This window comes from Leptodactylus fuscus (assembly GCF_031893055.1).
Source record: "Leptodactylus fuscus isolate aLepFus1 chromosome 10 unlocalized genomic scaffold, aLepFus1.hap2 SUPER_10_unloc_1, whole genome shotgun sequence".
Lineage (NCBI taxonomy): Eukaryota > Metazoa > Chordata > Amphibia > Anura > Leptodactylidae > Leptodactylus > Leptodactylus fuscus.
The window spans coordinates 868,079-937,844 of NW_027439814.1; the positions used below are offsets into that span (position 1 = coordinate 868,079).

The 69,766-nt window shown below is 47.3% G+C and overlaps 7 protein-coding genes across 7 annotated transcripts; 3 read left to right on the forward strand and 4 right to left on the reverse strand.

The window, feature by feature from the left end:
* Nucleotides 1–25,382: 25,382 nt before the first annotated feature.
* LOC142186410 (histone H4) lies at nucleotides 25,383–25,746 on the forward strand. Its single transcript, XM_075261263.1, has one exon. The coding sequence runs from the start codon at nucleotides 25,389–25,391 to the stop codon at nucleotides 25,698–25,700; it is 312 nt and encodes a 103-aa protein (XP_075117364.1). The 5' UTR covers nucleotides 25,383–25,388; the 3' UTR covers nucleotides 25,701–25,746.
* A 425-nt stretch (nucleotides 25,747–26,171) lies between these two features.
* LOC142186409 (histone H2B type 1-O-like) lies at nucleotides 26,172–26,639 on the reverse strand. Its single transcript, XM_075261262.1, has one exon. The coding sequence runs from the start codon at nucleotides 26,622–26,624 to the stop codon at nucleotides 26,244–26,246; it is 381 nt and encodes a 126-aa protein (XP_075117363.1). The 5' UTR covers nucleotides 26,625–26,639; the 3' UTR covers nucleotides 26,172–26,243.
* Nucleotides 26,640–26,921: 282 nt separating this feature from the next.
* On the forward strand, nucleotides 26,922–27,443 carry LOC142186408 (histone H2A type 2-B-like). Its single transcript, XM_075261261.1, has one exon. The coding sequence runs from the start codon at nucleotides 26,948–26,950 to the stop codon at nucleotides 27,338–27,340; it is 393 nt and encodes a 130-aa protein (XP_075117362.1). The 5' UTR covers nucleotides 26,922–26,947; the 3' UTR covers nucleotides 27,341–27,443.
* Nucleotides 27,444–28,607: 1,164 nt separating this feature from the next.
* LOC142186394 (histone H3) lies at nucleotides 28,608–29,273 on the reverse strand. The gene has a single exon (XM_075261243.1). The coding sequence runs from the start codon at nucleotides 29,271–29,273 to the stop codon at nucleotides 28,863–28,865; it is 411 nt and encodes a 136-aa protein (XP_075117344.1). The 3' UTR covers nucleotides 28,608–28,862.
* Nucleotides 29,274–29,734: 461 nt separating this feature from the next.
* Nucleotides 29,735–30,224, forward strand: LOC142186395 (histone H2B type 1-O-like). Its single transcript, XM_075261244.1, has one exon. It carries the CDS (start codon nucleotides 29,774–29,776, stop codon nucleotides 30,152–30,154), a length of 381 nt encoding a protein of 126 aa, XP_075117345.1. The 5' UTR covers nucleotides 29,735–29,773; the 3' UTR covers nucleotides 30,155–30,224.
* Nucleotides 30,225–30,646: 422 nt separating this feature from the next.
* LOC142186393 (histone H4-like) lies at nucleotides 30,647–30,990 on the reverse strand. The gene has a single exon (XM_075261242.1). The coding sequence runs from the start codon at nucleotides 30,988–30,990 to the stop codon at nucleotides 30,679–30,681; it is 312 nt and encodes a 103-aa protein (XP_075117343.1). The 3' UTR covers nucleotides 30,647–30,678.
* Nucleotides 30,991–32,147: 1,157 nt separating this feature from the next.
* LOC142186406 (uncharacterized) lies at nucleotides 32,148–32,842 on the reverse strand. The gene has a single exon (XM_075261258.1). It carries the CDS (start codon nucleotides 32,840–32,842, stop codon nucleotides 32,150–32,152), a length of 693 nt encoding a protein of 230 aa, XP_075117359.1. The 3' UTR covers nucleotides 32,148–32,149.
* Between the last annotated feature and the right edge of the window lie 36,924 nt (nucleotides 32,843–69,766).

Sequence of the window (69,766 nt, forward strand, 5' to 3'; positions counted from 1 at the left end):
AAGAAGACCAAAGTCATGGTATTCCAGAAGAAGGGCCACAATAAAGCCTCCACCACCCCACAATTCACACTGAACGGCTCCACACTGGAGAAAACCAACAGCTACACCTACCTGGGGCTGGAGCTCAGCCAATCAGGAAGCTTCAAAGCAGCAATAGAAACCCTGAAAGCAAAAGCCTGCAGAACCTCCTACGCCATCAGAAGACAACTGTACCACCTCAAACCACCGGTGAGGGTCTGGCTGAAGAAATTTGACGCAGTCATCTCCCCGATCCTTCTCTATGGCAGTGAGGTTTGGGGCCCAGCCACCTACCCAGACCAGTCAAGGTGGGATTCCAGCCCAACAGAGAACTTCCACCTGGAGTTCTGCAAATACCTGCTCCATGTCCATCGCAACACCTCCAACATGGCCTGCAGGGCAGAGCTAGGCAGACTCCCCCTATGGCTCACCATACAGAAGAGGGCGCTAGCTTTCCAGGCACACATCCAGGGGAGCAAGCCCGACTCCTACCACCACCAAGCATGGCTAAGCCACCTGAGCAAACCAGACATTCACCAACCAAACAGCAGCCAACCACCAAACCAAAAACACCAACAGATGATAACCAAGGCCGAAATAAAGGCGACCACAGAGGCAAAGAGAGAGCGGTACATTGAAGAATGGAGAAACGAAATAAATAACTCCAAGAAACTCACCGTGTACCAATCCCTACAAAGGGACTACACCATGGCCACCTACCTGGAGAGAATACGCCACCCCAAGCACAGACAGACCCTGAGCCGGTACAGACTGAGCGCCCACAACCTAGAGATAGAGACGGGGCGATACAGACAGACGTACAAGCCACGGGAGAAGAGACTGTGCCAGCACTGTGACCAGGGGGTCCTAGAAGACGAGACCCACTTCCTGCTACACTGCACCAAATACTCAGCTGTGAGGGCCGTCTACTACCAAAGACTCTCTGCCCACATCCCAGACTTCAGATCTGCAGACGAGAAGAGGAAACTCTACATCCTACTGGAGAAGAAGAAGCCACTGTGGAGATCGCTGCCCAATACGTGTCCAGCTGTCACCAAACCAGAGGAAGATGAGACTCCACGGACTGTTATATTTATCCCAAAACACCCGCCCCACACCCACCTCCCCATATAGCAGTCACCAACGAAGAGGAAGATGAGACTCCATGGACTGTTATATTTATCCAAATACACCCGCCCCACCCCCCCCCATATAGCAGTCACCAACGAAGAGGAAGATGAGACTCCATGGACTGTTATAACCGAACCCCCCCCCCCCCCATATATATATATACACACTATCACTGGAGAGGACCTGCCTGTATACATATATATATATACCATCACTGGAGAGGACCTGCCTGTATACATATATATATACTATCACTGGAGAGGACCTGCCTGTATATATATATATATACACTATCACTGGAGAGGACCTGCCTGTATACATATATATATATACTATCACTGGAGAGGACCTGCCTGTATACATATATATATATATATACTATCACTGGAGAGGACCTGCCTGTATACATATATATATACTATCACTGGAGAGGACCTGCCTGTATACATATATATATACTATCACTGGAGAGGACCTGCCTGTATATATATATATATACACACTATCACTGGAGAGGACCTGCCTGTATACATATATATATATACTATCACTGGAGAGGACCTGCCTGTATACATATATATATATATACTATCACTGGAGAGGACCTGCCTGTATACATATATATATATCACTATCACTGGAGAGGACCTGCCTGTATACATATATATATACTATCACTGGAGAGGACCTGTCCTGTATATATATATATATATACACACTATCACTGGAGAGGACCTGCCTGTATACATATATATATACCTATCACTGGAGAGGACCTGCCTGTATACATATATATATATATACCATCACTGGAGAGGACCTGCCTGTATACATATATATATATACACTATCACTGGAGAGGACCTGCCTGTATACATATATATACACTATCACTGGAGAGGACCTGCCTGTATACATATATATATATATATACCATCACTGGAGAGGACCTGCCTGTATACATATATATATATATAACACTATCACTGGAGAGGACCTGCCTGTATACATATATATATATACCATCACTGGAGAGGACCTGCCTGTATACATATATATATACCATCACTGGAGAGGACCTGCCTGTATACATATATATATATATATACACACTATCACTGGAGAGGACCTGCCTGTATACATATATATATATACCATCACTGGAGAGGACCTGCCTGTATACATATATATATACCATCACTGGAGAGGACCTGCCTGTATACATATATATATACTATCACTGGAGAGGACCTGCCTGTATACATATATATATACCATCACTGGAGAGGACCTGCCTGTATACATATATATATATACACTATCACTGGAGAGGACCTGCCTGTATACATATATATATATATACACTATCACTGGAGAGGACCTGCCTGTATACATATATATATACACTATCACTGGAGAGGACCTGCCTGTATACATATATATATACACTATCACTGGAGAGGACCTGCCTGTATACATATATATATATATACACTATCACTGGGAGAGGACCTGCCTGTATACATATATATATACACTATCACTGGAGAGGACCTGCCTGTATACATATATATATACACTATCACTGGAGAGGACCTGCCTGTATACATATATATATATATACCATCACTGGAGAGGACCTGCCTGTATACATATATATATACACTATCACTGGAGAGGACCTGCCTGTATACATATATATATACCATCACTGGAGAGGACCTGCCTGTATACATATATATATACACTATCACTGGAGAGGACCTGCCTGTATACATATATATATACACTATCACTGGAGAGGACCTGCCTGTATACATATATATATATATATACACTATCACTGGAGAGGACCTGCCTGTATACATATATATATACACTATCACTGGAGAGGACCTGCCTGTATATATATATATATATATATATATACCATCACTGGAGAGGACCTGCCTGTATACATATATATATATATACACTATCACTGGAGAGGACCTGCCTGTATACATATATATATACACTATCACTGGAGAGGACCTGCCTGTATACATATATATATACACTATCACTGGAGAGGACCTGCCTGTATACATATATATATACACTATCACTGGAGAGGACCTGCCTGTATACATATATATACACTATCACTGGAGAGGACCTGCCTGTATACATATATATATATATACACACTATCACTGGAGAGGACCTGCCTGTATATATATATATATACACTATCACTGGAGAGGACCTGCCTGTATACATATATATACCATCACTGGAGAGGACCTGCCTGTATACATATATATATACCATCACTGGAGAGGACCTGCCTGTATACATATATATATACACTATCACTGGAGAGGACCTGCCTTTACATATATATATACCATCACTGGAGAGGACCTGCCTGTATACATATATATATACACTATCACTGGAGAGGACCTGCCTGTATACATATATATATACACTATCACTGGAGAGGACCTGCCTGTATACATATATATATACTATCACTGGAGAGGACCTGCCTGTATACATATATATATACCATCACTGGAGAGGACCTGCCTGTATACATATATATATATACACTATCACTGGAGAGGACCTGCCTGTATACATATATATATATATACACTATCACTGGAGAGGACCTGCCTGTATACATATATATACACTATCACTGGAGAGGACCTGCCTGTATACATATATATATACACTATCACTGGAGAGGACCTGCCTGTATACATATATATATATATACACTATCACTGGAGAGGACCTGCCTGTATACATATATATATATATACACTATCACTGGAGAGGACCTGCCTGTATACATATATATATACCATCACTGGAGAGGACCTGCCTGTATACATATATATATACACTATCACTGGAGAGGACCTGCCTGTATACATATATATATACACTATCACTGGAGAGGACCTGCCTGTATACATATATATATATATATATACACTATCACTGGAGAGGACCTGCCTGTATACATATATATATACACTATCACTGGAGAGGACCTGCCTGTATATATATATATATATACCATCACTGGAGAGGACCTGCCTGTATACATATATATATATATACACTATCACTGGAGAGGACCTGCCTGTATACATATATATATACACTATCACTGGAGAGGACCTGCCTGTATACATATATATATATATACACTATCACTGGAGAGGACCTGCCTGTATACATATATATACCATCACTGGAGAGGACCTGCCTGTATACATATATATACCATCACTGGAGAGGACCTGCCTGTATACATATATATACCATCACTGGAGAGGACCTGCCTGTATACATATATACTATCGGCTCCTCTCCCCCGCACCCGGCGCCTCTCCCCTACTCCCTGCAGGCCACCTACTGTGTCTTCCCCGTCACTACCTCGTGCTCCTCGCAGCTCTCCGTGTTGCTCCACTACACAGGATACAGTCGGAAGTCCCGCTAACACGTAAAGCCACGCCTATCCGGTCATGTGACCTGGTGACGTCAGAAGGTCCTTACGGCGTGTAGTATTTAGCCTTTACCAATACAAATGTGCTGCTGTGAGCCTGTGCTATGGCTCTGAGGACCCACTAGAAACCAATAGAAGGCTGAGGCGCCACCTTGTGTATGAAAGCACAACAGCAACATATACAAGAAAAAAGCTACAGAAAAACCGCTTCCCTCCCTGCAATGTGTGTCCTGAGCCCAGTAGTGCAGAATGTGACTGGAGACCCCCCCCCCCCCCGGTAACCGTCCTATGTAGTATCTGTGCGCCACCTGCTGGCTGGGATCCGTATATACAGGGTCTCCCGAGCTGTGCCGTTTGTTCGCCGCGCCCCCATCTGGATCAGCGTGGAACTGCACAGCCCGCACCCGGGGTTCACTATTCATAGACTGCTGCAGTCCACATGACAGAAGCGGCAGCCTCGCGGCTATTACCAGCGTGCAGACCAGGGCGTTACCCCAAAGCGGTTCTAGCCATGCAATGCCGCTGTTCCCCATTGGGATCGTGTTTCCCTCTTGTTCAGCAGTTGGATCCGGTTGCGGTTCTTATTCGGAGTGTGCGGTTCTCTGCAGTGGCCACACGGGGGTGATATGGCGCCACTTATTGGCCGCACTGACTGGTCACATAGCCAGCGGTACCGCACACACATACACACCAGGATACAAGCTGCGGCTGTGATGCGATGTGAGGCCGGCAGTGCAGAGGTGACTCCCCGGCACAGGATCAGGGCTCGGGCAGGGGGAGGGGCATGAGAGCTAATCCTGGGCCAATGGGATGGAGGGGGCGGGCTTTCCATGAGCCAATGAGGACGAGCCCCGGCTGTATAAGGGTCAGTTCACACGTGAAAACCGCCTAGCTTATTTGTACGAGGTAAAAAACCTCGAGGAGTTTTTTTGACGCTGTTTTTTGCATTCCACGCGGTTTTTGACGCGGTTTTCGCTAGGGTTTTTTTTTTCCTATATGTGCTATAGAAACTGCAGGCGAAAACCGCGCGGTTTTTTGAAAAAAAACCGCGCGGTTTTGTGTGCAAAAAACCGCGCGGTTTTTTACCACGCGGTTTTCGCCTCCCATTCACTTCTATGCAATTCTTCAGGCGTTTTCCGCCTGAAGAAAGGTCATGTCCCTTCTTCAGGCGGAAAACGCTAGGAGGAAAAAAAAAGCTAGTGGTCTACATAGACCACCATGTTAAAGGAGAGGTTTTTGAAGCGAATTCCGCTGTCAAAAACCTCCCCTTTGCCCACGTGTGAACTAGCCCTAAATATGTCGCTCTTTCCGCTCCTCAGCTCATATCACGGTAGAGTCTAACTCCTAGTGGGCTAAAGGACCAGGTCCTTCTACTGAAAACTGTGTATCTCTAGGGGACTGAGGGACCTGGTCCTTTAGCCCACTAGGATTTAGCCTGTTTTATATAAGAAAGCTGAATCCTATGTGGCAAAAGGACATGTAATATCTACAGAAATCTATTTTTTTTTTTTTTTTTTATTTAAATATAAAAATGTTTTATTTTCATTTACGCTGGGTTCACACCTGCATCTGGGGTCTCCGTACTATGGTTTCCGTCTTCTGCATGGCAGAAGACGGAAACCATAGATCGGGTCCGGCCGTGCGCGGCGGTGAGCGTTTTAGGCTCTCCGCCGCGAAACCGGATTTTTTTATCCGGACACAGAGTACTGCATGTCCGACTCTGTGTCCGGATTATAAAACCCGGTTTCGCGGCGGAGAGCGCAAAACGCTCACTGCCGCGCACGGCCGGACAGCTTTCTCACCCATTCAAATGAATGGGTGAGAAAGTCTCCTGCAGGCTTCCGTCTCCTGCATCTGTTTTATGCAGGAAACGGAAACCTGCAATAAGGACCCATGAACGCAGATGTGAACGAGCCCTTATTTATATTTTTTGATAGCGCCAATGTATTCCCACACATTTGTTTCACGTCCTTGGTCCATTTTATTGATGGATTATCTGATCAATTTATATTTCATGGGACTTTCATCAGCATTTTGGACCTGCAGTGACGTTCGCGAAAACCGTTTACAATTTATTGGCCGTATGACGTAAGTCACGTGACTTGATTGCAACTCGGTCCCATTCAAATAAATAAGCTGAGCTGTAAAATCAAGCACGTGAACGCTGATCCGCTGTGGACTCCTGTCAATCTATAATTTCCCCCTAGAGATACAGTTTTGAGTAGAAGGACCAGGTCCCTTATCCCACTAGAATTTAGCCGGCCCTATATAAGGATGCTAAATTCTAGTGGGCTAAAGGACCAGGTCCCTCAGCCCCCTAGATATAGCTAATTTTGAGTAGAAGGACCAGGTCCCTTAGCCCACTAGAATTTAGCCGGCTCTATATAAGGATGCTAAATTCTAGAGGGCTAAAGGACCAGGTCCCTCAGCCCACTAGAGATACACAGTTTTGAATAGAAGGACCAGGTCCCTTAGCCCACTAGGATTTAGCCGGCTCTATATAAGGATGCTAAATCCTAGTGGGCTAAAGGACCAGGTCCCTCAGCCCCCTAGATATAGCTAATTTTGAGTAGAAGGACCAGGTCCCTTAGCCCACTAGAATTTAGCCGGCTCTATATAAGGATGCTAAATTCTAGAGGGCTAAAGGACCAGGTCCCTCAGCCCACTAGAGATACACAGTTTTGAATAGAAGGACCAGGTCCCTTAGCCCACTAGGATTTAGCCGGCTCTATATAAGGATGCTAAATCCTAGTGGGCTAAAGGACCAGGTCCCTCAGCCCCCTAGATATAGCTAATTTTGAGTAGAAGGACCAGGTCCCTTAGCCCACTAGAATTTAGCCGTCTCTATATAAGGATGCTAAATCCTAGTGGGCTAAAGGACAAGGTCCCTCAGCCCACTAGAGATACACAGTTTTGAATAGAAGGACCAGGTCCCTTAGCCCACTAGGATTTAGCCGGCTCTATATAAGGATGCTAAATCCTAGTGGGCTAAAGGACCAGGTCCCTCAGCCCCCTAGATATAGCTAATTTTGAGTAGAAGGACCAGGTCCCTTAGCCCACTAGATATAGCTAGTTTTGAGTAGAAGGACCAGGTCCCTTAGCCCACTAGAGATACACAGTTTTCAGTAGAAGGACCAGGTCCCTTAGCCCACTAGGATTTAGCCTGCTTTATATAAGGATGCTAAATCCTAGTGGGCTAAAGGACCAGGTCCCTCAGTCCCCTAGAGATACACAGTTTTGAGTAGAAGGACCAGGTCCCTTCGCCCACTAGAATTTAGCCAGCTCTATGTAAGGATGCTAAATCCTAGTGGGCTAAAGGACCAGGTCCCTCAGTCCCCTAGAGATACACAGTTTTCAGTAGAAGGACCAGGTCCCTTAGCCCACTAGGATTTAGCCGGCTTTATAAAAGGATGCTAAATCCTACTGGGATAAAGGACCAGGTCCCTCAGCCCCCTAGATATAGCTAGTTTTGAGTAGAAGGACCAGGTCCCTTAGCCCCATAGAGATACACAGTTTTCAGTAGACGGACCAGGTCCCTTCTCCCACTAGGATTTAGCCAGATCTATATAAGGATGCTAAATCCTAATGGGCTAAAGGACCAGGTCCCTCAGCCCCCTAGATATAGCTAATTTTGAGTAGAAGGACCAGGTCCCTTAGCCCACTAGAATTTAGCCGGCTCTATATAAGGATGCTAAATCCTAGTGGGCTAAAGGACCAGGTCCCTCAGTCCCCTAGAGATACACAGTTTTCAGTAGAAGGACCAGGTCCCTTCGCCCACTAGGATTTAGCCAGCTCTATGTAAGGATGCTAAATCCTAGTGGGCTAAAAGACCAGGTCCCTCAGCCCACTAGATGTAGCTAGTTTTGAGTAGAAGGACCAGGTCCCTTAGCCCACTAGGATTTAGCCGGCTTTATATAAGGATGCTAAATCCTAGTGGGCTAAAGGACCAGGTCCCTCAGCCCCCTAGATATAGCTAATTTTGAGTAGAAGGACCAGGTCCCTTAGCCCACTAGGATTTAGCCTGCTTTATATAAGGATGCTAAATCCTAGTGGGCTAAAGGACCAGGTCCCTCAGCCCACTAGATATAGCTAGTTTTGAGTAGAAGGACCAGGTCCCTTAGCCCACTAGAATTTAGCCAGCTCTATATAAGGATGCTAAATCCTAGTGGGCTAAAGGACCAGGTCCCTCAGCCCCCTAGATATAGCTAGTTTTGAGTAGAAGGACCAGGTCCCTTAGCCCCATAGAGATACACAGTTTTCAGTAGAAGGACCAGGTCCCTTCTCCCACTAGGATTTAGCCAGAACTATATAAGGATGCTAAATCCTAGTGGGCTAAAGGACCAGGTCCCTCAGCCCCCTAGAGATATACAGTTTTGAGTAGAAGGACCAGGTCCCTTAGCCCACTAGGATTTAGCCGGCTCTATATAAGGATGCTAAATCCTAGTGGGCTAAAGGACCAGGTCCCTCAGCCCACTAGATGTAGCTAGTTTTGAGTAGAAGGACCAGGTCCCTTATCCCACTAGAATTTAGCCGGCTCTATATAAGGATGCTAAATTCTAGTGGGCTAAAGGACCTGGTCCCTCATCCACCTAGAGATACACAGTTTTGAGTAGAAGGACCAGGTCCCTTAGCCCACTAGAATTTAGCCGGCTCTATATAAGGATGCTAAATCCTAGTGGGCTAAAGGACCAGGTCCCTCAGCCCACTAGATATAGCTAATTTTGAGTAGAAGGACCAGGTCCCTTAGCCCACTAGGATTTAGCCTGCTTTATATAAGGATGCTAAATCCTAGTGGGCTAAAGGACCAGTCCCTCAGCCCCCTAGATATAGCTAGTTTTGAGTAGAAGGACCAGGTCCCTTAGCCCACTAGAATTTAGCCGGCTCTATATAAGGATGCTAAATCCTAGTGGGCTAAAGGACCAGGTCCCTCAGTCCCCTAGAGATACACAGTTTTCAGTAGAAGGACCAGGTCCCTTAGCCCACTAGGATTTAGCCGGCTTTATATAAGGATGCTAAATCCTACTGGGATAAAGGACCAGGTCCCTCAGCCCCCTAGATATAGCTAGTGTTGAGTAGAAGGACCAGGTCCCTTAGCCCCATAGAGATACACAGTTTTCAGTAGACGGACCAGGTCCCTTCTCCCACTAGGATTTAGCCAGATCTATATAAGGATGCTAAATCCTAATGGGCTAAAGGACCAGGTCCCTCAGCCCCCTAGATATAGCTAATTTTGAGTAGAAGGACCAGGTCCCTTCTCCCACTAGAATTTAGCCGGCTCTATATAAGGATGCTAAATCCTAGTGGGCTAAAGGACCAGGTCCCTCAGTCCCCTAGAGATACACAGTTTTCAGTAGAAGGACCAGGTCCCTTCGCCCACTAGGATTTAGCCAGCTCTATGTAAGGATGCTAAATCCTAGTGGGCTAAAAGACCAGGTCCCTCAGCCCACTAGATGTAGCTAGTTTTGAGTAGAAGGACCAGGTCCCTTAGCCCACTAGGATTTAGCCGGCTTTATATAAGGATGCTAAATCCTAGTGGGCTAAAGGACCAGGTCTCTCAGCCCCCTAGATATAGCTAGTTTTGAGTAGAAGGACCAGGTCCCTTAGCCCCATAGAGATACACAGTTTTCAGTAGAAGGACCAGGTCCCTTCTCCCACTAGGATTTAGCCAGATCTATATAAGGATGCTAAATCCTAGTGGGCTAAAGGACCAGGTCCCTCAGCCCCCTACATATAGCTAGTTTTGAGAAGAAGGACCAGGTCCCTTAGCCCCATAGAGATACACAGTTTTCAGTAGAAGGACCAGGTCCCTTCGCCCACTAGGATTTAGCCAGCTCTATATAAGGATGCTAAATCCTAGTGGGCTAAAGGACCAGGTCCCTCAGCCCACTAGATATAGCTAATTTTGAGTAGAAGGACCAGGTCCCTTAGCCCACTAGAATTTAGCCGGCTCTATATAAGGATGCTAAATTCTAGTGGGCTAAAGGACCTGGTCCCTCATCCCCCTAGAGATACACAGTTTTGAGTAGAAGGACCAGGTCCCTTAGCCCACTAGAATTTAGCCGGCTCTATATAAGGATGCTAAATCCTAGTGGGCTAAAGGACCAGGTCGCTCAGCCCCCTACATATAGCTAGTTTTGAGAAGAAGGACCAGGTCCCTTAGCCCCATAGAGATACACAGTTTTCAGTAGAAGGACCAGGTCCCTTCGCCCACTAGGATTTAGCCAGCTCTATATAAGGATGCTAAATCCTAGTGGGCTAAAGGACCAGGTCCCTCAGCCCACTAGATATAGCTAATTTTGAGTAGAAGGACCAGGTCCCTTAGCCCACTAGAATTTAGCCGGCTCTATATAAGGATGCTAAATCCTAGTGGGCTAAAGGACCAGGTCCCTCAGTCCCCTAGAGATACACAGCTTTCAGTAGAAGGACCAGGTCCCTTCTCCCACTAGGATTTAGCCAGATCTATATAAGGATGCTAAATCCTAGTGGGCTAAAGGACCAGGTCCCTCAGTCCCCTAGAGATACACAGTTTTCAGTAGAAGGACCAGGTCCCTTAGCCCACTAGGATTTAGCCGGCTTTATATAAGGATGCTAAATCCTAGTGGACTAAAGGACCAGGTCCCTCAGCCCCCTAGATATAGCTAATTTTGAGTAGAAGGACCAGGTCCCTTAGCCCACTAGAATTTAGCCTGCACTATATAAGGATGCTAAATCCTAGTGGGCTAAAGGACCTGGTCCCTCATCCCCCTAGAGATACACAGTTTTGAGTAGAAGGACTAGGTCCCTTAGCTCACTAGAATTTAGCCGGCTCTATATAAGGATGCTAAATCCTAGTGGGCTAAAGGACCAGGTCCCTCAGCCCCCTACATATAGCTAGTTTTGAGAAGAAGGACCAGGTCCCTTAGCCCCATAGAGATACACAGTTTTCAGTAGAAGGACCAGGTCCCTTCTCCCACTAGAATTTAGCCAGCTCTATATAAGGATGCTAAATCCTAGTGGACTAAAGGACCAGGTCCCTCAGCCCACTAGATGCAGCTAATTTTCAGTAGAAGGACCAGGTCCCTTAGCCCACTAGAATTTAGCCGGCTCTATATAAGGATGCTAAATCCTAGTGGGCTAAAGGACCAGGTCCCTCAGCCCCCTACATATAGCTAGTTTTGAGAAGAAGGACCAGGTCCCTTAGCCCCATAGAGATACACAGTTTTCAGTAGAAGGACCAGGTCCCTTCTCCCACTAGAATTTAGCCAGCTCTATATAAGGATGCTAAATCCTAGTGGGCTAAAGGACCAGGTCCCTCAGTCCCCTAGAGATACACAGTTTTGAGTAGAAGGACCAGGTCCCTTCGCCCACTAGAATTTAGCCAGCTCTATATAAGGATGCTAAATCCTAGTGGGCTAAAGGACAAGGTCCCTCAGTCCCCTAGAGATACACAGTTTTCAGTAGAAGGACCAGGTCCCTTCTCCCACTAGAATTTAGCCAGATCTATATAAGGATGCTAAATCCTAGTGGGCTAAAGGACCAGGTCCCTCAGCCCCCTAGATATAGCTAATTTTGAGTAGAAGGACCAGGTCCCTTAGCCCACTAGAATTTAGCCAGCTCTATATAAGGATGCTAAATCCTAGTGGGCTAAAGGACCAGGTCCCTCAGCCCACTAGATACAGCTAGTTTTGAGTAGAAGGACCAGGTCCCTTAGCCCACTAGAATTTAGCCGTCTCTATATAAGGATGCTAAATCCTAGTGGGCTAAAGGACAAGGTCCCTCAGTCCCCTAGCGATACACAGTTTTCAGTAGAAGGACCAGGTCCCTTAGCCCACTAGGATTTAGCCGGCTCTATATAAGGATGCTAAATCCTAGTGGGCTAAAGGACCAGGTCCCTCAGCCCCCTAGATATAGCTAGTTTTGAGTAGAAGGACCAGGTCCCTTAGCCCCATAGAGATACACAGTTTTCAGTAGAAGGACCGGGTCCCTTCTCCCACTAGGATTTAGCCAGAACTATATAAGGATGCTAAATCCTAGTGGGCTAAAGGACCAGGTCCCTCAGCCCCCTAGATATAGCTAGTTTTGAGTAGAAGGACCAGGTCCCTTAGCCCCATAGAGATACACAGTTTTCAGTAGAAGGACCGGGTCCCTTCTCCCACTAGGATTTAGCCAGAACTATATAAGGATGCTAAATCCTAGTGGGCTAAAGGACCAGGTCCCTCAGCCCACTAGATGTAGCTAGTTTTGAGTAGAAGGACCAGGTCCCTTAGCCCACTAGAATTTAGCCGGCTCTATATAAGGATGCTAAATCCTAGTGGGCTAAAGGACCAGGTCCCTCAGTCCCCTAGAGATACACAGTTTTCAGTAGAAGGACCAGGTCCCTTAGCCCACTAGGATTTAGCCGGCTTTATATAAGGATGCTAAATCCTAGTGGGATAAAGGACCAGGTCCCTCAGCCCCCTAGATATAGCTAGTTTTGAGTAGAAGGACCAGGTCCCTTAGCCCCATAGAGATACACAGTTTTCAGTAGACGGACCAGGTCCCTTCTCCCACTAGGATTTAGCCAGATCTATATAAGGATGCTAAATCCTAATGGGCTAAAGGACCAGGTCCCTCAGCCCCCTAGATATAGCTAATTTTGAGTAGAAGGACCAGGTCCCTTAGCCCACTAGAATTTAGCCGGCTCTATATAAGGATGCTAAATCCTAGTGGGCTAAAGGACCAGGTCCCTCAGTCCCCTAGAGATACACAGTTTTCAGTAGAAGGACCAGGTCCCTTCGCCCACTAGGATTTAGCCAGCTCTATGTAAGGATGCTAAATCCTAGTGGGCTAAAAGACCAGGTCCCTCAGCCCACTAGATGTAGCTAGTTTTGAGTAGAAGGACCAGGTCCCTTAGCCCACTAGGATTTAGCCGGCTCTATATAAGGATGCTAAATCCTAGTGGGCTAAAGGACCAGGTCCCTCAGTCCCCTAGAGATACACAGTTTTCAGTAGAAGGACCAGGTCCCTTAGCCCACTAGGATTTAGACGGCTTTATATAAGGATGCTAAATCCTAGTGGGCTAAAGGACCAGGTCCCTCAGCCCCCTAGATATAGCTAGTTTTGAGTAGAAGGACCAGGTCCCTTAGCCCCATAGAGATACACAGTTTTCAGTAGAAGGACCAGGTCCCTTCTCCCACTAGGATTTAGCCAGATCTATATAAGGATGCTAAATCCTAGTGGGCTAAAGGACCAGGTCCCTCAGCCCCCTACATATAGCTAGTTTTGAGTAGAAGGACCAGGTCCCTTAGCCCACTAGAATTTAGCCGGCTCTATATAAGGATGCTAAATCCTAGTGGGCTAAAGGACCAGGTCCCTCAGCCTCCTAGAGATACACAGTTTTGAGTAGAAGGACCAGATCCCTTCGCCTACTAGGATTTAGCCTGCTCTATATAAGGATGCTAAATCCTAGTGGGCTAAAGGACCAGGTCCCTCAGCCCACTAGATGTAGCTAGTTTTGAGTAGAAGGACCAGGTCCCTTAGCCCACTAGAATTTAGCCGGCACTATATAAGGATGCTAAATCCTAGTGGGCTAAAGGACCTGGTCCCTCATCCCCCTAGAGATACACAGTTTTGAGTAGAAGGACTAGGTCCCTTAGCCCACTAGAATTTAGCCGGCTCTATATAAGGATGCTAAATCCTAGTGGGCTAAAGGACCAGGTCCCTCAGCCCCCTACATATAGCTAGTTTTGAGAAGAAGGACCATGTCCCTTAGCCCCATAGAGATACACAGTTTTCAGTAGAAGGACCAGGTCCCTTCTCCCACTAGAATTTAGCCAGCTCTATATAAGGATGCTAAATCCTAGTGGGCTAAAGGACCAGGTCCCTCAGCCCACTAGATGTAGCTAGTTTTGAGTAGAAGGACCAGGTCCCTTAGCCCACTAGAATTTAGCCGTCTCTATATAAGGATGCTAAATCCTAGTGGGCTAAAGGACAAGGTCCCTCAGTCCCCTAGAGATACACAGTTTTCAGTAGAAGGACCAGGTCCCTTCTCCCACTAGAATTTAGCCAGATCTATATAAGGATGCTAAATCCTAGTGGGCTAAAGGACCAGGTCCCTCAGCCCCCTAGATATAGCTAATTTTGAGTAGAAGGACCAGGTCCCTTAGCCCACTAGAATTTAGCCAGCTCTATATAAGGATGCTAAATCCTAGTGGGCTAAAGGACCAGGTCCCTCAGCCCACTAGATGCAGCTAGTTTTGAGTAGAAGGACCAGGTCCCTTAGCCCACTAGAATTTAGCCGTCTCTATATAAGGATGCTAAATCCTAGTGGGCTAAAGGACAAGGTCCCTCAGTCCCCTAGCGATACAAAGTTTTCAGTAGAAGGACCAGGTCCCTTAGCCCACTAGGATTTAGCCGGCTCTATATAAGGATGCTAAATCCTAGTGGGCTAAAGGACCAGGTCCCTCAGCCCCCTAGATATATCTAGTTTTGAGTAGAAGGACCAGGTCCCTTAGCCCACTAGATGTAGCTAGTTTTGAGTAGAAGGACCAGGTCCCTTATCCCACTAGAATTTAGCCGCCTCTATATAAGGATGCTAAATTCTAGTGGGCTAAAGGACCTGGTCCCTCATCCACCTAGAGATACAAAGTTTTGAGTAGAAGGACCAGGTCCCTTAGCCCACTAGAATTTAGCCGGCTCTATATAAGGATGCTAAATCCTAGTGGGCTAAAGGACCAGGTCCCTCAGCCCACTAGATATAGCTAATTTTGAGTAGAAGGACCAGGTCCCTTAGCCCACTAGGATTTAGCCTGCTTTATATAAGGATGCTAAATCCTAGTGGGCTAAAGGACCAGGTCCCTCAGTCCCCTAGAGATACACAGTTTTGAGTAGAAGGACCAGGTCCCTTCGCCCACTAGGATTTAGCCAGCTCTATGTAAGGATGCTAAATCCTAGTGGGCTAAAGGACCAGGTCCCTCAGCCCACTAGATGTAGCTAGTTTTGAGTAAAAGGACCAGGTCCCTTAGCCCACTAGAATTTAGCCGGCTCTATATAAGGATGCTAAATCCTAGTGGGCTAAAGGACCAGGTCCCTCAGCCCCCTACATATAGCTAGTTTTGAGAAGAAGGACTAGGTCCCTTAGCCCCATAGAGATACACAGTTTTCAGTAGAAGGACCAGGTCCCTTCGCCCACTAGGATTTAGCCAGCTCTATATAAGGATGTTAAATCCTAGTGGGCTAAAGGACCAGGTCCCTCAGCCCCCTAGATATAGCTAATTTTGAGTAGAAGGACCAGGTCCCTTAGCCCACTAGAATTTAGCCGGCCCTATATAAGGATGCTAAATCCTAGTGGGCTAAAGGACCAGGTCCCTCAGCCCCCTAGAGATATACAGTTTTGAGTAGAAGGACCAGGTCCCTTCGCCCACTAGGATTTAGCCAGCTCTATGTAAGGATGCTAAATCCTAGTGGGCTAAAGGACCAGGTCCCTCAGCCCACTAGATGTAGCTAGTTTTGAGTAAAAGGACCAGGTCCCTTAGCCCACTAGAATTTAGCCGGCTCTATATAAGGATGCTAAATCCTAGTGGGCTAAAGGACCAGGTCCCTCAGCCCCCTACATATAGCTAGTTTTGAGAAGAAGGACTAGGTCCCTTAGCCCCATAGAGATACACAGTTTTCAGTAGAAGGACCAGGTCCCTTAGCCCACTAGAATTTAGCCGTCTCTATATAAGGATGCTAAATCCTAGTGGGCTAAAGGACAAGGTCCCTCAGTCCCCTAGAGATACACAGTTTTCAGTAGAAGGACCAGGTCCCTTCTCCCACTAGAATTTAGCCAGATCTATATAAGGATGCTAAATCCTAGTGGGCTAAAGGACCAGGTCCCTCAGCCCCCTAGATATAGCTAAATTTGAGTAGAAGGACCAGGTCCCTTAGCCCACTAGAATGTAGCCAGCTCTATATAAGGATGCTAAATCCTAGTGGGCTAAAGGACCAGGTCCCTCAGCCCACTAGATGCAGCTAGTTTTGAGTAGAAGGACCAGGTCCCTTAGCCCACTAGGATTTAGCCGGCTTTATATAAGGATGCTAAATCCTAGTGGGATAAAGGACCAGGTCCCTCAGTCCCCTAGATATAGCTAGTTTTGAGTAGAAGGACCAGGTCCCTTAGCCCCATAGAGATTCACAGTTTTCAGTAGACGGACCAGGTCCCTTCTCCCACTAGGATTTAGCCAGATCTATATAAGGATGCTAAATCCTAATGGGCTAAAGGACCAGGTCCCTCAGCCCCCTAGATATAGCTAATTTTGAGTAGAAGGACCAGGTCCCTTAGCCCACTAGAATTTAGCCGGCTCTATATAAGGATGCTAAATCCTAGTGGGCTAAAGGACCAGGTCCCTCAGTCCCCTAGAGATACACAGTTTTCAGTAGAAGGACCAGGTCCCTTCGCCCACTAGGATTTAGCCAGCTCTATGTAAGGATGCTAAATCCTAGTGGGCTAAAAGACCAGGTCCCTCAGCCCACTAGATGTAGCTAGTTTTGAGTAGAAGGACCAGGTCCCTTAGCCCACTAGGATTTAGCCGGCTCTATATAAGGATGCTAAATCCTAGTGGGCTAAAGGACCAGGTCCCTCAGTCCCCTAGAGATACACAGTTTTCAGTAGAAGGACCAGGTCCCTTAGCCCACTAGGATTTAGCCAGCTTTATATAAGGATGCTAAATCCTAGTGGGCTAAAGTACCAGGTCCCTCAGCCCCCTAGATATAGCTAGTTTTGAGTAGAAGGACCAGGTCCCTTAGCCCCATAGAGATACACAGTTTTCAGTAGAAGGACCAGGTCCCTTCTCCCACTAGGATTTAGCCAGATCTATATAAGGATGCTAAATCCTAGTGGGCTAAAGGACCAGGTCCCTCAGCCCCCTACATATAGCTAGTTTTGAGAAGAAGGACCAGGTCCCTTAGCCCCATAGAGATACACAGTTTTCAGTAGAAGGACCAGGTCCCTTCGCCCACTAGGATTTAGCCAGCTCTATATAAGGATGCTAAATCCTAGTGGGCTAAAGGACCAGGTCCCTCAGCCCACTAGATATAGCTAATTTTGAGTAGAAGGACCAGGTCCCTTAGCCCACTAGAATTTTGCCGGCTCTATATAAGGATGCTAGTGGGCTAAAGGACCTGGTCCCTCATCCCCCTAGAGATACACAGTTTTCAGTAGAAGGACCAGGTCCCTTCTCCCACTAGGATTTAGCCAGATCTATATAAGGATGCTAAATCCTAGTGGGCTAAAGGACCAGGTCCCTCAGCCCCCTAGGTATAGCTAGTTTTGAGTAGAAGGACCAGGTCCCTTAGCCCCATAGAGATACACAGTTTTCAGTAGAAGGACCAGGTCCCTTCTCCCACTAGGATTTAGCCAGATCTATATAAGGATGCTAAATCCTAGTGGGCTAAAGGACCAGGTCCCTCAGCCCCCTAGATATAGCTAATTTTGTGTAGATGGACCAGGTCCCTTAGCCCACTAGAATTTAGCCGGCTCTATATAAGGATGCTAAATCCTAGTGGGCTAAAGGACCAGGTCCCTCAGCCCCCTAGAGATACACAGTTTTGAGTAGAAGGACCAGATCCCTTCGCCTACTAGGATTTAGCCTGCTCTATATAAGGATGCTAAATCCTAGTGGGCTAAAGGACCAGGTCCCTCAGCCCCCTAGATATAGCTAATTTTGAGTATAAGGACCAGGTCCCTTAGCCCACTAGAATTTAGCCAGCTCTATATAAGGATGATAAATCCTAGTGGGCTAAAGGACCAGGTCCCTCAGCCCCCTACATATAGCTAGTTTTGAGAAGAAGGACCAGGTCCCTTAGCCCACTAGAATTTAGCCAGCTCTATATAAGGATGCTAAATCCTAGTGGGCTAAAGGACCAGGTCCCTCAGCCCAATAGATGTAGCTAGTTTTGAGTAGAAGGACCAGGTCCCTTAGCCCACTAGAATTTAGCCGTCTCTATATAAGGATGCTAAATCCTAGTGGGCTAAAGGACAAGGTCCCTCAGTTCCCTAGAGATACACAGTTTTCAGTAGAAGGACCAGGTCCCTTCTCCCACTAGAATTTAGCCAGATCTATATAAGGATGCTAAATCCTAGTGGGCTAAAGGACCAGGTCCCTCAGCCTCCTAGATATAGCTAATTTTGAGTAGAAGGACCAGGTCCCTTAGCCCACTAGAATTTAGCCAGCTCTATATAAGGATGCTAAATCCTAGTGGGCTAAAGGACCAGGTCCCTCAGCCCACTAGATGCAGCTAATTTTGAGTAGAAGGACCAGGTCCCTTAGCCCCATAGAGATACACAGTTTTCAGTAGAAGGACCAGGTCCCTTCTCCCACTAGGATTTAGCCAGCTCTATATAAGGATGCTAAATCCTAGTGGGCTAAAGGACCAGGTCCCTCAGCCCACTAGATGCAGCTAATTTTCAGTAGAAGGACCAGGTCCCGTAGCCCACTAGGATTTAGCCGGCTTTATATAAGGATGCTAAATCCTAGTGGGATAAAGGAGCAGGTCCCTCAGCCCCCTACATATAGCTAGTTTTGAGAAGAAGGACCAGGTCCCTTAGCCCCATAGAGATACACAGTTTTCAGTAGAAGGACCAGGTCCCTTAGCCCACTAGAATTTAGCCGGCTCTATATAAGGATGCTAAATCCTAGTGGGCTAAAGGACCAGGTCCCTCAGCCCACTAGATATAGCTAATTTTGAGTAGAAGGACCAGGTCCCTTAGCCCACTAGGATTTAGCCGGCTCTATATAAGGATGCTAAATCCTAGTGGGCTAAAGGACCAGGTCCCTCAGTCCCCTAGAGATACACAGTTTTCAGTAGAAGGACCAGGTCCCGTCGCCTACTAGGATTTAGCCTGCTCTATATAAGGATGCTAAATCCTAGTGGGCTAAAGGACCAGGTCCCTCAGCCCACTCGATGTAGCTAGTTTTGAGTAGAAGGACCAGGTCCCTTAGCCCACTAGAATTTAGCCGGCACTATATAAGGATGCTAAATCCTAGTGGGCTAAAGGACCAGGTCCCTCAGCCCACTAGATGTAGCTAGTTTTGAGTAGAAGGACCAGGTCCCTTAGCCCACTAGAATTTAGCCGGCTCTATATAAGGATGCTAAATCCTAGTGGGCTAAAGGACCAGGTCCCTCAGCCCACTAGATATAGCTAATTTTGAGTAGAAGGACCAGGTCCCTTAGCCCACTAGAATTTAGCTGGCTCTATATAAGGATGCTAAATCCTAGTGGGCTAAAGGACCAGGTCCCTCAGCCCCCTAGAGATACACAGTTTTGAGTAGAAGGACCAGATACCTTCGCCTACTAGGATTTAGCCTGCTCTATATAAGGATGCTAAATCCTAGTGGGCTAAAGGACCAGGTCCCTCAGCCCACTAGATGTAGCTAGTTCTGAGTAGAAGGACCCGGTCCCTTAGCCCACTAGAATTTAGCCGGCACTATATAAGGATGCTAAATCCTAGTGGGCTAAAGGACCTGGTCCCTCATCCCCCTAGAGATACACAGTTTTGAGTAGAAGGACCAGGTCCCTTAGCCCACTAGAATTTAGCCGGCTCTATATAAGGATGCTAAATCCTAGTGGGCTAAAGGACCAGGTCCCTCAGCCCCCTACATATAGCTAGTTTTGAGAAGAAGGACCAGGTCCCTCAGCCCACTAGATATAGCTAATTTTGAGTAGAAGGACCAGGTCCCTTAGCCCACTAGGATTTAGCCTGCTTTATATAAGGATGCTAATTCCTAGTGGGCTAAAGGACCAGGTCCCTCAGCCCCCTACATATAGCTAGTTTTGAGAAGAAGGACCAGGTCCCTTAGCCCCATAGCGATACACAGTTTTCAGTAGAAGGACCAGGTCCCTTCTCCCACTAGAATTTAGCCAGATCTATATAAGGATGCTGTCACGGAGCAAAGGTATACGTCTTCCTCCGGATGGTCTTTTGAATCAACACGGACGCAAGAGGTCGGGAGACAACAGCAATTTATTGTAATCCACAAAGTTAGTAGCCGGCGGCGGTCACATCAACCGTAATAACAATAAGTCCACAGAAGTCACAATCCAATGATAACTTTGGTTCCTTGGTCCTGTAACTATATCCTGGCTCTCTACAGAGCTGTGCACAGGCCGGCTAACACATGCTAACTGCTAGCTATATCTATATACTAAACTGTTACTTCCTCTATCTGTGGGTGGGAAGGGCTGAGTCACAGATCCTTCCCCCCTCACCTATACCAAGGAGAGCAGACTCCCTGTCTACTATGGACAATGCACCATCCAACATCTTCTTGGAGACACTGATCAGATTATCTCCACCCATTGTCCTCACTGGTCCTCACTAGTTAGAGGGATTTGCATACAATGTGCTAACACACTAGACCCGAATCAGCCAACTACACACTGATGTTTACAACAGGTTAGAGAATACATTCCACATGAAATATATATTACACATTGCCTATTGCCGGACTCTAACCATCCCGTGACAACCCCTCCCCCTCTCAAAACATGTGCATGACACAATTGGCCTACACAGGTAAATTGGGGAATGCACATCAGTCTCTATAGCTCATATGTCTTCCTGCCGGGATAACCCATCTGCGTTCTGGTGTTGGTTCCCTCGGCGGTACTGAATGGTAAAGTTGTAGGGTTGAAGGGCTGGCATCTGTCAGAAAATCCGGTGGATCCATGTTGGCTTCTCTCTGAGCTTGGCTTCGGGTCACTGCTCCCACAAAGTGGCACTGTAGATTTCCAACATCGTTGCCTAACAGAACATCGGCCGGCAGCCCACTCATCACACCAATTGTGCATCGTTTTGGTCCATAACCATAGTCGAGTTCCACGGTAGCTTTAGGAATACATCTTTGAGTACCCCCTGCCAACTTGATAGAAATGCCAGGGCCCTCCTCTAGGGCCTCGGGTCGCACAACTCGGGGGTCCGCTACCGTTAGGAAAGCTCCCGAGTCCCGGAATCCAACAACTGTTCGGCCATCCAGTAGGACCTCCTGCAAGTGCTTCCTCTGAAGGTTTGCGGGATGTGTGGCGGAAGGCTGAATCCCATAGACCCCTGGAGGTGGAACAGATGGGTCATTCATGGAGTCATCTGGAAATGGGGCCAAACTTTCTGTCCTAGGGGTGGTTCCCAGGTAGTGAATAGGCCGGGATGCCACGGTGGCCTGTGCCCCCATGTTAGCAGGGCAACTAGCTTGCAAATGTCCAGGCCGCCCGCACCCAAAACATCTGCGCTCTAGCATTCTTCCAGTGGGTCGTTGTCTAGGGACAGGGTTGTTCATAGCTGGAGGCCGATGGGCTGGGGCAGGGGTAGAGGGGGAATTGTAATCCTGAGGCCGGACACGAAAGGTGGGTGGCTGGCTGAAGGGTGTCTGGCGGACTGTGGTAGTTTTCCGCTCCTCTGCAAACAACCTCTTCCACTGCGGCTTGATGGTCAGGCCCTCATCTGCAAGAGAAGCAGCTTGCTCAACTGTGGCTGGGTTCCATTCCAGCACCCACTCACGGATCTCAGCGGGGCACTGGGAAAAGAACTGTTCCTTAAGTATGACTTGGAGGATCTTATCGACTGTGACAGCCTCCTCTCCTTCTAGCCAGCGCTTGCATGCTTGCTTCAACTTGTGGGCGAACATGTGGAAGGAGCTTCCCCCATTGTAAGACAAAGAGCGGAACTGAACTCGGTAGGTCTCTGGAGTGACTGCATAATACTTCTGCACCGCTCTTTTAATGGCCTCATAGTCCCGCTGATCACTAGGGTCCATGGCTCTGAGAGCTTCCGCAGCCCCATCTCGTAGGTGCCCCACCAGATACCGGACCCAATCCTTCTCTGGGACTTCCATCAGGCGGCACTGGTGTTCGAAGTCCTGAAAATATCCATCAACATCCCCAGCCGCTTCATCAAAGGTCTTGAAGTGTTTATGGGAGACATATTGTGGTTCTCTCACTGTTGGGCTGGGGGTCGGCGTTTGATTATAATTCCTCGTAGTTATCTCAGCCATTCGCCTTTCATGCGCCATTCTTTCCTTTTCATGTGCCATTCTCTGTTCCTCCTTCTCCGTTTCCTGAGCCCTCTGTAACGCTCTACTCCTTTGCTCTGCAGTTGCTCCTAGCCCCAGCACTGCCAACTCCTCCTCATACAAAACAACCCATCTGCTCTTTTGGGTCTGTACCTGCCACTCCCGTATCTCTACTGTCTCCTGGGGGCAGCCCTCCTCATGGTCGCTTTGCAGGGTCATCTCCTCCAGTGCCTCGATCAGTTGCTCTTTCGTTCTTCCCTGGTAACTCAGGTTTAGTTCCCGGGCCCTTACTTGTAGACTTGCCATAGTCCAGTTCCTGTATTCTGAGGTTGTGGCTCCATTAATCGCTGAGCTGCTGTAGTCCATCTCGCTGTCCGCTGTTGATCCCACTGCTGCCACCAGTTGTCACGGAGCAAAGGTATACGTCTTCCTCCGGATGGTCTTTTGAATCAACACGGACGCAAGAGGTCGGGAGACAACAGCAATTTATTGTAATCCACAAAGTTAGTAGCCGGCGGCGGTCACATCAACCGTAATAACAATAAGTCCACAGAAGTCACAATCCAATGATAACTTTGGTTCCTTGGTCCTGTAACTAAGTCCTGGCTCTCTACAAAGCTGTGCACAGGCCGGCTAACACATACTAACTGCTAGCTATATCTATATACTAAACTGTTACTTCCTCTATCTGTGGGTGGGAAGGGCTGAGTCACAGATCCTTCCCCCCTCACCTATACCAAGGAGAGCAGACTCCCTGTCTACTATGGACAATGCACCATCCAACATCTTCTTGGAGACACTGATCAGATTATCTCCACCCATTGTCCTCACTGGTCCTCACTAGTTAGAGGTATTTGCATACAATGTGCTAACACACTAGACCCGAATCAGCCAACTACACATTGATGTATACAACAGGTTAGAGAATACATTCCACATGAAATATATATTACACATTGCCTATTGCCGGACTCTAACCATCCCGTGACAGATACTAAATCCTAGTGGGCTAAAGGACCAGGTCCCTCAGCCCCCTAGATATAGCTAATTTTGAGTAGAAGGACCAGGTCCCTTAGCCCACTAGAATTTAGCCGGCTCTATATAAGGATGCTAAATCCTAGTGGGCTAAAGGACCTGGTCCCTCAGTCCCCTAGAGATACACAGTTTTGAGTAGATGGACCAGGTCCCTTCGCCCACTAGGATTTAGCCAGCTCTATGTAAGGATGCTAAATCCTAGTGGGCTAAAGGACCAGGTCCCTCAGCCCACTAGATGTAGCTAGTTTTGAGTAGAAGGACCAGGTCCCTCAGCCCCCTCCATATAGCTAGTTTTGAGAAGAAGGATCAGGTCCCTTAGCCCCATAGAGATACACAGTTTTCAGTAGAAGGACCAGGTCCCTTCGCCCACTAGGATTTAGCCAGCTCTATATAAGGATGCTAAATCCTAGTGGGCTAAAGGACCAGGTCCCTCAGCCCACTAGATGTAGCTAGTTTTGAGTAGAAAGACCAGGTCCCTTCTCCCACTAGAATTTAGCCGGCTCTATATAAAGATGCTAAATCCTAGTGAGCTAAAGGACCAGGTCCCTCATCCCCCTAGAGATAAACAGTTTTCAGTAGAAGGACCAGGTCCTTTAGTCCACTAGCATTTAGCCTGTTTTATATAAGAAAGCTAAATCTTATTCGGCTAAAGGACTTGTAATATATACAGAAATCTAATTTTTTTATTGTTTTTTTTATTTAAATATAAAAATGGTTTATTTTCATTTATTTATATTTTCTGATAGCGCTGACGTATTCCAACACATTCTTCAGGTTCTTGGTCCATTTTATTGATGCCTTATCTGATCACTTTATATTCCATGGGGCTTTCATCAGCAGTTTGGAGCTGCAGTGACACTCGCAGAAACTGTTTTCATCTTATTGGGCCTATGACGTAAGTCACATGACTTGATCGCAGCTCAGTCCCATTCAAATAAATGAGCTGAGCTGTGAAATCATGTGAACGCTGATCCGCTGTGGACTTCTGTCAATCTGTATTTGCCAACTAGAGATAGTTTTCAGACTAAATCCTAGTGGGCTAAGGGACCTGGTCCTTCTACTCAAATCTAGCTATCTCTAGTGGGTAAAGGCACCAGGTCCCTCAGCTCACTAGGATTTACCCGGCTCTATTTAAGAATGGTAAATCCTATGGGGGCTGAAGGACCAGGTGCCTTTACCCACTAGAGATAGGTAGTTTTGAGCAGAAGGATCAGGTCCCTCTGCCCTCTTGGATTTAGCCTGCTCTATATAGATAAGATAAATCCTACTACTTCCGTTTGTCTCCTTCTTCTTGCTCCGTATCTGCATCTCCTCTCACAATTTGAGCCTATTGGCAGATTTAGATGTCCAAATATGGTCTGGACAAAATGGCCGATGTATTGGCCGCATTTCATTGAGTGACCATGGGTCAGATGAGCAGAACTCCCTCTAATATCCATCACTATGGCACAGTAAGTTTAGTTCAGATGAATTGCAGCTCACCCTCAGCCACTTGAATAGGAGTGAACTGTAACCAGGCAGGCGCACGGCGGTCTTGTGTCAGCCAATCAGCGCGAGACAGAGGAGGGGCTTGTAGGAGACACGCCGAAGAATTACGTCATCATTGCCGGGTTCTCGTTCTGGTCCGACCACTCTCTATATAAAAGGCGGCTGTGCGGAGGGACGCTTATTCTAGTCTGTCAGCAGCACAGAAGATGTCCGGTCGCGGTAAAGGAGGGAAAGGTCTCGGCAAGGGCGGTGCCAAGCGGCACAGGAAGGTGCTCCGGGATAACATCCAGGGCATCACCAAGCCTGCCATCCGCCGTCTAGCTCGCAGAGGAGGCGTCAAGCGCATCTCCGGTCTCATCTATGAAGAGACTCGCGGTGTCCTGAAAGTCTTCCTGGAGAACGTCATCCGTGACGCCGTCACCTACACCGAGCACGCCAAGAGGAAGACCGTCACCGCCATGGACGTGGTGTACGCGCTCAAGCGCCAGGGCCGCACTCTCTACGGCTTCGGAGGTTAATTCCGCCGCTCCCCGACTCTCTACTTCATAACCCAAAGGCTCTTCTCAGAGCCGCCACATCCTCCTGAGAACAGAGCTGTCCCCGCCACCCACCTCTCCTCTGCCTTGTAGGTCTGGGGCTGCAGACGCCTCCTGTAGGCTGTAATGTCATCACTGCTGGAATACTGGAGAGAGTAGAAGAAGAAAGCGCTTTGTGAACAGGTACCTAGAAGTAGTCCTACTGCGGCTCTGCAGTGTAACCCCCGTGCCGTCAGCTCGGGCCGATAAGTAGCAGCTTAGTTTAACCTTCCAATTGCCGGAGCAGTGCTCTCTGCACGCACCGGCAGAGAGGTCATGCATCAAGCCGGAGATTAGAGCTTCTCTTTGGGTGTATAGTGAGTCTAGCAAGTACAAGAAAATAGCTGGAAAGAAAGGTTCTGGGTAGAAACACGTGCAGCAGCAAGAAGCCAGAAATGGAGGGCTCAGCAGCTCTAGTGTGGAAGGGGTGGGGGGGCTCTTAGAAGAGCCTTTGGGGTGATAGTACAGAGCAGGTGATGGAGCCGATTACTTGGCGCTGGTGTACTTGGTGACGGCCTTGGTGCCCTCGGACACGGCGTGCTTGGCCAACTCTCCGGGCAGCAGCAGGCGCACGGAGGTCTGGATCTCCCGGGAGGTGATGGTGGAACGCTTGTTGTAGTGAGCCAGGCGGGAGGCTTCTCCTGCGATGCGCTCGAAGATGTCGTTGACGAAGGAATTCATGACGACCATGGCCTTGGAGGAGATACCGGTGTCAGGGTGGACCTGCTTCAGCACCTTGTACACGTAGATGGCATAGCTCTCCTTCCTGGCCCTCTTACGCTTCTTGCCGTCCTTCTTCTGGGCCTTGGTCACGGCTTTCTTGGAGCCCTTCTTGGGCGCTGGGGCAGACTTGGCGGGATCAGGCATGGTATAACACGGCGATCTCTTCACACGAGAGAGAAAGTAATGTCTGTGCTCCTCCCAGCGCAGCCCTATTTATAGGCGGGCTATGCAAATGAGCGCCGCTGTCTGTGCGCTGTTCTACTGGACCAGCAAATCATGTGACTTTTGCAAGCCCCGCCTGCTGAAGCTGATTGGTGGTTCCACAAATCTGGCCTCTATTGGCGGCTTGAGATGTGTCCAATGAGAGTTGCAGGAGGGCGGGGCAGAACTATATATATAAGGCAGGAGGAGCCGGTACAGGGCAGGATATTCTGTGTTACATTACAGTAACTGACGATCCACGAACCATGTCTGGACGCGGCAAGCAAGGAGGCAAAGCTCGTGCTAAGGCCAAGACTCGCTCATCCCGGGCGGGACTTCAGTTCCCCGTCGGTCGTGTGCACAGGCTTCTCCGCAAGGGCAACTACGCCGAGAGGGTTGGTGCTGGTGCTCCCGTCTACCTGGCGGCCGTACTGGAGTATCTGACCGCTGAGATCCTGGAGTTGGCTGGTAATGCTGCACGGGACAACAAGAAGACCCGCATCATCCCCCGTCACCTGCAGCTGGCCGTGCGCAATGACGAGGAGCTGAACAAACTGCTGGGTGGCGTGACCATCGCCCAGGGAGGCGTCCTGCCCAACATCCAGGCCATGCTGCTGCCCAAGAAGACCGAGAGCAGCAAGCCCAGCAAGAGCAAGTGAGCGCCGCTCCCACCCCATCCGTCTATACAAGCAAAGGCTCTTCTAAGAGCCACCACCTTGTCTACAGCAGAGCTGCCTCCTGTCTACAATACGGGCTGTCCGTCTATTCTGAAGCCAACTCCTGGCCAGACCGGCGGCCCTTACAGGGAAGCACCGTGGGGTGACTGGGAGGGAGGGAGGAGGATTCACTCTGTAGGGAGATGTGGTGCGGGCGCGGGGTTTTGTGTCAGGTCGGGCTGGTGGTAATCTGCTAATGCTCTCCTCCCTGGCAGGTAGTATAAGCGGAGCTTAGATATAGCGGGCGGGCGCTGATACAAAGACGAGGTGAGCGCCGGCTCCTCCGGGTGACGCTTTGTCTTTTCTCCCCGCTCACACGGTTGGTGGTTTTGAAATTCCCGCTCAGTCGCAGTGACCGTTACAACCCGCGCGAGAGCCGGCAGCGTCACGTGGCGCAGAGAGAAGGGGCGCGAATTTCAAAACCTCCCCAGAGCTGAGCCCTCTCCAACTGAAGAAGATTCAGCAGCGGACTGGGGCGGCGCTCAGGTTATTGTAGAAGGATGTGCGGAGTAGGCATATACTAGGTACGGAGAGGAGGGAGGGAGATGTGGTGCGGACGCAGGGTCTTGTCAGTTAGGGATAGTAATGGCTGTGCTCATCCTAATCCTCTCCCCCCTCCGCCAGGGCACAGCCCACGGTGGCAGGCTTAGAAGTGTCGATGAAACGGGCGTTAAAGGGCTGATCCGGGTGAACCTTTGTCTATCTCCCCGCTCACACGGTTGGTGGTTTTGAAATTCCCATTCAGTGACCGTTACAACCCGCGCGAGAGCCGGCAGCGGCACGTGGTGCAGAGGGAAGGGGCGCGAATTTCAAACCCTCCCCAGAGCTGAGCCCTCTCCAACTGAAGAAGATTCAGCGGCCCTCAGGTTATTGTAGAAGGCGCTGCGGAGAGGAGGGAGGAAGGGAGGGAGATGTGGTGCGGGCGCAGGGTCAGTTAGGGATAGTAATGGCTGTGCTCATCCTAATCCTCTCCCCCCGCCAGGGCACAGCCCACGGTGGCAGGTTTAGAAGTGCCGATGAAATGGGCGTTAAAGGGCTGATCCGGGCGAACCTTTGTCTATCTTCCCGCTCAATCGTAGATTCCCATTCAGTGACCGCGAAAACCGGCAGCGTCAGGTGGTGCAAAGGGAGAAAGGACGCGAATTTCAAGCCTCCGCCTGTCTATTACATCCTCCGCTGCTGCTGCTGCGAAGTAAGATTGAGTCAGCAGTCAGTGGGGGCGGCGCTCAGGTTACTGTAGAGGGCGCTGCAGTTACATATGTGCCTGTTATACATACAAAGGAGGGAGACGAGATATCGCTAACTCAGTGACTGTAAGGGAAAGGGTAACCTCTCTATTAGCAGCCAGTGAAGGCTTCTCTTCTCCCCTCCCGAGAGGAGAAAGACAACGGCTACAGCTCGTCTGAGGGAGGATTTGGTGGCTCTGAGAAGAGCCTTTGTGTTGTCAGACGGTGCCTGGGCAGATTTAAGCCCTCTCCCCACGAATCCTGCGGGCCAGCTGGATGTCTTTGGGCATGATGGTGACCCTCTTGGCGTGGATGGCGCACAGGTTGGTGTCCTCAAAGAGCCCAACCAGGTAAGCTTCGCTAGCTTCCTGCAGGGCCATGACGGCGGAGCTCTGGAAGCGGAGATCCGTCTTGAAATCCTGGGCGATCTCTCGGACCAGGCGCTGGAAGGGAAGCTTACGGATCAGCAGCTCGGTGGACTTCTGGTAGCGGCGGATTTCACGCAGAGCGACTGTACCAGGGCGGTAGCGGTGAGGCTTCTTCACTCCGCCGGTGGCGGGAGCGCTCTTCCTGGCGGCCTTAGTGGCCAGCTGCTTGCGGGGAGCTTTCCCTCCCGTGGATTTGCGAGCGGTCTGCTTGGTTCTGGCCATCGCTTCAGTATAGACGTTACACAGCGGTGATATGAGCTGAGGAGCGGAAAGAGCGACATATTTATACAGCCGGGGCTCGTCCTCATTGGCTCATGGAAAGCCCGCCCCCTCCATCTCATTGGTTTATTTCTACAGTCCAGCATTAGCGCTCATGCCCCTCCCCCAGACCCCGTGCAGCACGGCGCTGTACAGCCCCCGCCGGCATGCATCAGGCTACACAGGGGACAATCTGTGGCGTTCCCCCCCGCAACATAACGAGGCGATTAGAACCTGTAAACCTGAGGAGAGAAACGGAGGGAAATTCAAACCTGGTGGAAGCGCCAATCAGCTGCGGAGGGCGGGGATTATGATGCTGGCACTGGTCACATGACTTGCTGGTCCAGTAGAACAGCGCGCAGACAGCGGCGCTCATTTGCATAGCCCGCCTATAAATAGGGCTGCGCTGGGAGGAGCACAGACATTACTTTCTCTCTCATGTGAAGAGATCGCCGTGTTATACCATGCCTGATCCCGCCAAGTCTGCCCCAGCGCCCAAGAAGGGCTCCAAGAAAGCCGTGACCAAGGCCCAGAAGAAGGACGGCAAGAAGCGTAAGAGGGCCAGGAGGGAGAGCTATGCCATCTACGTGTACAAGGTGCTGAAGCAGGTCCACCCCGACACTGGCATTTCTTCCAAGGCCATGAGCATCATGAATTCCTTCGTCAACGACGTCTTCGAGCGCATCGCAGGAGAAGCCTCCCGCCTGGCTCACTATAACAAGCATTCCACCATCACCTCCCGGGAGATCCAGACCTCCGTGCGCCTGCTGCTGCCCGGAGAGTTGGCCAAGCACGCCGTGTCCGAGGGCACCAAGGCCGTCACCAAGTACACCAGCGCCAAGTAATCGGCTCCATCACCTGCTCTGTACTATCACCCCAAAGGCTCTTCTAAGAGCCCCCCCACCCCTTCCACACTAGAGCTGCTGAGCCCTCCATTTCTGGTGTTAATTCCCCGGACCAGAGGCTTTATTTATCCCCATCCATTGTGTCATTGTATTTATGGACGTTACACCGCACTGTTTGTATTATCCTCAAGGCGAAGGAACTTATCCGCCTGATAACCTCGTATCTATCTCGTGTGTGTGTGTATATCTGCGCACACCGGCAAAGTAAAGGAGAAACTTTAGGCAGTGCACACTGTACAACGACGGGAACGCTCTAAGATTTATGCATTTGTTCACACGTTCCCTGAAGCTTAAGAGCGTTTATCTCCACGCTCTCCGGTATTCCTACAGTAGCCGCAGCGACAGCTCCAGCCCTAGAGGGCAGAGGAGAGGTGGGTGGCGGGGACAGCTCTGTTCTCAGGAGGATGTGGCGGCTCTGAGAAGAGCCTTTGGGTTATGTAGTAGAGAGTCGGGGAGCGGCGGAATTAACCTCCGAAGCCGTAGAGAGTGCGGCCCTGGCGCTTGAGCGCGTACACCACGTCCATGGCGGTGACGGTCTTCCTCTTGGCGTGCTCGGTGTAGGTGACGGCGTCACGGATGACGTTCTCCAGGAAGACTTTCAGGACACCGCGAGTCTCTTCATAGATGAGACCGGAGATGCGCTTGACGCCTCCTCTGCGAGCTAGACGGCGGATGGCAGGCTTGGTGATGCCCTGGATGTTATCCCGGAGCACCTTCCTGTGCCGCTTGGCACCGCCCTTGCCAAGTCCTTTCCCTCCTTCACCGCGACGGGACATCTTCTGTGCTGCTGCTGACAGACTAGAATAAGCGTCCCTCCGCACAGCCGCCTTTTTATATAGAGAGTGGTCGGACCAGAAGGAGAACCCTGCTATGATGATGCAATTCTGGGGTGTGTCCTGAAGCCCCTCCCCCTCCCCCGCTTTCCTCCTCTGATTGGCAGAACTCTCACCCGTTAGTGATTCGGAGCTTTCCCGCTCATATCCTACAGTTCTCGCCGCCTCTCCCTGTCCCTGCTGCCGCTCTCAGCTCGGCCCCGGAGACAATGGACGTCTGCCGGCCTTCTCCACCCGCCCCAGTGTCATCACAAACCTACTGCTGGGAGCCGGAGCTCCCCCAGACAAGTCATTCAGCTGCAGCACAGACAGTGCGTTATAAATACAAGAGAACACGCTGAACAGGAGGCAGCAAAGATCCGAGTTTCTGGGTCCAGAAGTGACCCCGAAATAACGGTGTGCGCTCTCAGGGGAGAACGAGCCTGGACGCCGGGAGGTTGTACTGGGGGAGAAGGGGATGAGGCTGGGTGACAAGAGCTCTCAGGGGAGCCCCCTCCTCAGCCTGTGTAGGAACGAGTAGTGTCAGGCGGGGGCTCCCCTGAGAGCGCTTGTCACCCAGCCTCATCCCCCTTCTCCCCCAGTACAACCTCCCGGGCGTCCAGGCTCGTTCCCCGCTGATCTGATACAGACCTGGGAGTATGTATCGTTTGTCCCCCTACCACAAGCACGCACACAGCCGCCCGCCGTACACCGCAGCGACCCCCGGCATCAGGCTGCATTCGGGACTGCAGGGATTGTGTAGCTCAGACATACTGACAATTCCTCCTCCTCCCCCCTTATCCAGACAGAGGCCCCCGCCAGTAACGAGGAGGATGCGCGGCCAATCTACTGGATTACTGCCCCTATAAACCCTCAGCGGCCTCAGCTTTTAGTCCTCACTACTACCCCGCTGGACCGGTCACCTGGAGAAACCTGCGGGGATGTTACCCTGTAGTGACCGCTCATGTGTCGGTGCGGATACGGGAATGGAGCCCTGGTCATAGGATTGCCGTTAATATGACGCCCCCCGCTGGCTGGGGAGATAGCGATCATACAGCTCTGCCGGGACAAGGTGGTGGCTCTGAGAAGAGCCTTTGTGGGACAAGTACAGGGCTGCTCGGGCTTATTTCTTAGCCGCGGGCTTCTTGGCTTTAGCAGCCTTCTTAGCCGGACTCTTGGCAGCTTTGGGCTTGGCCGCCTTCTTAGCTGGGCTCTTGGCAGCTTTGGGCTTAGCCGCCTTCTTAGCCGGGCTCTTCGTCACCTTCTTGGCTTTAGGAGCCGCCTTCGGCTTCTTGGGGCTCTTGGCCGCTTTCTTGGCGGCCGCGGCAGGCTTCTTGGCTTTCTTCGGGCTCTTGGCCGCGGTCGGCGCCTTCTTAGGAGACTTAGCCGCGGGCTTCTTGGCGGCAGCTTTCTTGGGCTTGGCCGCTGCAGGCTTCTTCTTGGCCGCCTTGTCCTTACTCTCCGCCTGCTTCTTGTTCAGCTTGAAGGAGCCGGAGGCGCCGCTGCCTTTCACCTGGATCAGGGTTCCCTTGGTCACCAGAGCCTTAAGGCCCAGCTTGACACGGCTGCGGTTCTTGTCTGTATCGTAGCCACCAGCAGCCAGCACCTTCTTCAGGGCGGCCACAGACACCCCACTGCGCTCCTTGGAGGCGGACACGGCTTTGACGATCAGCTCGGACACGGTGGGACCGGAGGATTTCTTGCTCTTCTTGGCGCCCCCTGCGGCTGCTTTCTTCGGCTGCTTCTTGGATTTGGCGGCCGGTTCGGCGGGAGGGGGAGCGGCGGCGGCGGCGGCGGCGTGCGCGGTTTCTGCCATGATACGAATCGAGCTCTAATTCCTTTCCTAGACGGGAAAACACTGGGGCCGGAGCAGCCGCCGCCTCTTATATTCACAGCGGTGCGCACTGATTGGCTGCTGAGCGGCCTCGGCCTCACCTCCTATTGGCTGTCACTCAGCACAGGGCCAGAGTCAAGCTCCGCTCTCCCCATGTGCTTCCCTGCCCGGGATCAGAGCCCATTACCGGCTAGAACCGGACAGGAGAGCTTCCATTCTTCGTGTCTCCCCACTCCCCGACATCCTCCCTAACAGTCCCTGGCCGTCACTGGCGGAGGTGCGGGGGTGGTGCGGAGAGGAGGCCCCAGGATTTCCGCCATAGCACCCCCACATCTGTCCATCACTATCTATGCAGGAAGATGAAACCGCTGCGGGAGCTGCCCCCTTCTATTCCCGGCGCTTGTCACCATCCCCGGGATCTTTACCACAAGCTCTATGCTACAGGAAGCTGATTGTACGATGCGGGGACAAGCTGGAGCTGCTGAGAGCCGGGGAGGGTAACACAGGCGGCGGCTCTGCTCACTGCTGGCTCCCTGTCCTCACATCAGATATATATATATATATATATATATATATATATATATACTGCAGACAGGGGGGCCGCTTCTCATGGGGCTCTGCCCTGCAGCAATGTCTATACACCGGGCAGAATAGAAAAGCGGGGACATTGTGTATATACAGCTGTCTGCACAGAGGCGTGTAGGATGGGATGATGGCTGGAGGTGATTTCAGTCTCCTGCAGTTACACGTATTATATAGGATGGGATGCATACAAGGTGATAGTGATCCAAACCTGACAATCACTACCATCATGAACTATTGAAAAGTTTGTCTTTGCTTCAATGTGTCAGTTTAGACCCTGTGCGATCTGTATGGCAATTACAATCCACAACCAACAGCACAGTAAGACACATTACAGATAGACACACGGCCATACAGCAAGTGGTTGTGTGGGGATTGCAGTCAGAAGTAGCAGCTCCAGGTGTCAGTGTGAAAGCGTGACTGCCCAAAAACTGGAAATAAAATATGATGACATCAATGACATTTCCGCCATATTTATGCTTTTATGACCATCCAGACACCAGCAGATGATCCAGAAACCCTAACTATGTAGGAACCCTAAAATGTGCTGGATATTGGCTAAGTGTCCCCAAGGGTTGCATCTGGGAATGGAGTATCATTGAAGCTGCAGGTCTGGCGTACCCCGACTTCTCAAAGCATTTGGGATCTCTTGTTAGGCACATTACACCGATATGTTTTATTCCCGGGAGTTATGGCGTATTCACAAAAGATGTATGATTTCTCTCTCTCTGGGCTTAATGCGGGACATTAGGTGGTCGGGTCAGTGGTGGAAGATTCCAGGAAGAGGGCAGATCTGAGAGCCCTTTATAAACTGATGAGGTCCATAATTTCAGGGTCAGATGGATCGGAGGGGCGGCTTATTAGCCTGGAGATCGATAGAACTACATCCTGCTGACAACCTCTGCCAGGCTAGAATAAGGTCTGATTGATTTTATTTCCATATTCAGACAGATATGATCTTTGCTCCTGTCTATCTTATTGTGCCACAGGTGGTCACAGCTCCCACCACTGCCCCTACTCAGCCAGACATGCCCTGAAACTAGTGGACATAAAACAGTGACAGGATGTATCATTCGCAGTGGCAGGGCTGTTGGGTACCATCACATGGTGCAGGAGGATTCAATGGTATGGGCTGTATCCTGTGATACTCCTTAGGACAATGTGATATTCTCTACATAGTTCATACCATCACCAATAGACAGATAAGCCAAAGTGGACAGCAAGAGCCCCGGGGACAGGCACCAATTCCAACATGGCAGCAGACTAGTGGTTATAAACCAAGTTGTTCATCTGAAGAGTCTGACTTTCCCTATGCCTATCCCGAAACACGCCATCAGGTATATTCTGTTACCCTAGACCATCCAGACTTCAGGGCTACTGGGTGTCAGATTAGCAGAACGCACTGTACTGTCATTTATGTGAGGCTTGTACTAGAACTAGAACAGTCATAGCGACCCCTCGCTCCACCTTACTTAAGTCTATGCAAAGGAAACGGGTACCTCATGGGAGCTAAAGAGGAAATGAAGGTGGAGGAGTCAGTACTGCAAAAGTGTTATAACCTGAGCTGTGCCTACCAGGCAATAAGGCAATCGTTAGAAATCATGACAGATAAAAGATTTATGACCGGAGCAGCCATTGACTCAGGCAAGCCAAATCAGATCATTTAGAGCTCCTTCTAAGGCTGCATTCACACGGAGTAAACGCTGGCGTTTTTTGTGTGTTTTTTGCACATAGCGCCGCGTTTACGCCGCGTAGCGTCGCGTTAACGCCGCGCTATTTAACGGTGGCGTTGCCCGGCGTTAACGCGGCGTATACGCGGCGTTAACGCGACGCTACGCGGCGTAAACGCGGCGCTATGTGCAAAAAACACACAAAAAACGCCAGCGTTTACTCCGTGTGAATGCAGCCTAACACTTCGGGTGAAGCAGACGGTCACTTACAGTGCTGCTAAGTGCCATTAAGGTCCCATACATGGGGTGGGAGTTGTTCTCCAGCATGGAGCTCGCCACGGACAGTGTCCTTCTGTCACCCACTACCTGTACTAGGTCGAGGGGGGCGCCCCAGGACAGAGCTGGCCTTTCTGATCAGCCTGTGAAGTCTATTTCTGTCCCTGGTTGATATACTGCTTTCCCAGCAGGCCACACCAAAAAAGATGGCTGAAGCAACCACAGAGTTGAAGAAAGCCCTAAGAAGTGTCCCCTGGACTCCGAAGGCCCTCGGCCTCCTGAGCAGGTAGAGCCTGCTGTGACCCTTTCTGTGCAGCGCCTCCAGGTGATCAGCCCAATCGAGTTTATTATTGAGGAGCTCACCCAGGTACGTATAGGTCCTGACTATCTCAATGCCTGTCCCTTGGATCTCCACCGGGGATCTGAGCATTTCTCTGCTTACTAAAGTCCGCCACCATCTTCTTGGTCTTTCCAGCATTAATCCTGAGGTGGTTCTGCTGGCACCAGTCTAAAAAGTCCTGATTTAAGGACTTGGGCCCTGGCGCCTCCTTTAGTGGCTGCCTCGATTACAGAGCTCCAAGCTGGCAGCAACCTTTATCTTTCCATTTTCACTCTTTTTCTCTGTATCTTCAAGAATCCTCTAACTAAGCAAACTAGGACTATGAATTAGCAACTATAAATCAAATGGAATGTCCTGTGGCGTTCACACAGAGAACTAAATGATCCTGCAGTGTGTCTGTGTTTCTTTTTTTTTTAGTTGCTATGATTCCTAGTATTTCTCTATCTGCCATGAGCTTGAATGTGTTTTTCTCTCTTGTTATATACTACTGTGCCATCTTTGAAACTTGTATCACTGAAATTTCCCCATTGTGGGACTATTAAAGGATTATATTTAAAGAGGACCTTTCACCACTTTTGGGCACATGCAGTGTCATAAACTGCCAGAAAGCCGACAGTGCTCTGAATTCAGCGCACTGTCGGCTTTCCCGATCTGTGCCCGGTGTAAAGAGCTTACGGTGCCGGTACCGTAGTGCTCTATGGTCAGAAGGGCGTTTCTGACCACTAGCCAGAGACGTCCTTCTGCCTTGCGGCGCCAATCGCGCTGTACTGTGGAGCGGGGAGGAACGCCCCCTCCCTCTCCTGATAATGCTCGTCTATGGACGAGCTGTGTGAGCAGAGGGAGGTGGCGTTCCTCCCCGCTCCACAGCACAGCGCGATAGGCGCCGCCAGGCAGAAGGACGTCTCTGGCTAATGGTCAGAAACGCCCTTCTGACCATAGAGCACTACGGTACCGGCACCGTAAGCTCTTTACACCGGGCACAGATCGGGAAAGCTGACAGTGCGCTAAACTCAGCGCACTGTCGGCTTTCTGGCAGTATATGACACTGCATGTGCCCAAAAGTGGTGAAAGGTCCTCTTTAAGTCTCTGTATTCCCTATCGCCGCCATCAGTGATAAGGCCGACTATAGCAGAGTCATCGGAGTACTTCTGTAAGTAACAGCTGGATGAGTTGAGCCTAAAGTCAGCAGTGTACAGTGTGAAGAGAAATGGGGCGAGAACTGTACCTTGTGGTGGCCCCGTACTACAGATCACATTATAGTTAACGGCTAGCCCAAACGGATAAAGCCATGCGTATTGGATACTCTTGGACCTCAGACATTCCAGAAGAGGGCGCACCGTGCACCGTTTGGCCAGGATTGACGGAGCCGGGTCCTGATATATAGAGACCTCCCCCTCCCTTAGTTGAATAGAAGGACGACTTCTAGCTGCTGCAAAAATAGCCGCTGCGTCGGGATACGCTAAAAGTCCATCTCTGGGCGGTTCACCCTGTTGGGGTTTGGGCCGTAATGCTCTGTGGATGCGTTCGATGCGAATGGATGAGGTTCTTTTCGGGCCAAGGAATTCTTCAAAGAGATCAGCTGCCATTTTTAGCAAAGATAAGATAAGATAATCCTTTGATAGTCCCACAGTGGGGAAATGTCAGTATGTTACAGCTGCAAAGTAATACAGATACAGGATAATACACAGTAATATATTACACAAGTAGACAAACATATGCTGAGAAAGATATACTAGGAGTCAGGGGTGAACCTGCCCCTTTCACCGCCCGAGGCGAAGGACAGGACAGCTTGTCCTGGACTGGTTTAGGTAAGGCAAAATGCTGCCCTCCCTGGGGCCCTGACATAGCGCCGGCTGAAGCGGTCGCTTCAGGTCGCCTCATGGGAGGTGCGGCGCTGCTAGGAGTCCATAGCAGCTAAGGAACAGAGAAGAAAGAAGGAGGACATTCATAGTCATTTAGTTGTCTGTGCGGAGTGTCTTCGCTTGGTTTGATGTAGATTATACAGCCTGGTCGCCGTTGGAAGGAAAGACCTGCAATAGCTCCTTCTCACACTTGGGGTGAAGCAGACGGTCAATTACAGTGCTGCCAAGTCCCATCAAGGTCCCATACATGGGGTGGGATTTGTTCTCCCGCATGTAGGTCACCACAGACAGTATCCTTCTGTCACCCACCACCTGTACTGGGTCCAGGGGGCTCCCCAGGACAGAGCTGGCCCTCCTGATCAGCCTGTCACGTCTGTTTCTGTCCCTGGTTGATGGACTGCACCCCCAGCAGGCCACACCGAAAAAGATGGCTGAAGCAACCACAGAGTTGAAGAAAGCCCTAAGAAGTGTCCCCTGGACTCCGAAGGCCCTCAGCCTCCTGAGCAGGTGGAGTCTGCTGTGGCCCTTTCTGTGCAGCGCCTCCAGGTGATCAGCCCAGTCTAGTTTATTATTGAGGAGCACACCCAGATACTTATAGGTCCTGACTATCTCAATGCATGTCCCCTGGATCTCCACCGGGGTCGGAGCACTCCTCCGTTTCCCAAAGTCCACCACCATCTCCTTGGTCTTCCCAGCATTAATCCTGAGCTGGTTCTGCTGGCACCATTCAACAAAGTCCAGGTTTAAGTCTCTGTATTCCGTATCGTCGCCATCAGTGATAAGGCCGACTATAGCAGAGTCATCGGAGGACTTCTGTAAGTAACAGCTGGATGAGTTGTGCCTGAAGTCAGCAGTGTACCGTGCGAAGAGAAATGGGGCAAGAACTGGACCTTGTGGTGCCCCCGTACTACAGATCACAGTGTCAGACACACAGTCCCGGGCTCTCACATACTGAGGGCAGGTTGTCAGGTAGTCTAGGGTCCAGTTGGACAGGTGATGGTCCACACCAGCAAGGTTCAACTTCTCCCTCAGTAGCCCTGGCTGAATGGTGTTGAACGCACTGGAGGAATCAAAGAACAATATTCTCACAGTGTCCCCGGGTTTCTCCAGGTGAGAGAGAGCTTTGTGAGGAAGGTGGATGATGGCATCATCCACCCCAATGCCCGGCCGATAGGCAAACTGGAGAGGGTCCACAGCGGAGCACACTAGAGGGCGTAGGTGTGTCAGGACCAGTCTCTCTAGGACCTTCATCAATTGGGATGTCAGTGCTACAGGTCGGTAGTCATTGTAGTCCATTGGGTTGGGTTTCTTTGGGACTGGTACCACACAAGATGTGGTAATATCATGTCCTCGCTCTATCTGAAACTAAATCTCTCTAAGACTGAACTACTACTGTTTCCACCATCTAACAGATCTGTCCCTGATATATCCATTGCAGTCTCAGGCCTTACTATAACTCCTAGGCACCATGCCTGCTGCCTCGGGGTCATGTTTGATGCTTGATGGGATAAGCACAAGAGTTCTTAAAATTTGAAGTGACCAGCTGTGTGGTATTATTACGCACATGTACAATAAGAGTTTAAAGCTGGGAGTGGTGCCTCAACTGTGAAAAACATCTTGTGTGGTACCAGTCCCAAAGAAACCCAACCCAATGGACTACAATGACTACCGACCTGTAGCACTGACATCCCAATTGATGAAGGTCCTAGAGAGACTGGTCCTGACACACCTACGCCCTCTAGTGTGCTCCGCTGTGGACCCTCTCCAGTTTGCCTATCGGCCGGGCATTGGGGTAGATGACGCCATCATCCACCTTCTTCACAAAGCTCTCTCTCACCTGGAGAAACCTGGGAACACTGTGAGAATATTGTTATTTGCCTTCTCCAGTGCGTTCAACACCATTCAGCCAGGGCTACTGAGGGAAAAGCTGAACCTCGGTGGAGTGGACCATCACCTGTCCAAGTGACCCGAAGCCAAGCTCAGAGAGATGCCAACATGGATCGACCGGATTTTCTGCCAGATGCCAGCCCTTCAACCCTACAACTTTACCATTCAGTACCGCCGAGGGAACCAACACCAGAACGCGGATGGGTTATCCCGGCAGGAGGACATATGAGCTATAGAGACTGATGTGCATTCCCCAATTTACCTGTGTAGGCCAATTGTGTCATGCACATGTTTTGAGAGGGGGAGGGGTTGTCACGGGATGGTTAGAGTCTATACTATAGGCAATGTGTAATATATATTTCATGTGGAATGTATTCTCTAACCTGTTGTATACATCAATGTGTAGTTGGCTGATTAGGGTCTAGTGTGTTAGCACATTGTATGCAAATACCTCTAACTAGTGAGGACCAGTGAGGACAATGGGTGGAGATAATCTGATCAGTGTCTCCAAGAAGATGTTGGATGGTGCATTGTCCATAGTAGACAGGGAGTCTGCTCTCCTTGGTATAGGTGAGGGGGGAAGGATCTGTGACTCAGCCCTTCCCACCCACAGATATAGGTGTAACAGTCTTAGTATATAGTTGTAGCTGGAGTTAGTATGTGTTAGCCGGCCTTTGCACAGCTCTGCAGAGAGCCAGGATTTAGTTACAGGACCAAGGAACCAAAGTTATCATTGGATTGTGACTTCTGTGGACTTATTGTTATTACGGTTGATGTGACCGCCGCCGGCTACTAACTTTGTGGATTACAATAAATTGCTGTTGTCTCCCGACCTCTTGCGTCCGTGTTGATTCAAAAGACCATCCGGAGGAAGACGTATACCTTTGCTCCATGACAGTCAGTAGTCTGTGTATGTGTGTGTGTACGTCAGTAGTCTGTGTATGTGTGTGTATACGTCAGTAGTCTGTGTATGTGTGTGTACGTCAGTAGTCTGAGTATGTGTGTGTACGTCAGTAGTCTGTGCATTTGTGTGTGTACGTCAGTAGTCTGTGTATGTGTGTGTATGTCAGTAGTCTGTGTATGTGTGTGTGTACGTCAGTAGTCTGAGTATGTTTGTGTACGTCAGTAGCATGTGTATGTGTGTATACGTCAGTAGTCTGTGTATGTGTGTGTGTACGTCAGTAGTCTGTGTATGTGTGTGTGTACGTCAGTAGTCTGTGTATGTGTGTAAGTCAGTAGTCTGTGTATGTGTGTATGTACGTCAGTAGTCTGTATATGTGTGTGTGTACGTCAGTAGTCTGTGTATGTGTGTGTACGTCAGTAGTCTGTGTATGTTTGTGTGTACGTCAGTAGTCTGTGTATGTGTGTATTGTCACGGGATGGTTAGAGTCCGGCAATAGGCAATGTGTAATATATATTTCATGTGGAATGTATTCTCTAACCTGTTGTATACATCAATGTGTAGTTGGCTGATTAGGGTCTAGTGTGTTAGCACATTGTATGCAAATACCTCTAACTAGTGAGGACCAGTGAGGACAATGGGTGGAGATAATCTGATCCGTGTCTCCAAGAAGATGTTGGACTGTGCATTGTTCAAAAGAGACAGGGAGTCTGCTCTCCTTGCCATAGGTGAGGGGGGAAGGATCTGTGACTCAGCCCTTCCCACCCCCAGATATAGGTGTAACAGTTTAGTATATAGTTGTAGCTTGGAGTTAGTATGAGTTAGCCGGCCTGTGCACAGCTCTGTAGAGAGCCAGGATTTAGTTACAGGACCAAGGAGAGAAAGCTATCATTGGATTGTGACTTCTGTGGACTTATTGTTATTACGGTTGATGTGACCTCCGCCGGCTACTAACTTTGTGGATTACAATAAATTGCTGTTGTCTCCCGACCTCTTGCGTCCGTGTTGATTCAAAAGACCTTCCGGAGGAAGACGTATACCTTCGCTCCGTGACAACTGGTTGGCAGCGGTGGGATCAACAGCGGACAGCGAGATGGACTACAGCAGCTCAGCGATTAATGGAGCCACAACCTCAGAATACAGGAACTGGACTATGGCAAGTCTACAAGTAAGGGCCCGGGAACTAAACCTGAGTTACCAGGGAAGAACGAAAGATCAACTGATCGAGGCACTGGAGGAGATGACCCTGCAAAGCGACCATGAGGAGGGCTGCCCCCAGGAGACAGTAGAGATACGGGAGTGGCAGGTACAGACCCAAAAGAGCAGATGGGTTGTTTTGTATGAGGAGGAGTTGGCAGTGCTGGGGCTAGGAGCAACTGCAGAGCAAAGGAGTAGAGCCTTACAGAGGGCTCAGGAAACGGAGAAGGAGGAACAGAGAATGGCGCATGAAAAGGAAAGAATGGCGCATGAAATGCGAATGGCTGAGATAACTACGCGGAATTATAATCAAACGTCGACCCCCAGCCCAACAGTGAGAGAACCACCATATGTCTCCCATAAACACTTCAAGACCTTTGATGAAGCGGCTGGGGATGTTGATGGATATTTTCAGGACTTCGAACACCAGTGCCGCCTGATGGAAGTCCCAGAGAAGGATTGGGTCCGGTATCTGGTGGGGCACCTACGAGATGGGGCTGCGGAAGCTCTCAGAGCCATGGACCCTAGTGATCAGCGGGACTATGAGGCCATTAAAAGAGCGGTGCAGAAGTATTATGCAGTCACTCCAGAGTCCTACCGAGTTCAGTTCCGCTCTTTGTCTTACAATGGGGGAAGCTCCTTCCACATGTTCGCCCACAAGTTGAAGCAAGCATGCAAGCGCTGGCTAGAAGGAGAGGAGGCTGTCACAGTCGATAAGATCCTCCAAGTCATACTTAAGGAACAGTTCTTTTCCCAGTGCCCCGCTGAGATCCGTGAGTGGGTGCTGGAACGGAACCCAGCCACAGTTGAGCAAGCTGCTTCTCTTGCAGATGAGGGCCTGACCATCAAGCCGCAGTGGAAGAGGTTGTTTGCAGAGGAGCGGAAAACTACCACAGTTCGCCAGACAACCTTCAGCCAGCCACCCACCTTTCGTGCCCGGCCTCAGGATTACAATTCCCCCTCTACCCCTGCCCCAGCCCATCGGCCTCCAGCTATGAACAACCCTGTCCCTAGACAACGACCCACTGGAAGAATGCTAGAGCGCAGATGTTTTGGGTGCGGGCGGCCTGGACATTTGCAAGCTAGTTGCCCTGCTAACATGGGGGCACGGGCCACCGTGGCATCCCGGCCTATTCACTACCTGGGAACCACCCCTAGGACAGAAAGTTTGGCCCCATTTCCAGATGACTCCATGAATGACCTATCTGTTCCACCTCCAGGGGTCTATGGGATTCAGCCTTCCGCCACACATCCCGCAAACCTTCAGAGGAAGCACTTGCAGGAGGTACTACTGGATGGCCGAACAGTTGTTGGATTCCGGGACTCGGGAGCTTTCCTAACGGTAGCGGACCCCCGAGTTGTGCGACCCGAGGCCCTAGAGGAGGGCCCTGGCATTTCTATCAAGTTGGCAGGGGGTACTCAAAGACGTATTCCTAAAGCTACCGTGGAACTCGACTATGGTTATGGACCAAAACGATGCACAATTGGTGTGATGAGCGGGCTGCCGGCCGATGTTCTGTTAGGCAACGATGTTGGAAATCTACAGTGCCACTTTGTGGGAGCAGTGACCCGAAGCCAAGCTCAGGGAGAAGCCAACATGGATCCACCGGATTTTCTGACAGATGCCAGCCCTTCAACCCTACAACTTTACCATTCAGCACCGCCGAGGGAACCAACACCAGAACACAGATGGGTTATCCCGGCAGGAGGAAATATGAGCTATAGAGACTGATGTGCATTCCCCAATTTACCTGTGTAGGCCAATTGTGTCATGCACATGTTTTGAGAGGGGGAGGGGTTGTCACGGGATGGTTAGAGTCCGGCAATAGGCAATGTGTAATATATATTTCATGTGGAATGTATTCTCTAACCTGTTATATACATCAATGTGTAGTTGGCTGATTAGGGTCTAGTGTGTTAGCACATTGTATGCAAATACCTCTAACTAGTGAGGACCAGTGAGGACAATGGGTGGAGATAATCTGATCAGTGTCTCCAAGAAGATGTTGGATGGTGCATTGTCCATAGTAGACAGGGAGTCTGCTCTCCTTGGTATAGGTGAGGGGGGAAGGATCTGTGACTCAGCCCTTCCCACCCACAGATATAGGTGAAACAGTCTTAGTATATAGTTGTAGCTGGAGTTAGTATGAGTTAGCCGGCCTGTGCACAGCTCTGTAGAGAGCCAGGATTTAGTTACAGGACCAAGGAGCCAAAGCTATCATTGGATTGTGACTTCTGTGGACTTATTGTTATTACGGTTGATGTGACCGCCGCCGGCTACTAACTTTGTGGATTACAATAAATTGCTGTTGTCTCCCGACCTCTTGCGTCCGTGTTGATTCAAAAGACCTTCCGGAGGAAGACGTATACCTTCGCTCCGTGACATGTATGTACGTCAGTAGTCTGTATATGTGTGTGTGTACGTCAGTAGTCTGTGTATGTGTGTGTACGTCAGTAGTCTGTGTATGTATGTGTGTACGTCAGTAGTCTGTGTATGTGTGTGTGTACGTCAGTAGTCTGTGTATGTGTGTGTGTACATCACTAGTCTGTGTATGTGTGTGTACGTCAGTAGTCTGAGTATGTGTGTGTACGTCAATAGTCTGTGTATGTGTGTGTACTTCAGTAGTCTGTGTATGTGTGTGTGTACGTCAGTAGTCTGTGTATGTGTGTGTGTACGTCAGTAGTCTGTGTATGTGTGTGTACGTCAGTAGTCTGTGTATGTGTGTGTGTACGTCAGTAGTCTGTGTATGTGTGTGTACGTCAGTAGTCTGTGTATGTGTGTGTACGTCAGAAGTCTGAGTATGTGTGTGTATGTCAGTAGTCTGTGCATTTGTGTGTGTACGTCAGTAGTCTGTGTATGTGTGTGTATGTCAGTAGTCTGTGTATGTGTGTGTGTACGTCAGTAGTCTGTATATGTGTGTGTACGTCAGCAGTCTGTGTATGTGTGTGTACATCAGTAGTCTGTGTATATGTGTGTAAATCAGTTGTCTGTATATGTGTGTGTGTACGTCAGTAGTCTGTGTATGTGTGTGTACGTCAGTAGTCTGTGTATTTGTGTGTACGTCAGTAGTCTGTGTATGTGTGAGTACGTCATTAGTCTGTGTATGTGTGTGTGTAAGTCAGTAGTCTGAGTATGTGTGTGTACGTCAGTTGCATGTGTATGTGTGTATACGTCAGTAGTCTATGTATGTGTGTGTGTACGTCAGTAGTCTGTGTATGTGTGTGTGTACGTCAGTAGTCTGTGTATGTGTGTGTGTTCGTCAGTAGTCTGTGTATGTGTGTGTGTTCGTCAGTAGTCTGTGTATGTGTGTGTGTAGGTCAGTAGTATGTGTATGTGTGTATACGTCACTAGTCTGTGTATGTGTGTGTGTGTATGTCAGTAGTCTGTGTATGTATGTGTGTGTACGTCAGTAGTCTGTGTATGTGTGTAAGTCAGTAGTCTGTGTATGTGTGTGTACGTCAGTAGTCTGTGTATGTGTGTGTACGTCAGTAATCTGAGTATGTGTGTGTACGTCAGTAGTCTGTGTATGTGTGTGTACGTCAGTAGTCTGTGTATGTATGAGTACGTCATTAGTCTGTGTATGTGTGTATATGTCAGTAGTCTGTGTATGTGTGTGTGTACGTCAGTAGTCTGTGTATGTGTGTGTACGTCAGTAGTCTGTGTATGTGTGTATACGTCAGTAGTCTGTGTATGTGTGTGTGTACGTCAGTAGTCTGTGTATGTGTGTGTGTACGTCAGTAGTCTGTGTATGTGTGTGTACATCACTAGTCTGTGTATGTGTGTGTACGTCAGTAGTCTGAGTATGTGTGTGTACATCAGTAGTCTGTGTATGTGTGTGTACGTCAGTAGTCTGTGTATGTGTGTGTACGTCAGTAATCTGAGTATGTGTGTGTACGTCAGTAGTCTGTGTATGTGTGTGTACGTCAGTAGTCTGTGTATGTATGAGTACGTCATTAGTCTGTGTATGTGTGTGCACGTCAGTAGTCTGTGTATGTGTGTGTACGTCAGTAGTCTGTGTATGTGTGTGTGTACGTCAGTAGTCTGTGTATGTGTGTGTACGTCAGTAGTCTGTGTATGTGTGTGTGTACGTCAGTAGTCTGTGTATGTGTGTGTACGTCAGTAGTCTGTGTATGTGTGTGTACGTCAGTAGTCTGAGTATGTGTGTGTGTACGTCAGTAGTCTGTATATGTGTGTGTACGTCAGCAGTCTGTGTATGTGTGTGTACATCAGTAGTCTGTGCATATGTGTGTAAGTCAGTTGTCTGTATATGTGTGTGTGTACGTCAGTAGTCTGTGTATGTGTGTGTACGTCAGTAGTCTGTGTATTTGTGTGTACGTCAGTAGTCTGTGTATGTGTGAGTACGTCATTAGTCTGTGTATGTGTGTGTGTACGTCAGTAGTCTGAGTATGTGTGTGTACGTCAGTAGCTTGTGTATGTGTGTATACGTCAGTAGTCTGTGTATGTGTGTGTGTACGTCAGTAGTCTGTGTATGTGTGTGTGTACGTCAGTAGTCTGTGTATGTGTGTAAACGTCAGTAGTCTGTGTATGTGTGTGTGTTCGTCAGTAGTCTGTGTATGTGTGTGTGTAGGTCAGTAGTATGTGTATGTGTGTATACGTCAGTAGTCTGTGTATGTGTGTGTGTGTATGTCAGTAGTCTGTGTATGTGTGTGTGTTCGTCAGTAGTCTGTGTATGTGTGTGTGTAGGTCAGTAGTATGTGTATGTGTGTATACGTCAGTAGTCTGTGTATGTGTGTGTGTGTACGTCAGTAGTCTGTGTATGTGTGTGTGTGTATGTCAGTAGTCTGTGTATGTATGTGTGTGTACGTCAGTAGTCTGTGTATGTGTGTAAGTCAGTAGTCTGTGTATGTGTGTGTACGTCAGTAGTCTGTGTATGTGTGTGTACGTCAGTAATCTGAGTATGTGTGTGTACATCAGTAGTCTGTGTATGTGTGTGTACGTCAGTAGTCTGTGTATGTATGAGTACGTCATTAGTCTGTGTATGTGTGTATATGTCAGTAGTCTGTGTATGTGTGTGTACGTCAGTAGTCTGTGTATGTGTGTGTACGTCAGTAGTCTGTGTATGTGTGCATACGTCAGTAGTCTGTGTATGTGTGTGTGTACGTCAGTAGTCTGTGTATGTGTGTGTGTACGTCAGTAGTCTGTGTATGTGTGTGTACATCACTAGTCTGTGTATGTGTGTGTACGTCAGTAGTCTGAGTATGTGTGTGTACGTCAGTAGTCTGTGTATGTGTGTGTACGTCAGTAGTCTGTGTATCTTTGTGTACGTCAGTAGTCTGTGTATGTGTGTGTACGTCAGTAGTCTGTGTATGTGTGTGTACGTCAGTAGTCAGTGTATGTGTGTGTGTACGTCAGTAGTCTGTGTATGTGTGTGTACGTCAGTAGTCTGTGCATGTGTGTGTGTACGTCAGTAGTCTGTGTATGTGTGTGTACGTCAGTTTTCTGTGTATGTGTGTGTACGTCAGTAGTCTGAGTATGTGTGTGTACGAGAGTAGTCTGTGCATTTGTGTGTGTACGTCAGTAGTCTGTGTATGTGTGTGTACGTCAGTAGTCTGTGTATGTGTGTGTGTACGTCAGTAGTCTGTATATGTGTGTGTACGTCAGCAGTCTGTGTATGTGTGTGTACATCAGTAGTCTGTGTATATGTGTGTAAGTCAGTTGTCTGTATATGTGTGTGTGTACGTCAGTAGTCTGTGTATGTGTGTGTACGTCAGTAGTCTGTGTATTTGTGTGTACGTCAGTAGTCTGTGTATGTGTGTGTGTACGTCAGTAGTCTGAGTATGTGTGTGTACGTCAGTAGCATGTGTATGTGTGTATACGTCAGTAGTCTGTGTATGTGTGTGTGTACGTCAGTAGTCTGTGTATGTGTGTGTGTACGTCAGTAGTCTGTGTATGTGTGTAAACGTCAGTAGTCTGTGTATGTGTGTGTGTTCGTCAGTAGTCTGTGTATGTGTGTGTGTAGGTCAGTAGTATGTGTATGTGTGTATACGTCAGTAGTCTGTGTATGTGTGTGTGTGTATGTCAGTAGTCTGTGTATGTATGTGTGTGTACATCAGTAGTCTGTGTATGTGTGTAAGTCAGTAGTCTGTGTATGTGTGTGTACGTCAGTAATCTGAGTATGTGTGTGTACATCAGTAGTCTGTGTATGTGTGTGTACGTCAGTAGTCTGTGTATGTATGAGTACGTTATTAGTCTGTGTATGTGTGTGTGTACGTCAGTAGTTTGAGTATGTGTGTGTACGTCAGTAGTCTGTGTATGTGTGTGTACGTCAGTAGTCTGAGTATGTGTGTGTACGTCAGAAGTCTGTGCATTTGTGTGTGTACGTCAGTAGTCTGTGTATGTGTGTGTATGTCAGTAGTCTTTGTATGGGTGTGTGTACGTCAGTAGTCTGTATATGTGTGTGTATGTCAGCAGTCTGTGTATGTGTGTGTGTACATCAGTAGTCTGTGTATATGTGTGTAAGTCAGTTGTCTGTATATGTGTGTCTGTACGTCAGTAGTCTGTGTATGTGTGTGTACGTCAGTAGTCTGTGTATTTGTGTGTACGTCAGTAGTCTGTGTATGTGTGTGTACGTCAGTAGTCTGTGTATGTGTGTGTACGTCAGTAGTCTGTGTATGTGTGTGTACGTCAGTAGTCTGTGTATGTGTGTGTACGTCAGTAGTCTGTGTATGTGTGTGTGTATGTCAGTAGTCTGTGTATGTGTGTGTACGTCAGTAGTCTGAGTATGTGTGTGTACGTCAGTAGTCTGTGCATTTGTGTGTGTACGTCAGTAGTCTGTATATGTGTGTGTACGTCAGCAGTCTGTGTATGTGTGTGTACATCAGTAGTCTGTGTATATGTGTGTAAGTCAGTTGTCTGTATATGTGTGTGTGTACGTCAGTAGTCTGAGTATGTGTGTGTACGTCAGTAGCATGTGTATGTGTGTATACGTCAGTAGTCTGTGTATGTGTGTGTGTACGTCAGTAGTCTGTGTATGTGTGTGTGTACGTCAGTAGTCTGTGTATGTGTGTAAACATCAGTAGTATGTGTATGTGTGTGTGTTCGTCAGTAGTCTGTGAATGTGTGTGTGTAGGTCAGTAGTATGTGTATATCTGTATACGTCAGTAGTCTGTGTATGTGTGTGTGTATGTCAGTAGTCTGTGTATGTATGTGTGTGTACGTCAGTAGTCTGTGTATGTGTGTAAATCAGTAGTCTGTGTATGTGTGTAAGTCAGTAGTCTGTGTATGTGTGTATGTACATCAGTAGTCTGTATATATGTGTGTGTGTACGTCAGTAGTCTGTGTATGTGTGTGTGTACGTCAGTAGTCTGTGTATATGTGTGTGTAAGTCAGTAGTCTGTGTATGTGTGTGTATGTCAGTAGTCTGTTTTTGTGTTTGTGTACATCAGGAGTCTGTGCATATGTGTGTAAGTCAGTTGTCTGTATATGTGTGTGTGTGTACGTCAGTAGTCTGTGTATGTGTGTGTATGTCAGTAGTCTGTGTATGTGTGTGTACTTCAGTAGTCTGTGTATGTGTGTGTTTACGTCAGTAGTCTGTGTATGTGTGTGTGTACGTCAGTAGTCTGTGTATGTGTGTGTACGTCAGTAGTCTGAGTATGTGTGTGTACGTCAGTAGTCTGTGCATTTGTGTGTGTACGTCAGTAGTCTGTGTATGTGTGTGTATGTCAGTAGTCTGTGTATGTGTGTGTATGTCAGTAGTCTGTTTTTGTGTTTGTGTACATCAGGAGTCTGTGCATATGTGTGTAAGTCAGTTGTCTGTATATGTGTGTGTGTGTACGTCAGTAGTCTGTGTATGTGTGTATACGTCAGTTGTCTGTGTATGTGTGTGTGTACGTCAGTAGTCTGTGTGTGTACGTCAGTAGTCTGTGTATGTGCGTTTACGTCAGTAGTCTCTGTTTGTGTGTGTGTACGTCAGTAGTATGTGTATGTGTGTATACGTCAGTAGTCTGTGTATGAGTTTGTGTGTACGTCAGTAGTCTGTGTATGTGTGTATACGTCAGTAGTCTGTGTATGTGTGTGTACGTCAGTAGTCTGTGTATGTGTGTGTGTACGTCAGTAGTCTGCGTATGTGTGTGTACGTCAGTAGTCTTTGTATGTGTGTGTATGTCAGTAGTCTGAGTATGTGTGTGTACGTCAGTAGTCTGTGCATTTGTGTGTGTACGTCAGTAGTCTGTGTATGTGTGTGTACGTCAGTAGTCTGTGTATGTGTGTGTACGTCAGTAGTCTGTGTATGTGTGTGTACGTCAGTAGTCTGTGTATGTGTGAGTACGTCATTAGTCTGTGTATGTGTGTGTTTGTCAGTAGTCTGAGTATGTGTGTGTACGTCAGTAGCATGTGTATGTGTGTATACGTCAGTAGTCTGTGTATGTGTGTGTGTACGTCAGTAGTCTGTGTATGTGTGTGTGTACGTCAGTAGTCTGTGTATGTGTGTAAACGTCAGTAGTCTATGTATATGTGTGTGTTCGTCAGTAGTCTGTGTGTGTGTGTGTAGGTCAGTAGTATGTGTATATGTGTATACGTCAGTAGTTTGTGTATGTGTGTTTGTATGTCAGTAGTCTGTGTATGTATGTGTGTGTACGTCAGTAGTCTGTGTATGTGTGTAAGTCAGTAGTCTGTGTATGTGTGTATGTACATCAGTAGTCTGTATATATGTGTGTGTGTGTACGTCAGTAGTCTGTGTATGTGTGTGTGTACGTCAGTAGTCTGTGTATATGTGTATACGTCAGTAGTCTGTGTATGAGTTTGTGTGTACGTCAGTAGTCTGTGTATGTGTGTGTGTACGTCAGTAGTCTGTGTATGAGTTTGTGTATACGTCAGTAGTTTGTGTATGTGTGTGTGTACCTCAGTAGTCTGTGTATGATTTTGTGTATACGTCAGTAGTCTGTGTATGTGTGTGTGTACGTCAGTAGTCTGTGTATGTGTGTGTATGTCAGTAGTCTGAGTATGTGTGTGTACGTCAGTAGTCTGTGCATGTGTGTGTACTTCAGTAGTCTGTGTATCTTTGTGTGTACGTCAGTAGTCTGTGTATGTGTGTGTACGTCAGTAGTCTGTGTATGTGTGTTTACGTCAGTAGTCTGTATGTGTGTGTGTACGTCAGTAGTCTTGGTATGTGTGTGTGTACGTCAGTAGTCTGTAGATGTGTGTGTACGTCAGTAGTCTGTGTATGTGTGTGTACGTCAGTAGTCTGTGTATGTGTGTGTACGTCAGTAGTCTGTGTATGTGTGTGTATGTCAGTAGTCTGTGTATGTGTGTGTACGTCAGTATTCTGTGTGTGTGTGTGTGTACATCAGTAGTCTGTGTATGTGTGTGTGTACGTCAGTAGTCTGTGTATGTGTGTGTACGTCAGTAGTCTGTGTATGTGTTTGTGTACGTCAGTAGTCTGTGTATGTGTGTGTACGTCAGTAGTCTTTGTTTGTGTGTGTACGTCAGTAGTCTGAGTATGTGTGTGTACGTCAGTAGTCTGTGCATTTGTGTGTGTACGTCAGTAGTCTGTGTATGTATGTGTATGTCAGTAGTCTGTGTATGTGTGTGTGTTTGTCAGTAGTCTGTGTATGTGTGTAAACGTCAGTAGTCTGTGTATGTGTGTGTGTACGTCAGTAGTCTGTGTATGTGTGTGTACGTTAGTAGTCTGTGTATGTGTGAGTACGTCATTAGTCTGTGTATGTGTGTGTACGTCAGTAGCATGTGTATGTGTGTATACGTCAGTAGTCTGTGTATGTGTGTGTGTACGTCAGTAGTCTGTGTATGTGTGTAAACGTCAGTAGTCTGTGTATGTGTGTGTGTACGTCAGTAGTCTGTGTATGTGTGTGTACGTCAGTAGTCTGTGTATGTGTGAGTACGTCATTAGTCTGTGTATGTGTGTGTACGTCAGTAGCATGTGTATGTCTGTATACGTCAGTAGTCTGTGTATGTGTGTAAGTCAGTAGTCTGTGTATGTGTGTAAGTCAGTATTCTGTGTATGTGTGTATGTACATCAGTAGTCTGTATATATGTGTGTGTGTACGTCAGTAGTCTGTGTATGTGTGTGTGTACGTCAGTAGTCTGTGTATATGTGTGTGTAAGTCAGTAGTCTGTGTATGAGTGTGTATGTCAGTAGTCTGTTTTGGTGTTTGTGTACATCAGGAGTCTGTGCATATGTGTGTAAGTCAGTTGTCTGTATATGTGTGTCTGTGTACGTCAGTAGTCTGTGTATGTGTGTATACGTCAGTTGTCTGTGTATGTGTGTGTGTACGTCAGTAGTCTGTGTGTGTACGTCAGTAGTCTGTGTATGTGCGTTTACGTCAGTAGTCTCTGTTTGTGTGTGTGTACGTCAGTAGTATGTGTATGTGTGTATACGTCAGTAGTCTGTGTATGAGTTTGTGTGTACGTCAGTAGTCTGTGTATGTGTGTGTACGTCAGTAGTCTGTGTATGAGTTTGTGTATACGTCAGTAGTCTGTGTATGTGTGTGTGTACGTCAGTAGTCTGTGTATGTGTGTGTACGTCAGTAGTCTGAGTATGTGTGTGTACCTCAGTAGTCTGTGTATGTGTGTGTACGTCAGTAGTCTGTGTATCTTTGTGTGTACGTCAGTAGTCTGTGTATGTGTGTGTACGTCAGTAGTCTGTGTATTTGTGTGTACGTCAGTAGTCTGTGTATGTGTGTGTGTACGTCAGTAGTCTGTGTATGAGTTTGTGTATACGTCAGTAGTCTGTGTATGTGTGTGTGTACGTCAGTAGTCCGTGTATGTGTGTGTACGTCAGTAGTCTGAGTATGTGTGTGTACGTCAGTAGTCTGTGTATGTGTGTGTACTTCAGTAGTCTGTGTATCTTTGTGTGTACGTCAGTAGTCTGTGTATGTGTGTGTACGTCAGTAGTCTGTGTATGTGTGTGTACGTCAGTAGTCTGTGTATGAGTTTGTGTGTACGTCAGTAGTCTGTGTATGAGTTTGTGTGTACGTCACTAGTCTGTGTATGTGTGTGTGTACGTCAGTAGTCTGTGTATGAGTTTGTGTGTACGTCAGTAGTCTGTGTATGTGTGTGTACATCAGTAGTATGTGTATGTGTGTATACGTCAGTAGTCTGTGTATGAGTTTGTGTGTACGTCACTAGTCTGTATATGTGTGTGTGTACGTCAGTAGTCTGTGTATGAGTTTGTGTATACGTCAGTAGTCTGTGTATGTGTGTGTGTACGTCAGTAGTCTGTGTTTGTGTGTGTGTACGTCAGTAGTCTGTATATGAGTTTGTGTATGAGTCAATAGTCTGTGTATGTGTGTGTGTACGTCAGTAGTCTGTGTATGTGTGTGTACGTCAGTAGTCTGAGCATGTGTGTGTACGTCAGTAGTTTGTGTATGTGTGTGTACGTCAGTAGTCTGTGTATCTTTGTGTGTACGTCAGTAGTCTGTGTATGTTTGTGTACGTCAGTAGTCTGTGTATGTGTGTGTACGTCAGTAGTCTGTGTATGTGTGTGTGTACGTCAGAAGTCTGTGTATGTGTGTGTACGTCAGTAGTCTGTGTATGTGTGTGTACGTCAGTAGTCTGTGTATGTGTGTGTACGTCAGTAGTCTTTGTATGTGTGTGTACGTCAGTAGTCTGAGTATGTGTGTGTATGTCAGTAGTCTGTGCATTTGTGTGTGTACGTCAGTAGTCTGTGTATGTGTGTGTATGTCAGTAGTCTGTGTATGTGTGTGTGTGTACGTCAGTAGTCTGTGTATGTGTGTGTGTACATCAGTAGTCTGTGTATCTTTGTGTGTACGTCAGTAATCTGTGTATGTGTGTGTACGTCAGTAGTCTGTGTATGTGTGTGTACGTCAGTAGTCTGTGTATGTGTGTGTGTACGTCAGTAGTCTGTGTATGTGTGTGTACGTCAGTAGTCTTTGTATGTGTGTGTATGTCAGTAGTCTGAGTATGTGTGTGTACGTCAGTAGTCTGTGCATTTGTGTGTGTACGTCAGTAGTCTGTGTATGTGTGTGTATGTCAGTAGTCTGTGTATTTGTGTGTGTACGTCAGTAGTCTGTACATGTGTGTGTATGTCAGTAGTCTGTGTATGTGTGTGTGTACATCAGTAGTCTGTGTATATGTGTGTAAGTCAGTTGTCTGTATATGTGTGTGTGTACGTCAGTAGTCTGTGTATGTGTGTGTACGTCAGTAGTCTGTGTATGTGTGAGTACGTCATTATTCTGTGTATGTGTGTGTACCTCAGTAGTCTGTGTATGTGTGTGTACGTCAGTAGTCTGTGTATCTTTGTGTGTACGTCAGTAGTCTGTGTATGTGTGTGTACGTCAGTAGTCTGTGTATTTGTGTGTACGTCAGTAGTCTGTGTATGTGTGTGTGTACGTCAGTAGTCTGTGTATGAGTTTGTGTATACGTCAGTAGTCTGTGTATGTGTGTGTGTACGTCAGTAGTCCGTGTATGTGTGTGTATGTCAGTAGTCTGAGTATGTGTGTGTACGTCAGTAGTCTGTGTATGTGTGTGTACTTCAGTAGTCTGTGTATCTTTGTGTGTACGTCAGTAGTCTGTGTATGTGTGTGTACGTCAGTAGTCTGTGTATGTGTGTGTACGTCAGTAGTCTGTGTATGAGTTTGTGTGTACGTCAGTAGTCTGTGTATGAGTTTGTGTGTACGTCACTAGTCTGTGTATGTGTGTGTGTACGTCAGTAGTCTGTGTATGAGTTTGTGTGTACGTCAGTAGTCTGTGTATGTGTGTGTACATCAGTAGTATGTGTATGTGTGTATACGTCAGTAGTCTGTGTATGAGTTTGTGTGTACGTCACTAGTCTGTATATGTGTGTGTGTACGTCAGTAGTCTGTGTATGAGTTTGTGTATACGTCAGTAGTCTGTGTATGTGTGTGTGTACGTCAGTAGTCTGTGTTTGTGTGTGTGTACGTCAGTAGTCTGTATATGAGTTTGTGTATGAGTCAATAGTCTGTGTATGTGTGTGTGTACGTCAGTAGTCTGTGTATGTGTGTGTACGTCAGTAGTCTGAGCATGTGTGTGTACGTCAGTAGTTTGTGTATGTGTGTGTACGTCAGTAGTCTGTGTATCTTTGTGTGTACGTCAGTAGTCTGTGTATGTTTGTGTACATCAGTAGTCTGTGTATGTGTGTGTACGTCAGTAGTCTGTGTATGTGTGTGTGTACGTCAGTAGTCTGTGTATGTGTGTGTGTACGTCAGAAGTCTGTGTATGTGTGTGTACGTCAGTAGTCTGTGTATGTGTGTGTACGTCAGTAGTCTGTGTATGTGTGTGTACGTCAGTAGTCTTTGTATGTGTGTGTACGTCAGTAGTCTGAGTATGTGTGTGTATGTCAGTAGTCTGTGCATTTGTGTGTGTACGTCAGTAGTCTGTGTATGTGTGTGTATGTCAGTAGTCTGTGTATGTGTGTGTGTGTACGTCAGTAGTCTGTGTATGTGTGTGTGTACATCAGTAGTCTGTGTATCTTTGTGTGTACGTCAGTAATCTGTGTATGTGTGTGTACGTCAGTAGTCTGTGTATGTGTGTGTACGTCAGTAGTCTGTGTATGTGTGTGTGTACGTCAGTAGTCTGTGTATGTGTGTGTACGTCAGTAGTCTTTGTATGTGTGTGTATGTCAGTAGTCTGAGTATGTGTGTGTACGTCAGTAGTCTGTGCATTTGTGTGTGTACGTCAGTAGTCTGTGTATGTGTGTGTATGTCAGTAGTCTGTGTATTTGTGTGTGTACGTCAGTAGTCTGTACATGTGTGTGTATGTCAGTAGTCTGTGTATGTGTGTGTGTACATCAGTAGTCTGTGTATATGTGTGTAAGTCAGTTGTCTGTATATGTGTGTGTGTACGTCAGTAGTCTGTGTATGTGTGTGTACGTCAGTAGTCTGTGTATGTGTGAGTACGTCATTATTCTGTGTATGTGTGTGTACGTCAGTAGTCTGAGTATGTGTGTGTACGTCAGTAGCATGTGTATGTGTGTATACGTCAGTAGTCTGTGTATGTGTGTGTGTACGTCCGTAGTCTGTGTATGTGTGTGTGTACGTCAGTAGTCTGTGTATGTGTGTGTACGTCAGTAGTCTGTGTATGAGTTTGTGTGTACGTCACTAGTCTGTGTATGTGTGTGTACGTCAGTAGTCTGTGTATGTGTGTGTGAACGTCAGTAGTCTGTGTATGTGTGTAAACGTCAGTAGTCTATGTATGTGTGTGTGTTCGTCAGTAGTCTGTGTGTGTGTGTGTGTAGGTCAGTAGTATGTGTATATGTGTATACGTCAGTAGTTTGTGTATGTGTGTTTGTATGTCAGTAGTCTGTGTATGTATGTGTGTGTACGTCAGTAGTCTGTGTATGTGTGTAAGTCAGTAGTCTGTGTATGTGTGTATGTACATCAGTAGTCTGTATATATGTGTGTGTGTACGTCAGTAGTCTGTGTATGTGTGTGTGTACGTCAGTAGTCTGTGTATGAGTTTGTGTATACGTCAGTAGTCTGTGTATGTGTGTGTGTACCTCAGTAGTCTGTGTATGAGTTTGTGTATACGTCAGTAGTCTGTGTATGTGTGTGTGTACGTCAGTAGTCTGTGTATGTGTGTGTATGTCAGTAGTCTGAGTATGTGTGTGTACGTCAGTAGTCTGTGCATGTGTGTGTACTTCAGTAGTCTGTGTATCTTTGTGTGTACGTCAGTAGTCTGTGTATGTGTGTGTACGTCAGTAGTCTGTGTATGTGTGTTTACGTCAGTGTCACGGAGCAAAGGTATACGTCTTCCTCCGGAGGATATCTTGAATCAACAGGGACGCAAGAGGTCGGGAGACAACAGCAATTTATTGTAATCCACAAAGTTAGTAGCCGGTGGCGGTCACATCAACCGTAATAACAATAAGTCCACAGAAGTCACAATCCAATGATAACTTTGGTTCCTTGGTCCTGTAACTAAGTCCTGGCTCTCTGCAGAGCTGTGCACAGGCCGGCTAACACATACTAACTCTAGCTACAACTATATACTAAACTGTTACACCTATATCTGTGGGTGGGAAGGGCTGAGTCACAGATCCTTCCCCCCTCACCTATGCCAAGGAGAGCAGACTCCCTGTCTACTATGGACAATGCACCATCCAACATCTTCTTGGAGACACTGATCAGATTATCTCCACCCATTGTCCTCACTGGTCCTCACTAGTTAGAGGTATTTGCATACAATGTGCTAACACACTAGACCCCAATCAGCCAACTACACACTGATGTTTACAACAGGTTAGAGAATACATTCCACATGAAATATATATTACACATTGCCTATAGTATAGACTCTAACCATCCCGTGACAACCCCTCCCCCTCTCAAAACATGTGCATGACACAATTGGCCTACACAGGTAAATTGGGGAATGCACATCAGTCTCTATAGCTCATATTTCCTCCTGCCGGGATAACCCATCTGCGTTCTGGTGTTGGTTCCCTCGGCGGTACTGAATGGTAAAGTTGTAGGGTTGAAGGGCTGGCATCTGTCAGAAAATCCGGTGGATCCATGTTGGCGTCTCTCTGAGCTTGGCTTCGGGTCACTGCTCCCACAAAGTGGCACTGTAGATTTCCAACATCGTTGCCTAACAGAACATCAGCCGGCAGCCCGCTCATCACACCAATTGTGCATCGTTTTGGTCCATAACCATAGTCGAGTTCCACGGTAGCTTTAGGAATACGTCTTTGAGTACCCCCTGCCAACTTGATAGAAATGCCAGGGCCCTCCTCTAGGGCCTCGGGTCGCACAACTCGGGGGTCCGCTACCGTTAGGAAAGCTCCCGAGTCCCGGAATCCAACAACTGTTCGGCCATCCAGTAGGACCTCCTGCACGTGCTTCCGCTGAAGGTTTGCGGGATGTGTGGCGGAAGGCTGAATCCCATAGACCCCTGGAGGTGGAACAGATGGGTCATTCATGGAGTCATCTGGAAATGGGGCCAAACTTTCAGTCCTAGGGGTGGTTCCCAGGTAGTGAATAGGCCGGGATGCCACGGTGGCCCGTGCCCCCATGTTAGCAGGGCAACTAGCTTGCAAATGTCCAGGCCGCCCGCACCCAAAACATCTGCGCTCTAGCATTCTTCCAGTGGGTCGTTGTCTAGGGACAGGGTTGTTCATAGCTGGAGGCCGATGGGCTGGGGCAAGGGTAGAGGGGGAATTGTAATCCTGAGGCCGGACACGAAAGGTGGGTGGCTGGATGAAGGGTGTCTGGCGGACTGTGGTAGTTTTCCGCTCCTCTGCAAACAACCTCTTCCACTGCGGCTTGATGGTCAGGCCCTCATCTGCAAGAGAAGCAGCTTGCTCCACTGTGGCTGGGTTCCGTTCCAGCACCCACTCACGGATCTCAGCGGGGCACTGGGAAAAGAACTGTTCCTTAAGTATGACTTGGAGGATCTTATCGACTGTGACAGCCTCCTCTCCTTCTAGCCAGCGCTTGCATGCTTGCTTCAACTTGTGGGCGAACATGTGGAAGGAGCTTCCCCCATTGTAAGACAAAGAGCGGAACTGAACTCGGTAGGTCTCTGGAGTGACGGCATAATACTTCTGCACCGCTCTTTTAATGGCCTCATAGTCCCGCTGATCACTAGGGTCCATGGCTCTGAGAGCTTCCGCAGCCCCATCTCGTAGGTGCCCCACCAGATACCGGACCCAATCCTTCTCTGGGACTTCCATCAGGCGGCACTGGTGTTCGAAGTCCTGAAAATATCCATCAACATCCCCAGCCGCTTCATCAAAGGTCTTGAAGTGTTTATGGGAGACATATGGTGGTTCTCTCACTGTTGGGCTGGGGGTCGACGTTTGATTATAATTCCGCGCAGTTATCTCAGCCATTTGCATTTCATGCGCCATTCTTTCCTTTTCATGCGCCATTCTCTGTTCCTCCTTCTCCGTTTCCTGAGCCCTCTGTAATGCTCTACTCCTTTGCTCTGCAGTTGCTCCTAGCCCCAGCACTGCCAACTCCTCCTCATACAAAACAACCCATCTGCTCTTTTGGGTCTGTACCTGCCACTCCCGTATCTCTACTGTCTCCTGGGGGCAGCCCTCCTCATGGTCGCTTTGCAGGGTCATCTCCTCCAGTGCCTCGATCAGTTGCTCTTTCGTTCTTCCCTGGTAACTCAGGTTTAGTTCCCGGGCCCTTACTTGTAGACTTGCCATAGTCCAGTTCCTGTATTCTGAGGTTGTGGCTCCATTAATCGCTGGGCTGCTGTAGTCCATCTCGCTGTCCGCTGTTGATCCCACCGCTGCCAACCAGTTGTCACGGAGCAAAGGTATACGTCTTCCTCCGGAGGATATCTTGAATCAACAGGGACGCAAGAGGTCGGGAGACAACAGCAATTTATTGTAATCCACAAAGTTAGTAGCCGGTGGCGGTCACATCAACCGTAATAACAATAAGTCCACAGAAGTCACAATCCAATGATAACTTTGGTTCCTTGGTCCTGTAACTAAGTCCTGGCTCTCTGCAGAGCTGTGCACAGGCCGGCTAACACATACTAACTCTAGCTACAACTATATACTAAACTGTTACACCTATATCTGTGGGTGGGAAGGGCTGAGTCACAGATCCTTCCCCCCTCACCTATGCCAAGGAGAGCAGACTCCCTGTCTACTATGGACAATGCACCATCCAACATCTTCTTGGAGACACTGATCAGATTATCTCCACCCATTGTCCTCACTGGTCCTCACTAGTTAGAGGTATTTGCATACAATGTGCTAACACACTAGACCCCAATCAGCCAACTACACACTGATGTTTACAACAGGTTAGAGAATACATTCCACATGAAATATATATTACACATTGCCTATAGTATAGACTCTAACCATCCCGTGACAGTCAGTAGTCTGTGTATGTGTGTGTGTACGTCAGTAGTCTGTGAATGTGTGTGTGTACGTCAGTAGTCTGTAGATGTGTGTGTATGTCAGTAGTCTGTGTATGTGTGTGTACGTCAGTAGTCTGTGTATGTGTGTGTGTACGTCAGTAGTCTGTGTATGTGTGTGTATGTCAGTAGTCTGTGTATGTGTGTGTACGTCAGTATTCTGTGTGTGTGTGTACATCAGTAGTCTGTGTATGTGTGTGTGTACGTCAGTAGTCTGTGTATGTGTGTGTACGTCAGTAGTCTGTGTATGTGTTTGTGTACGTCAGTAGTCTGTGTATGTGTGTGTACGTCAGTAGTCTTTGTTTGTGTGTGTACATCAGTAGTCTGTGTATGTGTGTGTACGTCAGTAGTCTTTGTTTGTGTGTGTACGTCAGTAGTCTAAATATGTGTGTGTACGTCAGTAGTCTGTGCATTTGTGTGTGTACGTCAGTAGTCTGTGTATGTATGTGTATGTCAGTAGTCTTTGTATGTGTGTGTGTACGTCAGTAGTCTGTATATGTGTGTGTATGTCAGTAGTCTGTGTATGTGTGTGTACATCAGTAGTCTGTGTATATGTGTAAGTCAGTAGTCTGTGTATGTGTGAGTTCGTCATTAATCTGTGTATGTGTGTGTACGTCAGTAGCATGTGTATGTGTGTATACGTCAGTAGTCTGTGTATGTGTGTGTGTACGTCAGTAGTCTGTGTATGTGTGTGTGTACGTCAGTAGTCTGTGTATGTGTGTAAACGTCAGTAGTCTGTGTATGTGTGTGTGTACGTCAGTAGTCTGTGTATGTGTGTGTACGTCAGTAGTCTGTGTATGTGTGAGTACGTCATTAGTCTGTGTATGTGTGTGTACGTCAGTAGCATGTGTATGTGTATACGTCAGTAGTCTGTGTATGTGTGTGTGTACGTCAGTAGTCTGTGTATGTGTGTGTGTACGTCAGTAGTCTGTGTATGTGTGTAAACGTCAGTAGTCTGTGTATGTGTGTGTGTTCGTCAGTAGTCTGTGTATGTGTGTGTGTAGGTCAGTAGTATGTGTATATGTGTATACGTCCGTAGTCTGTGTATGTGTGTGTGTATGTCAGTAGTCTGTGTATGTATGTGTGTGTACGTCAGTAGTCTGTGTATGTGTGTAAGTCAGTAGTCTGTGTATGTGTGTAAGTCAGTATTCTGTGTATGTGTGTATGTACATCAGTAGTCTGTATATATGTGTGTGTGTACGTCAGTAGTCTGTGTATGTGTGTGTGTACGTCAGTAGTCTGTGTATATGTGTGTGTAAGTCAGTAGTCTGTGTATGTGTGTGTATGTCAGTAGTCTGTTTTGGTGTTTGTGTACATCAGGAGTCTGTGCATATGTGTGTAAGTCAGTTGTCTGTATATGTGTGTCTGTGTACGTCAGTAGTCTGTGTATGTGTGTATACGTCAGTTGTCTGTGTATGTGTGTGTGTACGTCAGTAGTCTGTGTGTGTACGTCAGTAGTCTGTGTATGTGCGTTTACGTCAGTAGTCTCTGTTTGTGTGTGTGTACGTCAGTAGTATGTGTATGTGTGTATACGTCAGTAGTCTGTGTATGAGTTTGTGTGTACGTCAGTAGTCTGTGTATGTGTGTGTATGTCAGTAGTCTGTGTATGAGTTTGTGTATACGTCAGTAGTCTGTGTATTTGTGTGTGTACGTCAGTAGTCTGTGTATGTGTGTGTACGTCAGGAGTCTGAGTATGTGTGTGTACCTCAGTAGTCTGTGTATGTGTGTGTACGTCAGTAGTCTGTGTATCTTTGTGTGTACGTCAGTAGTCTGTGTATGTGTGTGTAAGTCAGTAGTCTGTGTATTTGTGTGTACGTCAGTAGTCTGTGTATGTGTGTGTGTACGTCAGTAGTCTGTGTATGAGTTTGTGTATACGTCAGTAGTCTGTGTATGTGTGTGTGTACGTCAGTAGTCCGTGTATGTGTGTGTATGTCAGTAGTCTGAGTATGTGTGTGTACGTCAGTAGTCTGTGTATGTGTGTGTACTTCAGTAGTCTGTGTATCTTTGTGTGTACGTCAGTAGTCTGTGTATGTGTGTGTACGTCAGTAGTCTGTGTATGTGTGTGTACGTCAGTAGTCTGTGTATGAGTTTGTGTGTACGTCAGTAGTCTGTGTATGAGTTTGTGTGTACGTCACTAGTCTGTGTATGTGTGTGTGTACGTCAGTAGTCTGTGTATGAGTTTGTGTGTACGTCAGTAGTCTGTGTATGTGTGTGTACATCAGTAGTATGTGTATGTGTGTATACGTCAGTAGTCTGTGTATGAGTTTGTGTGTACGTCACTAGTCTGTATATGTGTGTGTGTACGTCAGTAGTCTGTGTATGAGTTTGTGTATGCGTCAATAGTCTGTGTATGTGTGTGTGTACGTCAGTAGTCTGTGTATGTGTGTGTACGTCAGTAGTCTGAGCATGTGTGTGTACGTCAGTAGTTTGTGTATGTGTGTGTACGTCAGTAGTCTGTGTATCTTTGTGTGTACGTCAGTAGTCTGTGTATGTGTGTGTACGTCAGTAGTCTGTGTATGTGTGTGTACGTCAGTAGTCTGTGTATGTGTGTGTGTACGTCAGAAGTCTGTGTATGTGTGTGTGTACGTCAGAAGTCTGTGTATGTGTGTGTACGTCAGTAGTCTGTGTATGTGTGTGTACGTCAGTAGTCTGTGTATGTGTGTGTACGTCAGTAGTCTTTGTATGTGTGTGTACGTCAGTAGTCTGAGTATGTGTGTATGTCAGTAGTCTGTGCATTTGTGTGTGTACGTCAGTAGTCTGTGTATGTGTGTGTATGTCAGTAGTCTGTGTATGTGTGTGTGTGTACGTCAGTAGTCTGTGTATGTGTGTGTGTACATCAGTAGTCTGTGTATCTTTGTGTGTACGTCAGTAATCTGTGTATGTGTGTGTACGTCAGTAGTCTGTGTATGTGTGTGTACGTCAGTAGTCTGTGTATGTGTGTGTGTACGTCAGTAGTCTGTGTATGTGTGTGTACGTCAGTAGTCTTTGTATGTGTGTGTATGTCAGTAGTCTGAGTATGTGTGTGTACGTCAGTAGTCTGTGCATTTGTGTGTGTACGTCAGTAGTCTGTGTATGTGTGTGTATGTCAGTAGTCTGTGTATGTGTGTGTGTACATCAGTAGTCTGTGTATATGTGTGTAAGTCAGTTGTCTGTATATGTGTGTGTGTACGTCAGTAGTCTGTGTATGTGTGTGTACGTCAGTAGTCTGTGTATGTGTGAGTACGTCATTATTCTGTGTATGTGTGTGTACGTCAGTAGTCTGAGTATGTGTGTATACGTCAGTAGTCTGTGTATGTGTGTGTGTACGTCCGTAGTCTGTGTATGTGTGTGTGTACGTCAGTAGTCTGTGTATGTGTGTGTACGTCAGTAGTCTGTGTATGAGTTTGTGTGTACGTCACTAGTCTGTGTATGTGTGTGTACGTCAGTAGTCTGTGTATGTGTGTGTGAACGTCAGTAGTCTGTGTATGTGTGTAAACGTCAGTAGTCTATGTATGTGTGTGTGTTCGTCAGTAGTCTGTGTGTGTGTGTGTAGGTCAGTAGTATGTGTATATGTGTATACGTCAGTAGTTTGTGTATGTGTGTTTGTATGTCAGTAGTCTGTGTATGTATGTGTGTGTACGTCAGTAGTCTGTGTATGTGTGTAAGTCAGTAGTCTGTGTATGTGTGTATGTACATCAGTAGTCTGTATATATGTGTGTGTGTACGTCAGTAGTCTGTGTATGTGTGTGTGTACGTCAGTAGTCTGTGTATATGTGTATACGTCAGTAGTCTGTGTATGAGTTTGTGTGTACGTCAGTAGTCTGTGTATGTGTGTGTACGTCAGTAGTCTGTGTATGAGTTTGTGTATACGTCAGTAGTCTGTGTATGTGTGTGTGTACCTCAGTAGTCTGTGTATGAGTTTGTGTATACGTCAGTAGTCTGTGTATGTGTGTGTGTACGTCAGTAGTCTGTGTATGTGTGTGTATGTCAGTAGTCTGAGTATGTGTGTGTACGTCAGTAGTCTGTGCATGTGTGTGTACTTCAGTAGTCTGTGTATCTTTGTGTGTACGTCAGTAGTCTGTGTATGTGTGTGTACGTCAGTAGTCTGTGTATGTGTGTTTACGTCAGTAGTCTGTGTATGTGTGTGTGTACGTCAGTAGTCTGTGTATGTGTGTGTGTACGTCAGTAGTCTGTAGATGTGTGTGTAGGTCAGTAGTCTGTGTATGTGTGTGTACGTCAGTAGTCTGTGTATGTGTGTGTGTACGTCAGTAGTCTGTGTATGTGTGTGTATGTCAGTAGTCTGTGTATGTGTGTGTACGTCAGTATTCTGTGTGTGTGTGTGTGTACATCAGTAGTCTGTGTATGTGTGTGTGTACGTCAGTAGTCTGTGTATGTGTGTGTACGTCAGTAGTCTGTGTATGTGTTTGTGTACGTCAGTAGTCTGTGTATGTGTGTGTACGTCAGTAGTCTTTGTTTGTGTGTGTACGTCAGTAGTCTGTGTATGTGTGTGTACGTCAGTAGTCTTTGTTTGTGTGTGTACGTCAGTAGTCTGAGTATGTGTGTGTACGTCAGTAGTCTGTGCATTTGTGTGTGTACGTCAGTAGTCTGTGTATGTATGTGTATGTCAGTAGTCTTTGTATGTGTGTGTGTACGTCAGTAGTCTGTATATGTGTGTGTATGTCAGTAGTCTGTGTATGTGTGTGTACATCAGTAGTCTGTGTATATGTGTAAGTCAGTAGTCTGTGTATGTGTGAGTTCGTCATTAATCTGTGTATGTGTGTGTACGTCAGTAGCATGTGTATGTGTGTATACGTCAGTAGTCTGTGTATGTGTGTGTGTACGTCAGTAGTCTGTGTATGTGTGTGTGTACGTCAGTAGTCTGTGTATGTGTGTAAACGTCAGTAGTCTGTGTATGTGTGTGTGTACGTCAGTAGTCTGTGTATGTGTGTGTACGTCAGTAGTCTGTGTATGTGTGAGTACGTCATTAGTCTGTGTATGTGTGTGTACGTCAGTAGCATGTGTATGTGTATACGTCAGTAGTCTGTGTATGTGTGTGTGTACGTCAGTAGTCTGTGTATGTGTGTGTGTACGTCAGTAGTCTGTGTATGTGTGTAAACGTCAGTAGTCTGTGTATGTGTGTGTGTTCGTCAGTAGTCTGTGTATGTGTGTGTGTAGGTCAGTAGTATGTGTATATGTGTATACGTCCGTAGTCTGTGTATGTGTGTGTGTATGTCAGTAGTCTGTGTATGTATGTGTGTGTACGTCAGTAGTCTGTGTATGTGTGTAAGTCAGTAGTCTGTGTATGTGTGTAAGTCAGTATTCTGTGTATGTGTGTATGTACATCAGTAGTCTGTATATATGTGTGTGTGTACGTCAGTAGTCTGTGTATGTGTGTGTGTACGTCAGTAGTCTGTGTATATGTGTGTGTAAGTCAGTAGTCTGTGTATGTGTGTGTATGTCAGTAGTCTGTTTTGGTGTTTGTGTACATCAGGAGTCTGTGCATATGTGTGTAAGTCAGTTGTCTGTATATGTGTGTCTGTGTACGTCAGTAGTCTGTGTATGTGTGTATACGTCAGTTGTCTGTGTATGTGTGTGTGTACGTCAGTAGTCTGTGTGTGTACGTCAGTAGTCTGTGTATGTGCGTTTACGTCAGTAGTCTCTGTTTGTGTGTGTGTACGTCAGTAGTATGTGTATGTGTGTATACGTCAGTAGTCTGTGTATGAGTTTGTGTGTACGTCAGTAGTCTGTGTATGTGTGTGTATGTCAGTAGTCTGTGTATGAGTTTGTGTATACGTCAGTAGTCTGTGTATTTGTGTGTGTACGTCAGTAGTCTGAGTATGTGTGTGTACCTCAGTAGTCTGTGTATGTGTGTGTACGTCAGTAGTCTGTGTATCTTTGTGTGTACGTCAGTAGTCTGTGTATGTGTGTGTATGTCAGTAGTCTGTGTATGAGTTTGTGTATACGTCAGTAGTCTGTGTATGTGTGTGTACGTCAGTAGTCTGAGTATGTGTGTGTACCTCAGTAGTCTGTGTATGTGTGTGTACGTCAGTAGTCTGTGTATCTTTGTGTGTACGTCAGTAGTCTGTGTATGTGTGTGTAAGTCAGTAGTCTGTGTATTTGTGTGTACGTCAGTAGTCTGTGTATGTGTGTGTGTACGTCAGTAGTCTGTGTATGAGTTTGTGTATACGTCAGTAGTCTGTGTATGTGTGTGTGTACGTCAGTAGTCCGTGTATGTGTGTGTATGTCAGTAGTCTGAGTATGTGTGTGTACGTCAGTAGTCTGTGTATGTGTGTGTACTTCAGTAGTCTGTGTATCTTTGTGTGTACGTCAGTAGTCTGTGTATGTGTGTGTACGTCAGTAGTCTGTGTATGTGTGTGTACGTCAGTAGTCTGTGTATGAGTTTGTGTGTACGTCAGTAGTCTGTGTATGAGTTTGTGTGTACGTCACTAGTCTGTGTATGTGTGTGTGTACGTCAGTAGTCTGTGTATGAGTTTGTGTGTACGTCAGTAGTCTGTGTATGTGTGTGTACATCAGTAGTATGTGTATGTGTGTATACGTCAGTAGTCTGTGTATGAGTTTGTGTGTACGTCACTAGTCTGTATATGTGTGTGTGTACGTCAGTAGTCTGTGTATGAGTTTGTGTATGCGTCAATAGTCTGTGTATGTGTGTGTGTACGTCAGTAGTCTGTGTATGTGTGTGTACGTCAGTAGTCTGAGCATGTGTGTGTACGTCAGTAGTTTGTGTATGTGTGTGTACGTCAGTAGTCTGTGTATCTTTGTGTGTACGTCAGTAGTCTGTGTATGTGTGTGTACGTCAGTAGTCTGTGTATGTGTGTGTACGTCAGTAGTCTGTGTATGTGTGTGTGTACGTCAGAAGTCTGTGTATGTGTGTGTGTACGTCAGAAGTCTGTGTATGTGTGTGTACGTCAGTAGTCTGTGTATGTGTGTGTACGTCAGTAGTCTGTGTATGTGTGTGTACGTCAGTAGTCTTTGTATGTGTGTGTACGTCAGTAGTCTGAGTATGTGTGTGTATGTCAGTAGTCTGTGCATTTGTGTGTGTACGTCAGTAGTCTGTGTATGTGTGTGTATGTCAGTAGTCTGTGTATGTGTGTGTGTGTACGTCAGTAGTCTGTGTATGTGTGTGTGTACATCAGTAGTCTGTGTATCTTTGTGTGTACGTCAGTAATCTGTGTATGTGTGTGTACGTCAGTAGTCTGTGTATGTGTGTGTACGTCAGTAGTCTGTGTATGTGTGTGTGTACGTCAGTAGTCTGTGTATGTGTGTGTACGTCAGTAGTCTTTGTATGTGTGTGTATGTCAGTAGTCTGAGTATGTGTGTGTACGTCAGTAGTCTGTGCATTTGTGTGTGTACGTCAGTAGTCTGTGTATGTGTGTGTATGTCAGTAGTCTGTGTATTTGTGTGTGTACGTCAGTAGTCTGTACATGTGTGTGTATGTCAGTAGTCTGTGTATGTGTGTGTGTACATCAGTAGTCTGTGTATATGTGTGTAAGTCAGTTGTCTGTATATGTGTGTGTGTACGTCAGTAGTCTGTGTATGTGTGTGTACGTCAGTAGTCTGTGTATGTGTGAGTACGTCATTATTCTGTGTATGTGTGTGTACGTCAGTAGTCTGAGTATGTGTGTGTACGTCAGTAGCATGTGTATGTGTGTATACGTCAGTAGTCTGTGTATGTGTGTGTGTACGTCCGTAGTCTGTGTATGTGTGTGTGTACGTCAGTAGTCTGTGTATGTGTTTGTGTACGTCAGTAGTCTGTGTATGTGTGTGTACGTCAGTAGTCTGTGCATTTGTGTGTGTACGTCAGTAGTCTGTGTATGTGTGTGTATGTCAGTAGTCTGTGTATTTGTGTATGTACGTCAGTAGTCTGTATATGTGTGTTTATGTCAGTAGTCTGTGTATGTGTGTGTGTACATCAGTAGTCTGTGTATGTGTGTAAGTCAGTTGTCTGTATATGTGTGTATGTACATCAGTAGTCTGTATATATGTGTGTGTGTACGTCAGTAGTCTGTGTATGTGTGTGTGTACGTCAGTAGTCTGTGTATATGTGTATACGTCAGTAGTCTGTGTATGAGTTTGTGTGTACTTCAGTAGTCTGTTTTTGTGTGTGTATGTCAGTAGTCTGAGTATGTGTGTGTACGTCAGTAGTCTGTGTATGTGTGTGTACTTCAGTAGTCTGTGTATCTTTGTGTGTACATCAGTAGTCTGTGTATGTGTGTGTACGTCAGTAGTCTGTGTATGTGTGTGTACGTCAGTAGTCTGTGTATGTGTGTGTACGTCAGTAGTCTGTGTATCTGTGTGTGTACGTCAGTAGTCTGTGTATGTTTGTGTGTACGTCAGTAGTTTGTGTATGTGTGTGTGTGTACGTCAGTAGTCTGTGTATGTGTGTGTGTACGTCATTAGTCTGTGTATGTGTGTGTATGTCAGTTGTCTGTGTATGTGTGTGTGTACATCAGTAGTCAGTGTATGTGTGTGTACGTCAGTAGTCTGTGTATGTGTGTGTGTACGTCAGTAGACTGTGTATGTGTGTGTAAGTCATTAGTCTGTGCATGTGTGTGTACGTCAGTAGTCTGTGTATGTGTGTGTATGTCAGTAATCTGTGTATGTGTGTGTGTACATCAGTAGTCTGTGTATGTGTGTGTACGTCAGTAGTCTGTGTATGTGTGTGTGTACGTCAGTAGTCTGTGTATGTGTGTATATGTCAGTAGTCTGTGTATGTGTGTGTATGTCAGAAGTCTGTGCATGTGTGTGTGTACGTCAGTAGTCTGTGTCTGTGTGTGTGTACGTCAGTAGTCTGTGTATGTGTGTATATGTCAGTAGTCTGTGTATGTGTGTGTACGTCAGTAGTCTGTGTATCTCTGTGTGTAAGTCAGTAGTCTGTGTATGTGTGTGTGTACGTCAGTAGTCTGTGTATGTCTGTGTGTACGTCAGTAATCTGTGCATGTGTGTATACATTAGTAGTCTGTGTATGTGTGTGTATGTCAGTAGACTTTATATGTGTGTGTACATCAGTAGTCTGTGTATGTGTGTGTACGTCAGTAGTCTGTGTATGTGTGTGTGTACGTCAGTAGTCTGTGTATGTGTGTGTGTAATCAGTAGTCTGTGTATGTGTGTGTATGTCAGTAATCTGTGTTTGTGTTTGTGTACATCAGGAGGCTGTGCATATGTGTGTAAGTAAGTTGTCTGTATATGTGTGTGTGTGTACGTCAGTAGTCTGTGTATGTGTGTGTGTACGTCAGTAGTCTGTGTGTGTGTGTACGTCAGTAGTCTGTTTATGTGCGTTTACGTCAGTAGTCTCTGTTTGAGTGTGTGTACGTCAGTAGTATGTATATGTGTGTATATGTCAGTAGTCTGTGTATGAGTTTGTGTGTACGTCAGTAGTCTGTGTATGTGTGTGTGTACGTCAGTAGTCTGTGTATGAGTTTGTGTGTACGTCAGTAGTCTGTGTATGTGTGTGTGTACGTCAACTGTCTGTGTATGTGTGTGTGTGTACGTCAGTAGTCTGTGCATGTGTGTGTGTACATCAGTAGTCTGTGTACGTCAGTAGTCTGTGTATGTGTGTGTATGTCAGTAGTCTGTGTATGTGTGTGTGTACATCAGTAGTCTGTGTATATGTGTGTAAGTCAGTTGTCTGTATATGTGTGTGTGTACGTCAGTAGTCTGTGTATGTGTTTATACGTCAGTAGTCTGTGTATGTGTGTGTAAGTCATTAGTATGTATATGTGTGTGTACGTCAGTAGTCTGTGTATTTGTGTGTACGTCAGTAGTCTGTGTATCTGTGTGTGTAAGTCAGTAGTCTGTGTATGTGTGTGTACGTCAGTAGTCTGTGTATGTTTGTCTGTACGTCAGTAGTCTGTGTATGTGTGTGTACGTCAGTAGTCTGTGTATGTGTGTCTGTACGTCAGTAGTCTGTGTATGTGTGTGTACGTCAGTAGTCTGTGTATGTGTGTGTACGTCAGTAGTCTGTGTATGTGTGTGTACATCAGTAGTCTGTGTATGTGTGTCTGTACGTCAGTAGTCTGTGTATGTGTGTGTACGTCAGTAGTCTGAGTATGTGTGTACGTCAGTAGTCTGAGTATGTGTGTGTACGTCAGTAGTCTGTGTATGTGTGTGTACGTCAGTAATCTGAGTATGTGTGTGTGTACGTCAGTAGTCTGTGTATGTGTGTGTATGTCAGTAGTCTGTGTATGTGTGTGTATGTCAGTAGTCTGTGTATGTGTGTGTGTACGTCAGTAGTCTGTGTATGTGTGTGTATGTCAGTAGTCTGTGTATGTGTGTGTACGTTAGTAGTCTGTGTATGTTTGTGTGTAATCAGTAATCTGTGTTTGTGTACATCAGGAGTCTGTGCATATGTGTGT

What these genes read in the sequence shown, in the direction of transcription:
- LOC142186410 (XM_075261263.1), top strand. Translation starts at nt 25,389, where the DNA reads ATGTCCGGTCGCGGTAAAGGAGGGAAAGGTCTCGGCAAGGGCGGTGCC.
- LOC142186409 (XM_075261262.1), bottom strand. Translation starts at nt 26,624, where the DNA reads ATGCCTGATCCCGCCAAGTCTGCCCCAGCGCCCAAGAAGGGCTCCAAG.
- LOC142186408 (XM_075261261.1), top strand. Translation starts at nt 26,948, where the DNA reads ATGTCTGGACGCGGCAAGCAAGGAGGCAAAGCTCGTGCTAAGGCCAAG.
- LOC142186394 (XM_075261243.1), bottom strand. Translation starts at nt 29,273, where the DNA reads ATGGCCAGAACCAAGCAGACCGCTCGCAAATCCACGGGAGGGAAAGCT.
- LOC142186395 (XM_075261244.1), top strand. Translation starts at nt 29,774, where the DNA reads ATGCCTGATCCCGCCAAGTCTGCCCCAGCGCCCAAGAAGGGCTCCAAG.
- LOC142186393 (XM_075261242.1), bottom strand. Translation starts at nt 30,990, where the DNA reads ATGTCCCGTCGCGGTGAAGGAGGGAAAGGACTTGGCAAGGGCGGTGCC.
- LOC142186406 (XM_075261258.1), bottom strand. Translation starts at nt 32,842, where the DNA reads ATGGCAGAAACCGCGCACGCCGCCGCCGCCGCCGCCGCTCCCCCTCCC.